Source organism: Nicotiana tabacum, chromosome 3, assembly GCF_000715075.1.
Source record: "Nicotiana tabacum cultivar K326 chromosome 3, ASM71507v2, whole genome shotgun sequence".
Classification (NCBI taxonomy): domain Eukaryota; kingdom Viridiplantae; phylum Streptophyta; class Magnoliopsida; order Solanales; family Solanaceae; genus Nicotiana; species Nicotiana tabacum.
The window spans coordinates 206,577,989-206,650,077 of NC_134082.1; the positions used below are offsets into that span (position 1 = coordinate 206,577,989).

General features: G+C 37.1%; 3 protein-coding genes and 1 pseudogene across 6 annotated transcripts; 3 read left to right on the forward strand and 1 right to left on the reverse strand.

Moving 5' to 3' along the window:
* Positions 1-10,022: 10,022 nt before the first annotated feature.
* LOC107830497 (KH domain-containing protein At4g18375-like) lies at positions 10,023-15,258 on the reverse strand (annotated as a pseudogene).
* An 88-nt stretch (positions 15,259-15,346) lies between these two features.
* Positions 15,347-38,009, forward strand: LOC107790322 (kinesin-like protein KIN-5B). Its single transcript, XM_075248580.1, is given in 8 exon segments — positions 15,347-15,387; positions 18,165-18,294; positions 18,399-18,554; positions 18,642-18,979; positions 19,054-19,192; positions 37,363-37,431; positions 37,799-37,855; positions 37,947-38,009. Coding segments are annotated over 8 exon segments (993 nt in total).
* Positions 38,010-38,999: 990 nt separating this feature from the next.
* On the forward strand, positions 39,000-44,879 carry LOC107804795 (polypyrimidine tract-binding protein homolog 1). Of its 4 annotated transcripts, none has more exons than XM_016628731.2 (10): positions 39,000-39,282; positions 39,856-40,065; positions 40,774-40,836; positions 40,931-41,004; positions 41,100-41,195; positions 42,880-42,937; positions 43,009-43,113; positions 43,239-43,320; positions 43,930-44,042; positions 44,225-44,879. In XM_016628731.2, exons 1-10 carry the CDS (start codon positions 39,100-39,102, stop codon positions 44,636-44,638), a joined length of 1,398 nt encoding a protein of 465 aa, XP_016484217.1. In that variant the 5' UTR covers positions 39,000-39,099; the 3' UTR covers positions 44,639-44,879. The 4 variants fall into 4 exon arrangements, with proteins under 4 accessions (XP_016484217.1, XP_075106571.1, XP_075106570.1 ...); XM_075250470.1 differs by having other exon boundaries at positions 43,930-43,995; positions 44,228-44,879; XM_075250469.1 differs by having other exon boundaries at positions 43,930-43,995; positions 44,225-44,371.
* A 14,618-nt stretch (positions 44,880-59,497) lies between these two features.
* On the forward strand, positions 59,498-61,791 carry LOC107804813 (expansin-A10). The gene is made up of 4 exons (XM_016628751.2): positions 59,498-59,635; positions 59,745-59,879; positions 59,983-60,271; positions 60,988-61,791. The coding sequence occupies exons 2-4, from the start codon at positions 59,753-59,755 to the stop codon at positions 61,292-61,294; spliced, it is 723 nt and encodes a 240-aa protein (XP_016484237.1). The 5' UTR covers positions 59,498-59,635; positions 59,745-59,752; the 3' UTR covers positions 61,295-61,791.
* Positions 61,792-72,089: the final 10,298 nt, after the last annotated feature.

A 72,089-nucleotide genomic window follows, 5' to 3' on the forward strand; every position in this document is an offset into this window, starting at 1 on the left:
CTGCGATTAACTAACTCTGAGGATTATTGTTACTAGGAATTGTTATATGATACACAATCTAATGACAAAGAAAAAACAAAATAAAATAAAATTTTAAAAAAGAGTTAACAAAATGATACATTGTAATAATATGCAATATTTCAGCTGAAACTTGAATAAAAACATATTCACCCAACTAGAACTCAACGGTATCACATTATACTATAAGAGTATACAGTTATACTACAACAATATACTATAATAGTGTGTGTATATGTATATACTGAAACAATATATTATAATAACATGCAATTTCAGCAAAAATTTAAATTAAAACACAATTGCCCAACAATATCGATATTGTACAATATACTGCAAGAGTATATTATAATAGAGCATATAGTTATACTGCAACGGTATACTATAATAGTATACATATATACCGAAACGTTATATGGGTAGGGTCGCGTAATTATTTTGTATGGTAAAATCAGTGTAATTATTTTAGTTTTATGGATAACTCTGTATATATCCCGTTATTCATGGGATTCCGTCACAAAATCTCTAATGGGTTTTGAAAAAGCCAAGCCCACATAATGCCATGGATTGTTCCTTGAAGAATTAACTCAAATAGATGTTCACGTAATTGCTTAAACTAAAAATAGCCGATAGAAGTATAATATATACATAATGTATGTTTTGTATAAACTATGAATATAGACAGCTATTTGTTTAAAGATCCCTTGTTCCTTACGCTTATAGGGAGAAGTTCACTAGTAACCACTTTTTACCTTTGCTATTTAAAAATATCCACAACTTACTATGTATTTAAAGTTTAGCTAATTCACCCAAATATCAGGACTAAGCATTTTCAATTTTAGTGTCCTGAATTTTGTAACTACTAATTTAAAATTTAGGACATAATATTTGAATTTCTAGATACAATTTTCAAACTTTAGGACGCAATGTCCCGAAATTTGAACTTTGAGGTTTAAACTTCAGTACGTCGTGTCCTGAAGTTTGAGCGAATGAACTACTCCTTAAATACATTGTAAATTGTGGATATATTTCAAACCACATGCTTAAAAGTGGGCTATCTAGTGTCATTTTCACTATGCTTATATCCCGGAAATTATCTTGCGCTTATATCTGTAATATTGAAAACTCTAAAAGCAATTTGTCAAATAGTCAACCAACTCTTGTGACTTGTTCTTTCTAAGCTTTTTTGCTATCAGTGTAATGGAGTCGGTTTGTGCCTAATTGTTTGTTGCATGTCTATTGATAATTTTATTCGAGCACCGTGCCAGTCTGTTGGGCTGAAATTTCATAATCGCCTACTACTTTAATCAAAAAAAAAAAAAATGTTGTGGCTGCTGTTTATTGCATACCAATGACCTCAATAAATTTAAAGATGAAGTCAAAAAGACAAATTTTGGGAACTAAAAAGGAAATGGTGTTTAAGTTTAGCAAACTAAAGGTATATGTTTTTTACAAAAACCTTTTACACTGTCAATATATTTTTAAGTTTGTATAGCAGGTAATATGACACATTTTATTAGTAATAATCTCACTATAATATGGACTAGTACCTATAGTTATGTTTTAGGTGACTAAATAATGTAATTTTCTTTTACACTTTCAATATATATAGGTTAAACTCCTTGGAGTAGCTGATTTGATAGTCTAGTAAAAAAGGTAGATTATTTATTTTAGAAATTTTCATAAAGCACTACCTTTTTGTGGTAATTAGTTATCTATAGATACCATTTGCTATATTACGGATTGTAGATACATTTTTTGTTGTTATAAGATGTATTAAATGTATTTAAGCTACTGTATTGATGAATACAGTAGCAAAAATAGGCGTGAATCAGGGAAGTCCAGCTAATCAGTTGTTGTATTCGAGTATATTCGACTGTATTCATGGTGTATTCATGGACAGATTATTGTATTCGACTGTATTCACGGCGTGAAACAGGGGATTACGCTGTTTTTAAACGGAAAGTGAATCAATTAACATAATAGACTCCTAATATAACACAACAAACTCAATTATAACACACAAATTTTGTATTTTCAGTTATAAAAAAAGATTCTCAACTGAAAAATACCCCAAAAACATAGCAATCTTTTAGAGAAATTATATAATACATCTAAATACATAAATTATATTAATTAAAAAACATATGAATACATTCATGGCATATAGCGAGATAGTGAATACAATGAAATACATAAATATAGCGGGATATATTGAAATACAATGAAAAAAATAGTGAATACAATGAAATACATGGAATACAACGAGATACATTGAATTACAATAAAAAAAAAGACAATGAATACATGAAAATACTGCGTGATATATTGAAAATACATTGAAATATATTAACAGAAAATCAAGTTGCTCAGCCCCAAACTCCGTCGTCTTTGTTCAAGAACAAACCCTAATTTCCAACGAATCCGTCGTGGAGCAAAAACCCTGAATCTCATTGTTCCCACGCATCCTGTACATAGTAGTTAGCCGCTGCAAGAACATAGTCATCATATCTGTCGAATCTAATCAAAATATGTCTTCTTGCAAGCCATCCAATAAGGAATCGTCGTTGAGTTCCAAACTGCAATGGACCTTGGCCCAAACCTAATAGCCCCTGGGGTGAAGCGGTGTTGCCGGTGGCCTTTTGTACACAACCAAAGGTATATGAAGGCACGACGTCAGTGGAGAGTGTCAAAGTGTCTTGTGAGAGACTTGCTTCTATGTTGGAGCCGCGATAGGTTAGGTTGAAGCCGCAACTGCTGCCACCACATGTGGGGTTAGGTACCTGAAAAACAATTTTAGTAAACTAATGGTAGGTGATGTGGGTGAGAGGAATTTTGAGATTGAGCATCGTGTTTTCAGGGAATGGGGGAAGAGAATAGCATGTATCAAAGTAGAGAGAGAAAGAAAATAGTGTAACTGAATAGTGCATTTAGTGGCTTAGGGGTCGGAGGTAACTAAAATTAGATATTTTGTTATAAACATTAAAAGGTAACTATAGAGTATAATTTTTTAAAATGGTATTTATTTAAAATAAATAATGTGTTAACCTTTACTACATGAGGTAAAAATTCCTATTTATTTTAACTAGTTAAATTCCGGTGCTAACATTAAAATTTCTGTATGTAAAACGTAGACCCGGAAGGAAATAAGAAAAAAATAGGAAAACTGCCAGCTATGTCCATTATAAGTAGCTCGTTACAAAAATTGATCAATTCATAAAATATTACTAGTATTAGCCAATTACATATTTATAGCAAAAAAGTCAAATTTTTTGCTTTCCTTTGAGATAGTGTTATTACAATAAATTGGGTACATCTTAAGGAGCTTGAAGCGCAGTTTTGGGATGGTTTGGTGAAGTTTTGAGGTGGTTTGTATTGAAAATTCGAAGTAAAAACTGAACATGAAAAAAAATGATATGTGTATCTCATTATGTATCATTTGTGTATCACATATGTATCATATTTGTATCAATTGTGTATCACATGTATATCCATGTATACCTGTGTGTGAGATACATGCGTAATACATGTGTCGCGGAAGAATTTTTTGAACTCGATTTTACATGTGTCGCAGAAGAATTTTTTGAACTCGATTTAATTACGAATTTTGATACAAATCCAATCCAAATCACCTCCAATCTTCCTCAAATTTTGTATATTAACTTATTTATATGTTTTCAATTAACTTTAACTATATCCATTGAAAAATTTCATTTTTTGTTTAGATTTTTGGAATATATTTTTTTTGTATTTTATTACCTTATTTGCTACCTCATTCATGAAATTTCATTTCCGTCTCGCATCTAATGTTGTTAATCACTCCTAAAAATATGGAATGTGATTTTTGCATGTGATTTTTTGAGAGAAAAAACTTTATTTATTTGATTTTTTAATTTTTATATGTGTTTGACTAGTTTTAGTAAATCTATTACTAATAGCTAGAGATATAAGTTAAGGTGGGACACAAAACAGACAGTCACATCAATAATAAACTAAAGCCGGGTGAGAAAAAAAACATTAAACAAAAGCGGACTCATCTCTCCAAGGTAGAGTTGACTTTGGCCTTTGAGAGAACTGGGTGGTTGTTTACTTATTGCTGCTATTAGCTGTCTCCTTTTATTCAACGAGAAATTGCAAAGAAATAGAGATTGGGATCAGAAATTCAACGATCGTTTCAGAAGCAGAAATTTCAAAAGAAGCAGAGAGAGTTAGATCAAGAAAAATGAATCAGAACATGAGCGCGTTCTTGATCGGAATGGTGGGCGCTGCCTTTACGTTGGGCGCTTATTCTCAACCATGGATGACTCCAACACAAAGCATCACTACGGGCCTTATAACTCTTATGTTTGGTCTCCTCGTCCGTGAAGGTTTCATCTCCCTTTAGAATTTCACCATTTCCCCTTATTATTATTATTTACAAATATCTCTTATCTTTATATTTTCATGTATGGTTACGACCATCATCTGTTACTGAGACTCTGAGGTCTTTCTTTCCAGTTCTGAGTTTGTATTTCCTTTTTTATAATACTAAAATCACTTTACACCATACTATATATGTTTGAATGATTACTATGTGTTGCTTGACGATTGGGATAGTTACTTGTACTTTGAGCCCTTTTTACAATAGATCAATAAAAGACAACATAGGAGATCGGTATATAATACTATATACTTCGGATAAGGGCTATATTTGCCCCTCTTTTGTGAGAAAAAGGATTATTTTTACCTTCCGTTATATTATTCGTATAAAAATACCTCTATTGTTACCTAAATGGTTTAAATATATCCCTTATCAGTTAAGTGTATTCAAGGTGGATTCTCGATCCTATGTGACATTAATATTTTGATAAAATGGACAACACATAACATGCTACCTCATATTTCCCAACCCATTTTACCCCTCCCCTCTTCTTCCACTTGCAATTCACGATACTAAAGAAGCACGACGTTTTCTTTGCATATAGATCTTTCTAACTTTAACTGGCATAAACCTTTAGTACTAAGTTCAGGATAGTTCACTAAGTCCAACACTTTATCAAACATTCGGTAGTAGGAAGTTATATTGCGCTTGGGAGTGTTGGGAGTCGATGTAGAGTTTAATACACCAGCAGTGAAAGAAACAGAATTAGAAGGAAACTGAGTTCCAGCAGATACCTGCCTCTGCGTCTCATCAGACAAAAGAATACTGTAGACTATACCAACAGAAGGAAGAGGCTTCATCATTAAAATGTTACTCCTGGTCTGAACATAAGTTTTATTTAGACCCATAAGAAATTGATAAGCTCTTTGTTCCTCATCCTCAGCTGATTTGGCCCCACATGTACAAACCCTTGCCTTACCAGCAGAGATGGAGGCAATATCATCCCACAGCTATTTTATTATTGAAATAAGATGCTATATCAAGAGATCTTTGAGAGATTTAGGCCAGTTCCTTTTTCAACTCAAACCTTGGCACCATCGGCCTTACCGTATCTCTCTTCTAATTCATTTCATATGTCCTTAGCAAATTCAAAATACTCTACACTTCAAGCAATATCTTTAGACAAGGAATTAGCCAAGATATTATAAGATCATTGCACCTCTGGCATTGTCTGCGGTTGCCACAAAGCATAACACAAAGCAGAAAATGAAAATTGTTATTTGTTACAACCGGGTCCCTTTCTATATATACATGGCCCAATATCAGATAAAATTAAAGAGAAACTAGTGGACCTAAGCTAATATACATATATAAACAAGAAATGGGTTGCATCTGTTTGTTTCAGCCATATATTTCAGCCCATCTCTAGACTCCCAAACATATAGGCTGAAACAGATGCGACCCATTTATTGTTTATTTATGTATATTAGCTTAGGTCCACTAGTTTCTCTTTAATCTTACCTGATATTGGGCCATGTATATATAGAAAGGAACCCGGTTGTAACAAATAGTAACAATTTTCATTTTCTGCTTTGTTATATCAGAAATATCTCGAACTTTCTCTCTGTCTTTGCCTAACCCTAAATTCTTCCCCGTCCAATCTATGAGAATGATGGTTATTAACAGGGCGAAATGGGGTTCTTTATGAAGGACTAGTGTTCAATTGATAAGATCTACAGTTGAAGAATAAATTCATAATTTCAAACCACATTAAAACTTAAGCAATTGAAGAATATATAGTTTTTAAATTAATGCTCTACGCTTTTTACATGTCAACCAAAATGTATAAACAATTCCTGTGGCTGCAAAAGTGTTGATACTACATTAACTTAATAATAGAATAAAGAACAGTGAAGTCATAGTAGATCATAGAAAAGCTAGCTAGAGTATTTAGCCCATAAAAAAGAGGCTAACTATAATATTTTTACATGCCATTCTTGGTAGAAGGTAGAACAACTATGCCACAACTAAAATAATTGGATTATTAAATTTTTTAAAGGAAGAAAAAGAATTTGATCAAGAAGTTGGAAACAGCAGGCCAGTGGGCGTCCTTAAAATCTGACCATCTTTGAACATTATATTGTTAAGCTTCTGTTGGCACCATTTTCAGATAAGAGGACGTGGAAGGGGGAAGTGCTAGTGGTGGAAGAAGGGGAGGGGAGGGGGTAAATTGGGTAAGGCAAGGTGAGATGGCATTGCCACATGGTGTTCACCTCGTCAAAATATCAGTGCAACATGGAATTTGGTGTCCACCTTGGATAGATATAATAGATGAAGGGTATATTTGAGCTATCTAAGTAACTATAGGGATATATTTGTGGTGATAGTATAAAGAAGCGTAAAAGTGATCCTTTAAGAAACCTTTGTGAAGTTATTTTCTACTACTCAAATTGTAACTAGTCATACGAGATTATTTACTCATTTATTCCGAATGACTGGTTTCGAGTCTGTGGGGAACAACATTGTGGAATTGAAAAAAAAAAGGGCCAACATTTCAAAAAGCCTATTGGTACTTTTCCAACTAAACCCCAATTTGTAACCTGTGAAACACGTGGTGCCAAAAGAAATTAATAGCGTCATGGTTGTAGTCTACTAATGGGGTTCATTGCCAGGATGGTGGTGCCCGTATTAAAGGGTTAAAAATAAAAAGGCATGTAATATGGTTTATACTCTGATTGCAATTTCCCAAATCCAACACAAGGCGCGGTCATTTTAGTTGAAGAAAGTAATTGAAACAATTATATTTTCTCACTAAGAAAAAGTCAATTAATAGCACTCCGTGAGGTCATGTAATTAATTGAGTTAAAACTAGTGACGATCAAACCAAAATATTTTCTTGCTTGTATTGTGCTAAAAGGTAGTAAAACTTCGTGAGAATATTTTTACTAAAAATCAGTAATCTTAACTACATTTCTTAATGGAAATCAACAATAATGAACTGTTTAGATAACAATATAATTGAGCACTGTTGACTAATTCTGGAAACCATCTTTTTTACAAATATACTAGTGGTTTAATTTTTTTGTTGAAACTTCGTAGGAGTACTTTTGTACAAATAATTGATCGCGCATCACATTTCTTAATCACCAAATTAACCTTTCATGGTCCATGACTACCTATTTCCAGATACCAGGCACACATGCTTTATTGTTAAAGCACAATAAGATTGCTAACGGATGCTTCAATTCATCTAAATAGTGTTCAAGACTTCCTCTTTTTTCTTCCACTAGTTACTGTAATATGTTACCATGATTGGGTTCATCCAACTGGGGAACGTGATGTCGGATGTTGATTACGGCCTCCATGATTTTACATGGTGACAAATCTGGTATCAGAGCAAGTTCATCACAACCATAGGGTCGTGATAACATCCGACATCATGTTTTCCCGTCGGATGAACCCTTAGACGTTCAACATTTGGTCTATGATAGAAAACATAAACCTTCACGAATCTACAGATAAATCCTGTTGAAATCCATGAGAGAGTCTTGCTACCCTGCATATTAAGTTAAAAGAACATGCACCATATGTCCGGTAATAATACGCTAGAAAACCTAATGCTAACTTATTTGCTTTAAATATAAACGTGCATCCATGAACGTCATAAATCAAAATGTGAGGAACGGGGTATTCAACTAGTGATTTCATAGATTCTTGGTGTTGTCCACAATCTGATTCACAATCCACGACAATAGTTCTATCATCAAAAATCTGGCATGAGAAAATGAGGCAGAAACGTAGCCAAAAATGACTTGCCAATCAAAATGATAATCTCCACTCTTCAGTTGAGAACTACAAAGTACTCGATCGAGCAGAATTGATCGATCTTGCCGGCAAGTCATCCTTGGCTGCATTTCGTAACCTTATTACCTCATGTAAGACTTAAAGATGAATGAAATAAAAAAAAATTGACTATCAAATCATTGAACTTTTGGGAAAATGAAGTTTCCCGAAGGAGAAATCTAACATTCCCTGTAGCAAAGAGAAAGAGAGCTTTCCTATTTCATCTAAGAAAAAGAAGTTAGGAGAAGCCCATTGGATGGAATAGAAAGAAAACTAACTTTGACAGTGCATGAAACGAATGAGGGTTGAAGCAAAGAGGGCAGCTTCTAGGAGTTGTTGATAAATAATGGATTCTTGTGTGGGAAAGGAAATCTACCTATAACATTAATGACTCTTTTAGATTCTTTACATAAAGATAGCTATGGATCAGTCAATTTCTATGTAATGTCCATTGGAGAAAAGGGGAAAAAGCAAGATAGTTTGGAGGGGTGGTTCTTAGGGTTTGGATGTGACTACCCACTGTCCCCATCACACCAGAACTTAAGAAAAAGACACAATCAATCCAAAAGCTCCTCCCCAAAATATGGTGTACGAACACTAAGGTTTAAGTTGTTATCAGAGGCAATAAACGAACTGCGCAAATCAGGCGCTTTAGTTTTACTTTCGTGACCTTTCTGTGTTGAGTTAGGTAGACGAATTTACTGCTCCATATTCTACCAAGCTGGCTTGTCGACATATGAATTAGCGAGTCCGGAACCAAAATGTGATTTTTTTTTACTCAAAACAAATAAGTGTTAAAAAAAAGTTACCAAACTATATATAACGCCACAAAAAATGGCGCTATACAGTAACGGTAACTGCATCGTTACTGTATAGCGCCACTTTTTGTGACGTTATATATAGTAAAACTGACACAGCCCACTATTAATGGTAACCTTTTTTTTAACACTTATTTGCGTATTTTGAGTAAAAAAAAACCACATTTTGCAGTCTTTGGTCTGTTTGACACTTTGACCTAGCATCACATCTAGTCGTTTGTAAATTTTGGGTTTGCTTATGATGCACCATAAAAATTTAATACTGCATAAAATTATTCCTAACTAAAACAGAAGGGTAAACAGTAGCGGAGGTCCTTTAGGTCCTCATGTATAGACATAGGTGGATTTGAAGGTTATGGGTTCAAAATGCTAATCATTTTAAGTTACTAGGTTCTAAATTAACAATTAGTACATATTTAATGAATTTCATAAGATAAATACAATGTTTGGACCAAAACTAATGGGTTCGGCTGAACCCGTAGCTGATGGGTCAGCTCCGCCCCTATGTGTAGATATTCAATTTTCTAGGATTTTATACTTCGAAAGTACCGTTGTGAGTCTAGTGAATATATGCGTTTCATAAAACAGAATTTAAAAAAAAAAATGCATTTCATTAATGGCACCATGAATACAACATTATCACCAGCAAGTTTTGTCATATAGAAAAGTTAGAATCCTTGGTAACAGGTTAATTTGAAATCCAATTCGGATAGACAAGCATAGGGAGCTAATTATGCCATGCCATAATCAAACTAAAGGCGACACTTTTTTCAGATTTATAACCCTTAAGATGATGCACACATTTGTCAAAAACAGACATATTTAACTCCCAATGAACAAGTTAATTTATAAAGACAAAGCTACCACACTGAATGTCCATGTTTATTTCCCAGATAACGCACCATGCAATTGTTTGGTCACCAAGGGCCACAAAAAAACCTTGTTAGTAGTTCTATGAACCACCAAATGATGGCAATCATAAATTAGAGAATATAATCAATAGCAATTGAAAATAGTTTCTCAGAAAAAGTACCATAAGAGGTGAGCTGAGCTTAACATAATTTCAGCTCTTCACCAAGCAAGCCAGCTGCCTATACAATTTTAAATTCCCACCGGCTCCAAATTCCTGAGAGAAAATTGCTTACGGTAATCATACTATACACAGTTCATAGTATACTTGGCCATAAAAAGCATTTTCTTGCTTGGGTTCCCTAGCTGAGGCCATCTCCTACTTGCCATCAACTTGGTACAAGTACTTGCAGGAGAGCAATATCTAGCCTTCAGCTTCTACTTGTACACCATGATTGTGTTTGTGAAAAATAATTCTCTCAAAGCTTATAACCATCGGTGTTCTTCACATGATTCTTTAAATGGGGCATTATTTCCCAAAAGGGTTGCAATAGCAAAGGCATCAGAAGAAAAAACCACCAACCAGATTTGAGAATAGTAGGCAAGACAAAAGGAAATAAGCGCAAGCTGAAATTTAGATCCGAAAAGGCACACTCTTGAACTAAACAAGACCAGGTAATTGGAATGGTAATATTCACCTCTGAAATAAGTCAACCCTAAGAAAAAAGGGGGAAACGAAACCACATGCTTTTTGAAATTGAAAAAGGAAACATTCTTGTGAACTAAATGCATAGAAAGCGAAATACCTGTTATGTTCATAATATGAGCAAGGTCTGTTAACCTGATGATTGAAGCAAATTATATCTTAGCTAGCACACAAACTAAATCATAACCAAAAGAACATGTTGTAAGCATACCAAAAACTTACCGCCAAATTTACTGCTTACTGTAACTTATTCCTCCACGGGACAGGTCCACAGCGACTGGCAACACAAATCAGATAAGATAAATTATTTTTACTGGTATATAATACAGTATTCAATTACATTCAAAATCTATGTCGACAGAGAACTGCAGGCACACCTTTAGCTCAACCTGCATGCTCATGTATCCACGACATCCTCTTCAAAACAATCATCTAAATTTGGAAGATGCTTTTCCAATAAATTGATCATGGAACAAAATATGATTGAATATGATCACATCTTGAGCAAACATCCAGGCTTTGCAAAGCAAACAAGAAAAGATGAAATAAAATTCAAAATAAATGATACTGCACAATGGCTTATGTTCCAACATTGGGTCATAAACTATATTATCCACTAGAAAAAACTAAACAGAGCAGTATGGGGGATAACAGATCTAGCATCTGCTCCATCAAATAAGCAAATCACACTATAACTCATCCAAAAAAAAAATTAAACTAAAAATAAGACATCAGGACATGGCTGAGATTTTAGTGTTAATGCATCTGTAATACAATCACACAAAGGGAAGAAGGATAAAAGCATGCTGGCTATGCAGTTTTTTGGGACCGAAAGATTTTAAGCTTGGAAGTATATGGTGTCAGGACATGGCAAATTTCGATAGTAGGTAAAATCTTCAGATATGGTCCTCCCAAGAAAAAGCATCAAGGTAGGCCATAGTTCAGAAATCCTCATTCATCTGGTCTTCTGGTTTAGGCAGGAGGCTTCATTAGGCTGGCTTCAGGCTTCATATATCTCAGCTGTTTTGTTGCGAGGGAAAGGAAGAAAAGAATAGCATTAGTTTCAAATTCAAGGAGAGAGACTAGGTTATATCATACCAGAATCTCATAACTTTAGTATAGCTGAGCTATCTATGATATTTTGGCGCAATCAAATGAAAGAAGCAGTGCAAATATGCAATGCAAAGAGGGGATCCAGGAGCTACCTCCAGGTCCGGCTACACACTCTAGTAACCATAACTTTTTCTCCATGAAGCAGGGTCCTGTCCCGATGACCTGGCAGCAGTAGCTTAACATGTGAATAATAAGAACAAGAAATTGTAACTCTCGTTTTCCAAATTCGAAGCAATTATAGTTAGATAAGCTATAAAAAAGTCATGTGCAGCAGATGGAGAGAGATTGGTCAGAATCACAAGTGCTAATTGATGTCTAAAGGTCAGACATAAACATGCAAGATACAAACATGTGATCAATTAGCAGCTAAATAGGAATTAACAGTAAACAAAAATTTACCCGAATAGCTCATGCTGGTTTTCCTTTCAAGAGTTTTCCTTTTTAACTTTATTTTATATAATGTTGGACTGAAGCAAGCTTAAGTGGAGCGATATGGACTTTGAGGATTCCTATAGCCAACCCCAACTTGCTTGGGATTGAGGCATAGCTGTTGTTGTAGTATATTTAGCAGACAACATAACAACCAAATTCAGGACAAGGTGGAAAGCCCAGAAATCCTTACCTAGAACCACCAGAACGCCCAAGGGAATATCCTTCATAAGCTCCATATCCTATGCTGCTACTGCTGCTACTCTGCAGCTGGAATTAGAAATTAACAACAAACGATGCACAAAAATTCGAGAAAATATACATAGCAAGGGAAGTTAAGGAATCCCGCAAAAATTTCATAAATTATGTTCCTCTAAGCAATGAAACCATATGTTACCTGGACAGCACTGTAACTTCCATAACCATCAGCACGTGGAAGATCACCCATACCACCATAGCCAGCTGAGTAAGAATGTCCACGTTCATGTCTTCTCGTGTCTCTACTTTCATGTTTCAAGGTATCTGAATCTGTTGTCAATGGGAGGTAGGGAAGAACTGGCACAAAGGCAGATAGGGCACCCTCTCTCTCAAAAAGGTTTGCCCTCAAACGTGAAGTTACTTGCATGAGTGCATCCTTCACAACATCAAGATCTCCTGAGATCTGATAAATGTTTCAAGCATATAGATGAGGACAGATGAGCAAATAACAAGCATAATCACAAGTAAACCAGAGAACATAACAAAATACTTCTGCTAAATAAGAAAAAACAAGAAGGATAAGAATGCTAAGCATAAGGAAATGCTAATAAGACCTAACGCGAGAAATAAAGACTAGCTTAAGAGAGTTTTACATCGGCAACCCCATCTTTTCATACTGTGCAACTGATCTTTCCTTTTCCTTTTCCTTTCTCCTTGCTGGGGGAGGTTGCTTTCATGAACAGAGGAGTTCAGCAGGAGAATACGAAAACAAAATAATTACTAAAGAATAATTGAATGATGCAAACAGTGGGACAAAGGTTATATTCACCGGACCCTTCCTAATTCTTTTTTAAAGACATCTTAATTCTATTAATTGACCTAAAGAAAAGATATATATGGCTCCTCAATATGTCTACATCCAAAATTAAAGACCCCTCATTCCTATGTCATACTCGTACTCCAAATGCTGAGTACAGAGAGAGACCACCAACTTCTTTTTATTTCAAAAAAAGAGTGGCAGATACTTTTGGTGTATATAAGCTTTTCAATTCTTATCAATATGCTTACCTGCACCATCTCATCATCTTCAGCTGCAACCTTGGGGAGATTTTCCTTGGAGAGTATACGAATATTAGCTTTCGTAATTTTCCGCAACTCATGATTATGGCTCCTCCCTTCCCAATAAGACAGCCTACTCGAGATGTTGGGACCAGCAATCTTGTGGCGAATGATATAAGACCAGAATCTTTTTCAACCTTCTCACTGCACCTTGGCTGCAAGCGCAATGCTGCTTCAACAGTTGGAGAAAATGTGTCCTTGAAAAACTAGAAAAATAAAGAAGGGAAGCACGAAAATAAATCTTCACAGGTGGACAAACATACTAAAATTCTGCACTCCCATCTAAAACATCAATAGAAATAGAAATTACCTCTTTCGTGGAGATTGAAATCACACAAGCATCACCTTCAGCAGCAGAACTATCAACTTTGATTGCTGCACCAGATTCTTGTCTAATTTGATTGATTATGACACCCCCTTTACCATTAACACCTCCAATATTTGCAGTAGGACACACCAAACGGAGAGAAAATTCCTTTGTAGATGACTCATCCATTGGAGCTGAGTAAAAAGACCTTGACCAGTCCCCAGTCTCCCCTTTGTAGCCCCCATAAGACCCCATCAATGGGTCCATTCCTACTATTGGAGCACCAGCAGTAGGACCTATAAGTGAACTCGAAGAGTAGACATTTTGTGCAGCTGAAGCAAGTAAGTGTTGAGAACGGGATGGATTCTTATGAAGACGAGTTGCTATATCATAAAGAGCCTTCTTCACTATAGTTGCTTCACCAGATATCTGAAACCCAATGAACCAACAAGTAATGAGGTCAGCCAGGAAAATGAATTTTCAGGTCCCCAATACTAATGCAAATAAGATTGTCATTGAAATCCTAGCATGAACACATGGCAATTACTGGTGAAGTGGTCAAATTTTTTATCAATAATGAAGCTTGCCACGAGAAAAAAGTTTCAAGAAGCAGAGTACAATTCGCCTACTCCTTCACATGACAAATCAGAAAAGGGACCGCCAAAAGAACACTAAAAGAAATAGGTTGAGATGAGAAAGCCTTCAATTTCATTCAGTTACCAATTAAAAAGAAAAAAATTGCAACTTCGTAAATGAACAATCAGCACTAGATCAAATTTAATTAGCAAGACAATTATTTGAAACATCCCAATGAAATAATGTAAAGAAGTACTTAACAGGGAGAACAACAGTGCTGTAAAGTCAAATAGGATATGATCCTCCATTACCTGCACAAGTTCATCCGAGCTCAGTGCACATGCAGGCAAATGGTTATCTTTCAATATACGAATTTGAGCACCAGTTTCACTATGAATGTTCTGTACTATCTGACCCCTTTTCCCAAGAATACATCCAATCTGATCTGAAGGTACTAGAAGCCTAACAGTAACCTGGGGAGTATCCTCAGAGTCCTTGTCAACTGTGTCGCTAACAATTTTCTCATGGACCATCAAAAGTGCATCCTGGGCAGGACAAACACGATCTTCAGAGCCATCAAAGTCGTTTGTTTCCTCACTTGAGCTGTAGATGGTGACAATACGTTCCTCACAGTCAGGCACTGTCTCACCAATCCTGATTTTAGACTTAGTGTCAACCCTTAATTGCTTAACAATCTCACCTCCCTTGCCGATAATACTGCCGATCTTCTTCCCAGGGCATAAGTACCAATACACTGTGTCGTCAGGACCAACAGAGAAAGGATCCTTATCGGAGCCAGTATTTCTCCTTTTGTTTCTCCTATTGTCAGCTTAATTAGACTGAGAATGAGAGCGCTTCACATAGCTATTACGTTGACCAGCCATCATAAAATCTTGACTAGGTTATGTTTATCAGTCACAGACTGCAACAGAGTCAAGAAATTACGATTAGAAAATCATTTTATCCCTATAAAATTAGAGTTTAAGTTCTATGCATTCATGGTGTTAAAAATGTTTATTACAGAATCAGGTCACTTAACAGGTAACTTCAGGTAATTCTATTTAATAGAATAATTGTTAAGCTAGAATAAATGGTAAGTAATTAGTAACCTGCTATAACAGATAGTACATAAAAAATAGCAAACTGTTTGTGTTTATAACTTTAATCCAAAAAATTATAGTAAACATTTAAATCTCAGAACAATTCAAAAGATCTATTGCCAATCCTTCCATCTAATTAAAAGAAACAATTAAGATTGCCTGAGACGGAATCTGAAGACATAACTCACTTACAATCACATCAGATATCACTCACATGCTCAGCATGTAGCTTTGCAACAATAACAAGTTCGAGCTATCTATTCTAGATTAGCAGGATTTCCTGTTAGAATCCTGATGGTAAATAAATCACTACAATTGCATGAAAAAACGAAACATGCATGCACGGACGACAAATCGTCCCTGAACATACACGCAACAGACCTGAAATTGAAATTTAGGTCCACGAAAATACTAGCGATTCCATATGATACATTGTCGATTGAAGGCACTACAAACTTATCGCATAAGAATGCAAATTCATAATTCGATCCACCAAAATATCTTAACAAAGCGAGTAAAATAATACTTGATCCGCGGAGAAGCAAGGATCTAAGATTCACTGTGAATGCTACAGATGTGTTTCGCAATGAATCTGAAGGCACGTAGTGGCCTACCAGTTGAATAATTCAAATACAAGTTCTAAGAATATGCTAAATTCAAATCATGGATGCTGCAGATTGAATTACCTGGAATAATGCTAAGGTATCTGCTAAAGTTGATTCCGATCCGGCAAATACAGCATAGATTACGCAGCACTGGTTGATTAATAATAGCCTAGGGTTTTGACCGACCACGTCGTGCAGGGGTGAGCGCGCTCCTCTTCCGATCCCACCAGTGTCAAGTCGCGGTTAATTTTCCCTCGGAAACTAAATTAATACGCGTATGCAGGATTTCAAAAGGATGGCTGCACCGTTAAATTTTTATAGATATTGGTATGATATAGGAACAACAAGTATAAAGAAAAAATCAAAGAAAAATTTTAAACATTCAAATAATCAATAATATTTCAACCCAACTTAAGTACTTCACAAATCAAAGAAAAAAGATAAAGAAACAAAAGAAGCAGTAAGATTGATAAAGAAATTGGAAAAATATGTGACCTTAGTTTGCAAAAAAATTGGTATTTTGCTATTGTAAAAGACTTGGGGCTAGAGAGTGTTTTCTAGAGAGTTGCTTTTGATTTAGGGATTTTGAAAAGTGACTAAAGGAAGGAGTTGTGCACTATTATTAGGTAATAAAAAGAGGAAAAGAAAAACAAAATCGTCTCTGCCAAAGGAGCAGAAAACTTTACATGGTGGGTTAGGAGCATGGGATGTACCCAATTTATTAATTATTAAAAAGTAAAAGACTTGGGGCTAGAGTAGGGGTGGGCAAAAAATCCGAAAAACCGAATTCCGAACCGAACCAAATTAATTTGGTATTTCGGTTTCGGTTTTTTCGGTTTTTCGGTCTAATTCGGTAATGAATTTTCGGTATTTCGGTTCGGTTTTCGGTTTTATAATTTTACAAATTTGGTAAACCGAAATACCGAAAATATCTGAGCGACTAAGCCCAATTACCTATTTTATAGGCCCATGCGGCCAGGTCATGCCCCATCCCCGCGTCCCACTCCCACCCAGGCCCAGCTCCCCCAACTCCCAACCCAAGCCCAATCTCAATCAATACCCAAGTACCCAACCCAAGACCCAAGTCGAGAATCAAATTAGGCATTTCATTAGGGCTTGCTTACTGCTTCAGAGTCTTCACTCTTTAGTGCTTAGCCATTTCATCGAGAAGAAGGAGACGAGAATCGACTGCGAGTCTAGGATATCACTTATCAGTCTGCGATTCTAGACGAGAATCGACTGCTTAGGATATCAGTCTACGTCTCTACGAGTTACGACTTACGAGTTACGATCAGTCGACATTCGAGCTCGAGTCTCATCTCATCTTCACCGGTTAACTTCACTACTTTTGTAAGTTTTGTAAGTCTCGTCTCATTCTCATGATCTCATCCCAGTACTCGACTACTCTCTGAGGTTTTATTTGAGTTTTTACATTTTTAAGTTTTGAACTTTTTGAGTTCAGAGTTCGCATAAATTTTTTAATTTCTGATTTTCTGCATCAAACTAATTTAGGGTTATAGGAGGCGATTTCCAGCTCGATTTGATTCCTCACTCCTCAATTTCAGAGGTTTGTTGTTTCGCTTTCTTTTGGTTGTACTGCTGATTGAATGAACTGTTGTTTCGAGCTTTTCCCTTTAGTAGGAAAATATCATCTGTATTCTGTATCACGTTCATGGCTTGATGCTGTTTAATTCATTTGCTTGTATAATAATAGTTGTGAGTACACGACTATGTGTTAGGCTTACCATATGATTACTTTGTTTATGTCTGATTTTTAGATCTTTACCATATGAGCAGAGCAACTAACAATAGCAGAATGCTCTCTTTGGTTGAACATTTTATTCTTTTAGTCGCCCCGGTTGAAATTTGCCTAACAACAGACACTTGGACTCTATTCTTTTGGTTGAAATCATATTTCAGGACATGATTTATATGCTGTAAACCTGCCTTTTTTTATTATCGTTATGTGCTTATAAAATTGAATATGGAAAAACACACCTCAATATGGACATCAATGGCTTAGGATTGGATGCATTGTTGCTGATTGATGTTCTTACACATTGGCTTCAAGAAAAACAAATGCTACAAATTTCATTTGACAAATTTTAGTGTTGTTGTTTCAGGACGTTGAATGATGATGAGCAAAGGATAAATGTTCCAAAGGCCATAACATGTAATGAAAGTAAAAGAGAAGTTTCTGTTTTACAAAATGTAGCTAACAAGCAAGTAGACAAAGTATTCACTTTTGACAAGGTATAATTCTTTGTTTTATAGTAGCATTTTGTTCATTAAATGGATGGATGGCATGTTAAGAATGTTAGCATTAGGAGCTGTCTTAAAGATATGCTATTTACCAGGTTTTTGGCCCAAAAGAACAACAGAGATCGGTATATGATCAAGCCATTTCGCCCATTGTTAAGGAAGTTCTTGACGGATTTAATTGCACTGTATTTGCATATGGGCAAACTGGTACAGGTAAAACATACACAATGGAAGGAGGAATGAGGAATAAGGTATTAACTGGTTCACACTATACACCATATCATCTTTCACATTGATCTACTCTTGTCCATAAGATTTGTTCTTTCCTTATGTTATAGGCTGGTGAATTACCAGCTGAAGCAGGTATTATTTCAAGGGCAGTTCGCTAAATTTTTGATACGCTTGAAGGTTAAAATGCAGATTATAGCATGAAAGCGACTTTTTGGGAACTATACAACGAAGAAATCACTGACTTGCTAGCTTCAGAAGAGCCTTCAAAGTCTTTAGAAGAGAGACAAAAGAAGCATGTATCTCTCATGGAGGATGGAAAAGGTTGTGTTGTAGTGAGGGGTCTTGAGGAAGAAGCTGTGTACAGTGCAAACGACATTTATAACCTCCTGGAGCGAGAAGCAGCCAGGAGGCGCACAGCAGACACTCTATTGAACAAATGCAGCAGGTAGGACCTGTTAGCTTTAATCGATTTAAAAAGTAAATGTTAAGCGACAAGTTAATGATACTCTTCTTCTGCAGCCGTTCTCACTCTGTTTTTAGCATAACTATTCATGTCAAAGAAATGACTGTTGGAGATGAGGAGCTCATTAAGTGTGGCAAGCTCAATCTTGTTGATTTAGTAGGATCAGAAAATATTTCTCGATCAGGTGCACGAGAGGTATGATATTAGCATCACAGATTTGTGCTTTAAAGCAAAATTAGAAAGCTTTTACATTTCTCTTATACTCGGTTATTCAAATAAATGTTAACTAAATGACAAATTAGCACTGGAAAAAAACAAAAAAGAACATGATAATAACTATGCTTTAATCCCAAACAAGCTGCGGTCGGTTATATGCATCTTCTGGAATGGTGGTAACAAGTCTTGTATGGATTAACCCTGATAAAGCGAATCCAACTTACAGCAACTATATCTGTTTGAATTCAGGCTCGTGCAAGAGAAGCGGGGGAAATCAATAAGAGTTTGCTTACTTTTGGTCGTGTTATAACAGCTTTGGTTGAACACTCTATTCACATAGCTTAGGTTCAAGTGCAATCATGCCCCGTGCTACTGCTCAACGCCCCGTGAGGCCGTGCTACTGCTCAAGACTGTTTATTGAGGGATGCTCTCTATGTTTTTTGTTGCACTATGTTTAACTGTTTAAGTGTTAAGACTGTGCAGACTTGCAGTTGGCCAGTTGCAGTGTTGCACTGTGTTTAAGTGTTAATACTTAAGGGTTAAGACTGTTTTTGTTGGACTGTGTTTAACTTGTTTAACTGTGTTTAAGTTGTTGGACTTGTTGGACTGTGTTAAGTGTTTAACTGTGTTTAAGACTTTAAGTTGTTTAATATAGTTGTGTAATCAGTAATGTGCATTGTGCAGTTGGCCTGCTTTTGCCAACTACAGTATATGCCAGATTCATTGCAAATTTGCCAGTTTGTATGACATACAATATTGACATTGAGTTCAGTATACTGGCGTGCAAGGTTGCCTTTGCAAGTTGCAACTGCAGATGTTATTCTTGTTTCAGGCTTTCAGCCATGTGCACATTGTGGTTGTGCAGTTGTGCACTGTTAGTGCTAATATGTTATAGTGTTATATATCGAAAAACATATTCTTTTAGAGTGAAAATTTCAATTGTCCATGTGCACTGTTAGCACTTAGCATTGATTGTTCATTGATTGTTAAACTGAAACCGTACCGAACCAAAATAAGAAATATCGAACCGTACCGAACCAAAATAAGAAATACCGAACCGTACCGAAATAATTTGGTACGGTATTTGGTATACACAATCGATAAATCGAATACTGAAATACCGAACCGAAATGCTTAAATACCGAACCGAAATACCGAACGCCCGCCCCTAGGCTAGAGAGTGTTTTCTGGAGAGTTGCTTTTGATTTACGGATTTTGAAAAGTGACTAAAGAAGGAGTTGTGCACTACTATTAGGTAATAAAAAGAGGAAAAGAAAAAAAATCGTCTCTGCTAAAGGAGCAGAAAACTTTACATGGTGGGTTAGGAGCATGGGATGTACCCAATTTATTAATTATTAAAAAGTGAAATAATGGATAATTTTAAAAGAGGAAACGTGGGGAATCAAACTACTAACCTAGTAAATGGAAGGTGCACTCCTCTACCAGTACACTACAATGCTCACTTGAGGGTGGGTTCACCCATACAAATTTAAGTATTTTATGTTGAAATTTACTGTTGCTATACACAGTTTAGGGAGAGGAGGATGGGTTCACGTGACCCACCCCCTCCCAAGTAAATCCACCCATGGTAGTAGTAACAAACGACCGTTTCAGAGGAAGCGGTTGAACTTTAGAGTAAATTTTACTTAAGCCCTTGAGCTTTTCGGTTTGCAAAGTAATACCCAATTCAATTTTTAAATTTGATGATACGCGCCTTTGATCTCAAACTACGGTAGGCTGATGACGTTGAGATGGATGAGTGGGTGTACTAGGAGAGATAAGATTGTGGCCTCGGTAAATGACAAGATGGGGGAGTCGAGGCTGAGATGGTTCGTGTATGTTAAGAGGAACAACATTAATACTTGTATGAGTCACAATCTGCCAGATAATATTCGAAATAAGATTACTCTAAAGGAAGAATCTCGAATCATCACTAGTCGAGGTGAGCCAGAAAGCAGAAATACTCGTAGCCGAAGAGTCGATGAGGGACGTGGTCGAGATGTCGATAATGGTCGGGGTCGAACATCGCTGATGAAGTTGTAACGACTAGTTTTCGAAATAGGATATTAAAGGGAATATTCTAATGAATATTCTCTGCATTACTATTAAGGTTTATCATAAATATGTCTCATATAAATAGAAAGAGGGGCCAATGTTGTGAGGCACGTGAGATTATTTGTAAGAACAAACTTTTGGCTAAATATTCTCTCTTACTAAGAAACAAGCATGACCTTTTCATCAAGATTCTTGTTCGAATTATTCTTTACTTTTCATCATATCCGAGAATAATTCGAACAATCAAGGATTTGTTTATCACTCATCATTGTCAGGAGGAACAACCACCTAGTTCCTCCTTTATTGGGTGAATTTCTCATTCTATTTACTCAAATGTCATTTATTGCTATTCATTGTTATTAAATGCTCTATTATTGCTCACGCTATTTGGAACAATTATTGCATACCAATGTTATATCTCTACCAGATTTGTCTAACGTTGGTCACACTTTCGGAACTCGCATCCAGAAATATTATTGTTAACTAGATTTAACTCCTTATCACATAAATTCAATTATTTGAACCAATGATTATACTTTTTGGTCAAACAATGCTCATGTTAGGAGGTTGGCCATGACGGGTTTGAGAAGAGGTCGAGGTAAATGATTAGGTAGGACATGGCGCTGCTTCAGATTACTGAGGGTATGACCCTTGATAGGAGGGCGTGAAGGTAGAGAACTAGGGTATAAGGAAGGTTTATCTCTTTCTTACCAGTAGTATAAGTAACACTCATGTACCTTAATATTCTTATCACGTTATTTAGTTCATTTCAATTATCGTATTTCCCTTTTAGTACTACTTATTCTTTTCTTTCTTTTTTTCTTCCCTATTCCTTTTCTTTCTTCTTCTTCTTCTCGCCTTTTCCGAGCCGAGGGTCTGTTGGAAACAACATCTCTACCTTCACTAGGTAGGTGTAAGATATACATACACGCTATCCTCTCTAGATCCCACTTGTAAATAAATTGTCATTGCATATATTTGTAAAATGTAAAAAATGACCGTCGATTAACGTGTACTTTCCATACTACATAATTTAAGCAATAGTATCTTATAGAAATTAAAATTCATACGTTTTTTCTTTAAAATTTTCAAAATATGATTTTATTGACTATTTAGATGCGGAGTTTAAATTTTAATAATATTTGATCTATTTTGTTACTATTGCTATTACTAAAAAATGACTTCAAATAGTGTGCCTAACTTCTTAATATGCAGTATGTTTAAAACAAAAATAAGCTTTAAAAAGAACGAGTAACTTATTATTTTTAATTTCGGAATCAACTTCCAAAAGATACATGTGATTGTTTGATTTATAATGCAAATTTTGTTCAAATGTTAAGTTCAACTGATATGAATATTTAACAAATAACTATAATTGTTTTTTTTTTCCATCCGCTAGGCAAGCGCCTAGGGCTAGTTTTTTTATTAATAACAGAAAAGAAAAATACAACAATTAGGAAATTGTCACTGTCTTCCTTCAATGAAAGGAAATAGACTTTGCACTCTAATGTAACGTACTATCAAAATTGAGCATAATACTCAAATTGATATCACATTATGCGTACTAAAACTTTGTAATTGTAAAAACAACCCAAATGAGTCCAAGTCGACGTTCTATCTCCAGTCCAAAGCGTCCCAGTGTGAAATTTGATTTGCGTAAATAGCCCCTTTTCAGCAACTTCACGTAGACTCCACCAATTTGGTAGCTCGGCACTGTAGCATACGGCAATGTAGCATACAGCACTGTAGCAAATGGTTACTGTAGTCATCCGGTACTGTAGCACGTGATCATGTGATGTCCCCTTGAGATTCCCACACTATTGAGGGGTCCAAGGTCCTTGGCATTTGCACCCAAAGTAATGCACATGCCTACAATGATTCTCATGCATTGTCCCTTTCTTTAATGATCCATGTTTCCAAAATATTCTATCATGTGCACTCCATGTGTGCCTTATTTTTTCTAGTTTGTCTGTTTAAGATTGTATATCCTCTTTCCATTTGTTGAAGCATGTTGTCAATTTGAAAAAGCATATGTCCAGCTTTTCATGCAAAGCTCCACATGCAATGTTTGAAAGCATTCGGTCAATAATATCCCAAAGATTCCATTTGTACCTTTTTTCTTGGCATGTAGCCAGGCGTGAATAGCCTATGCACTTGCCAGTAATAAAAAAATCCCAAAGTAACAGCTGCACTCTTCTGCCAATAAAAAATCGTTTGAATGTGGAATCCCAACGCCTCTTCTTTTTGATGTATGCAGCAAGAGTGGTCCAATTTTTTGGGCCAATTTTTGGTTTTGTCGAAGATTACGCCCAGTGGTGTTATCCCAATGCGTATGCCTTCATATTCTATCAAGCTGCTGGACGTATGCTTACAAAAAAGCTCGAATTTTGCTTCTAACGATGACTCCTCGATCCCATGCATTTGTATTAAATTAAAACTCCAGGCGTGCCTGCCTTTGTCGTTCCTTTTGTCTTGATGGAAAACAAGACATTCCCAAGTCATGGCCCATATATACGTTTTAATTCTTGGCTTTTTGAAAGCATAGGATAATATACTCGTAGTGGCACCTGCACGAGAGAAAAGATAGTTAGAAATACCAACCATTATATCCTCCTCCCTTAGGATTTGAATATATTGGTCGATTAAGTTGACATGCCTCCTGCTCTTCCTTTTCTCTTTGCTTCTTATCTCCTGTCCACCTTCACCCTTAGACTTGGACATTGCAGCTTATCTTCATTAACTAACCTCCTTCCCTGTGCATCTAGATGCCAGAATTGTTGGCATTCTATTTCTCCATGATCTAAAGCATAATTAGCCAAGTGATCTGCCAGCTTGTTGCCCTCCCTATGAATATGAGTAACTGTGTAATTGCCCCCATTCATTAGTTGCATCATTTCCTCTACCTGCTCAGATATGATCCATGGTGGTTTCCAGATCCCATCCATTATCTTTTTTAATAACATTGAGTCAGTTTGAAGCCATACATGAGAGTATTGTTGAAATCTGCAGAACCTTAGTGCTTCTACTATGGCCTTCGCTTCAGCTACTGTGTTTGTTGTCTCCTAAATCTCCTTCCCTACTGACTTGACTATGCCATTTTATTTTTTTATACAAAAACCTATTGAGCTCCTGCCTGGATTTCCCCTCGATGCACCATCTGTATTAACTTTTAGCCATCCTGCACTTGGAAATTCCCACATGACTTTGGTAACCTTAAGTTTAGGAGTGAAATTTTCCATCATAGCTAATAGATCTTGCCATTTGTGAGGTACCATGTCCATCCCAGGGTTTCTCACTTTCATCAATGCCTGCAGATTTGATGAAACTTGATAAATCACCCTGCTAGTTGTCACAGCATCACCATACTTCATACTATTTCTTCTTTTCTAGAGTTCCCAGACTACACATGAGGGGAGTGCTTGCATTACTGGGTTGAGCCTTAAGCACACATTTGCAGTCCAACATTTTGTGATTGCTCGGTGCAATGTTAATCCCTCCACAGTTATTCCCGCCCTCGATAGAAAATACTTCCAAGTTGTCTTTGTAGTTTCTGATCTAAAAAACAAGTGCTGAAGAGATTCATCATCTGGCTGTACACAACACCAACATTTTGATGGCATGCAGTAGCCTAACCTTTTCATGAAATCATCTAAAGGTAACTTTGCTTTCCATACTTTCCATATGAAAAAAGCTATTTTAAAAGGCAGACCCTTTACCCAAATCATCCTATAAGCTGTTCTTGGTTCGTCTCTTCTTCTCGTATAATCCCATGCTAACTTAACACTGAAATATCCTCTTGTTTCCAGCATCCAACAAGGCATGTCAAGAACCTGCTGAGGTGAAGATGGTTTGATTTTCTCCAGAATGTGTACTGCTAAGTCTTCAGGAAGCAGTTCAAATAGCCTGTCCACATCCCACTCACCATCTAAGGTAACATCATATACATTATGTACAGTTTCATCAATGCCAAATTCCTGAGGAACTAAAAAATATAGTGCCCCAAGACCTGTCCAGTTTTCAAACCAAAATAGTGAGGATCCCCTTTTTGTTTGCCAAAAGATTTGATGTTCAATCAGATCTCTGCATTCCAACATTTTTCTCCAAATGTTAGACCCCTTTTTCCATGGAACAATTACAAAATTCAATTTCTTACAGTATTTTTGACATACAAAAAAGCTCTATAGGCTTGGTTTTGTTATGAAATTCCACCACAACTTGCTGAATAATGCCTTTGCTACATCATGTAGTGACCTTAAACCTATTCCTCCTTCCTCAACTGGCATGCATAGTGTATTCCATGAAGCCCAATGCCTACTAGTTCCTCCTACAGAGCTGCTCCAGAAAAATTGAGCAAACAATTTGTGCAGCCTATTTATCACATAATTTGGAGGGTTTACAGCTGATAATAGATGCAAAGACATGCTTTGCAGTACATGGGATATGAGAACTGCCCTGCCCTTACTGATAATAACTTACCCTGCCATGATTGCAGTTTGTCCATTACCTTAGTAATTAGGGGCTGATAGTATTCCAGCTTTCTCCTTGCATAAAATATAGGACAACCTAGATATATGATAGGAAAATCATTCCTATGAATGCCTGTGATCCTTTCCACCTTGCTGACTACTTCCATGTCTGTTAAATAATGCAGGTACACAGCTGATTTGGTCTTGTTAACAAGCTGCCCAGATGGAACTTCATATGCATTCAGCACTTGCATAATCAGCATTAGAGATGTTTCATCTGAGGATGAGAAAATAATCATGTCATATGCATACGCCAAATGATTGATCTTTGGACTCCACTTTGGCATCCCAAATCCACAAAAATATAGGTTAGTATGTAGTGCATTGAGACCCCTAGATAATGCTTCTGCTGCCAAGATAAACAAAGTTGGAGATACAGGATCACCTTGTTTTACTCCCCTTGAGGACTTAAAGAACCCATGAGCTTGACCATTGATTAGAATAGAATACCAATTGTTTGAAACTAATCCAAAGACAATCCCTATCAACCTTTCTGTGAATCCCATCTTTCTCAGTACCTTGGTTAGGAATAGCCAAGATAATCTATCATAAGCTTTGGTCATATCTAGCTTCAGGATGACATTAGGTCCAGCCTTAGTTCTAAGCCTAATGTTAGTCACTATCTCCTGAGTTAGAAGGATGTTTTCTACTATATTCCTGCCCTTGACAAAACCTGATTGTTCCTCCGATATCAGACTTGGGAGAAATTTCACTAGCCTTTCATGTACCACCCTCGATATAACCTTATTTGAAAAATTACTGAGGCTTATTGGTCTTAAATCAGAAAAATTGGTAACTTCTTTTTTCTTTGGTAGCAGAACTAGGTTGGTGTGTGTTACACACTTGGGTAGCTCATGACCATTGAAAAAAGCCCTCACCATGTCGTACAGGTCATCCCCTATTATGTCCCAATAAGAATGATAGAATTTACCTGTCATACCATCTGGCCCCCAGCACTATCACCATTAAGTCCAAGTACTGCCACTTTAACCTCCTCTTTTGTTGGCTGCTTAATCAATTCTACATTCTGCTCAGTGTTAATCAGATTAGGAACATGCTCTATGATATCAAATGATGAAGGAGTAGCTGCTTCTGTGAACTGTTTCTCGTAGAATTTGATAGCCTCTTCTGCAATTTCTTGTTCTTCTTCAATCCAGGTTCCTCCACTATTTTGAATTCTGTTAAGTTGAAGTCTCTTCCTCCTACCTCTCACTTGTGCTTGGAAGAACTTAGTGTTCCTATCCCCTTTCTTGAACCAAGTCATGCCTGCCTTTTGTTGCCAATATTTCTCCTCTAGTGCAAGACATTTGATCAATTTTACCTGAACCTTTTGTAGCATTTCCTTGTTCATCCCTATAGGATTTGCTTCAAATTCTGCTTCATGAACCATCACTACCTCCTCCATGCTTGCTATCTTTTGGAAAATATCTCCAAATGTAGCCTTACTCCACAATGAAAGGGCCTTCTTTAATTTTTTTAACTTGTGATTAAAAAGAATATAAGGATTTGCACTGAAATCAGCTATCCAATTCTCTTTCACCACATCTTTAAAGTCGCATGTTCCACCCAAAAATTCAAGAACTTAAAAGGCTTTTTTATTGGTGGAGTCTCAATATCACACTTCAGATACATTGGACTATGATCAGAACCAGTCTTTGACAAATGTTGTACCTCTATTCCTGGAAATGTTTGTTGGAACTCAACATTGGCCAAGCATATGTCTAGCCTTTTGAATATACAGTCTTCCTCTGCTCTCCCATTCCACCATGTAAATATGTTGCCTTTAAATCCAAGGTCGAAGAGATTGCAAGTGTTGACGCAGTGTAGAAAATCATCAATTTCATTCAATGACACTAGTAACCCACCAAACTTCTCTTCTTCGTCCCATATTATATTGAAATCACTTCCTACAAGCCATGGTGCATCCATATCCCTTGCCATTGCATATAATGAATCCCATAATTCTATCCTCTCAATTGTATCACATTTAGCATATATCAATGTTAGGATAAACTCCACATGCGATTCAGTATGAAACAATCGTAGTGTTAATTGTTGCACCATATTGCACCATATTCAGTATGAAACAATCATAGTGTTAATTGATTTTTGTTACGTAGTCTTAAAGTTTTTTTTATTTTTATTTTAGGCCATAGTTTGTGTGAGCAGAAGTGAGTGTACAATATGGCTCTCCTCCCTCTCTCTCTTTTTTTAGCCAATATCATCAACCCTATTTTTCACTAGATCAAAAATACTTGGAAACATACTATGTTCACATGGTTTCAAGTATTTAATTAATAAATTGGTTGTTTGCCAAGCTTTGTTTTAGCAAGTCTCTTGTCCATCGTTGTTCATGGATCCCCCTCTGATCAAACCACCACTCCCAGCGGAACCCCCAGATAAGCATAGCCAAATGGAGGTAGAATTACCTCATCACTCCTATAAGGAAATGCTTTTGGACAAACCAGCGAGCAACCAAACTGATTACTATGAGATCGACCATCAACCAAATCCAGATCTTGACAAAGGGAAGCACATTGAGGTTTCAATTCCCCTTTCACAAGATGACAAAAAACGCCTTTACCTTCCATGGCGTTACTCTGTAATCATCAAAGTTTTCAAGAGAAAGATGACTCACCATCTCAAATGATATAAACTAAACGAGCTATGGAAACCATTCGAACAATTAATCTTTATTGACCTAGGGTGGGACTTCTACATAGTTAAATTTAGTTTAGAAGAAAGTATGGTTAAGGCTCTCCACCTTGGCCCCTGGTTCATCTCTGGAAATTTTCTATTTGTACGAAAATGGGAACCAAAATTTGTCCCTCAAAAAGCCATTCTTACTTCAACTGTCATATGGATCTGGCTCCCTCAATTACCAACAGAATTCTATGATCAGGACATCCTAGAGAAAGTTGGTAGGAAACTGGGCAAACTTCTCAAGATAGACCAATGTACATCATTTACTCTAAGGGGAAGATATGCTCGTATTTGTATTCAAGTACCACTGGAAACCCCACTAGAAACATCGGTAATAATAGGGGACCATAAGCAGGTTGTGATCTACGAAGGAGAGGGGACTCTATGCACCATTTGTGGTAGAATCAGGCACACTGCATAAATTTACAATTACAGGGCACCCACACCCACAGCAACCCATGAACCACAGAAAGCTCATCAAAGGAAAACAGTCATATCAGAGGAAAGCGAGTGGAAAATTGTTACCTTCCCAAGAAGACGCAAGCAAGTATTAGCAAAAATAACAAACAAAAATGATAATAGAATAAACAAACTACAACATGTCCCATAAACGGACGAGATACAGGTAAATCTCTCCAAACTCAAACTCTGCGTTACAATTCAAAAAAAGTCAACCCCGCCCAGAATACCCAAAAAGGCCCAATGACCCAATGTATAATGCAAGACCCACTAACCCACAAGGTCTGACCCAACAAGGTCAGAGAATAGGCACACGGGCCCAGCCCAGTACAAGCGCCAAAAGAAAAGCGGGGCCAACTACTGATGACCCTACCGACCTCAATCATGAACCCATCATTCAAGGGTCTTCTAGCCCAACTCCCAAGACCACACTTCTCAAGAGTGGCGAAATACCCAATGGGGCCGATCCCTTTTCCCCAAACGGGTACTTTAACAAGGGCACAACTATTAGCCCAATTCCCCACCCAAACATACTCACCTACACTTCCCCTACCAGCACTCCTGAAACGACCTCTAATGGAGAAATATCAACAGTCATCAACAAAAATCGAGTGCCCTATCTGGTACCCCCTATTTCCAGATGAAAAGACTACAACCGTCACCTCCATTAGATCCCTAATTAATGACCATCCCACCCCTAGTTCCGATATCCAGTAACCCTTTCACTGACCAAGATTTGACACCAAAAGGGGTTCTGATGGAACGGAAGTCCCTTAAGTTCATCCCACTTGTTACCTAAAGTAGTAAGGCAAAGAAACACAAAAATGGCAAACGAAATGCAACCAACCATCATCACTTCCCGGCAACCACCACCGGACCACCAACCGGCCTCCTGGTTGGAGGTTGCTTTACAAGGCTAGGGACTCTCCTACAATTTCACCTTGGGCAATTAGAAGGTCACCCTAGTAGTGCAAAACCTAGCCCACCTGGCCAGAGTCACGGTGGAAGCACTAAGCTAAGCACTTGCAGTCTTTGGACCTCTCCTATGGCAATCGATGGTCAACAATGACAACAACTCCCCATTAACGGACCCTCAAGCTCTCAACAACTACATTCTACAGAGCTTCCAAACCCTACCTTTCTTCCCAGATCTGATGAAAGAGGATCCATCAGCGGAGCCGGTCTTCGTTATGATCGACCAGCCAACTCAAAACAAACTGTCATCTTCTGCTCCAAAAGGGAAGACCAATTCCCTACCTCTCCAGAACATCAAAAAAGGAATCTCCAAAGCGCTGGAGATCCTCAAGAAGAAGAATGCCTCGGAGGAAGAGGAAATACCTTATGTTATACCATGAACGGACTCACTACTTCTGGACTCAGTGAGAGCGATAGAGTTCAGCACATAAACCAGCGAGATTATAGTTATACTATGCCCCAGAACAATGACCAAGTGTGGAATGAGCCTAGTCTCAACCCAAACACATGGTCCGATGAAACCCCTTCTCAACCTAACTCTAGTGCTGAGTCTCAAGAGGAAGTCCCCCCCACCTCAAATGACGGGTCTGCAAAGACCAAAGAGCCCTCAAGAGGGACCTCACCCACCACCCCCAACTCCAATGATGAACTACATCATGTGGAATGTTGGGGGTAGAAATAATGACGAGTTCAAGCGGCATTGTTTAGAAATTATGAAAATGCACAAGCCTGCCATGCTTGTCCTGCTTGAAATGAAGATGGAAGACCACCAGAATCTGGCTCAACAACTTCAGTTCGATATGATCATTTAGTCTCCGACATTAGGGCTATCTGGAGGTATAGTGTTTATGTGGAAAGAGGAGTTTGTGGCAGTTGAAAAAGTGGCAACTACCCCTCAAGGCATCCATGCAATGGTTCAGGTAAGTCCCAACCACCCTCCATGGCTCTTCTCTGCTATTTATGCTAGTAATTTCTTAGCAAATAGGAAATTCCTATGGGAGAACTTAATCACAATATAAAAAACCTAAAAACCAACTGGTTTATAGGAGGATACTTCAATGAAGTCTTAAAGGCCCGGGACAAATTTGGGGGCAATCCCATAAACCTGAGCTGCAACAACCTATTTTGGAAACTTAAGTCTAGGAATAACTGGCTAAATGAGGGTGATGCCAGCACCAGATTCTTTCACATATTCACCCTCAATAGAAGAAGGAGGAACAGAATCCTCTCTCTTAAATAGGAGAATGGAAACTAGATTCATGACCAGAATGACATTCATACAACAATTGTGGGCTTCTTCACTGATCTATACACAACATCCCGCACTAAAGCCCCTTGGGCTTTCACAAGCCACTTCATCATGTCACCTATTCTATCTGAAAGCCAAAGAGCTTTTATGGACAAACCTGTTCATGTGAGTGAGATTAAAAGGGCAGTCTTCTCTCATAAACCCTTCAAATCTCCTGGCCCTGATTGCCTCCACCCCTTCTTCTACCAAAAGTATTGGGACATAGTAGGGGACTCTGTCACAAACTTCTGTAAAAAATGCTTCTCTACAAGCTCTATGGATAGCACCATGAACCAAACTCTCTTGTGCCTAATCCCTAAATGCCCCCAAGCTTCAATGCTAAAAGTTTTAGGCCCATAGGATTTTGTAACACTATTTACAAGTCAGTCACAAAAATTATTGTGAACAGGATAAATCCTATTCTGCCCCATATCATTGGGCCAGGCCAAGCAAGCTTCCTTTCTAATAGGAGAGCTTGTGATAATTCCATCATTGTCCAAGAATATATCACACACTACATAAAAATGAGGAGGAAAAGTGACAACATGATCCTAAAAATAGACCTAGAAAAGGCCTTTGATAGGCTAGAATGGTCCTTTATTAGAGACACTCTAGCTGCTTTCAATTTTCCCCAAAGCTTATCCAAGCTCATCATGTCCTGCATCAGCACATCATCCATTTCTATTCTTGTCAATAGGGGAAAAATAGAGTCTTTCAAACCTTTAAGAGGCATTAGACAGGGAGACCCTATGTCTCCCTACCTATTCATTATGTGCATGAAAGACTATCAAGATCTATTGATAAGGTAGTCCTACATGACCAATGGCATCCCATAAGTATAAGTAGGTCTGGACCAAAAATATCCCACCTCTTCTTTGCGGATGACCTAACCTCTTTGCTAAAGCCAATGACAGGAATTGCAATACCATTCTTTTAATATTGCAGAACTTCAATGAGCAGTCAGGACAGAAAATCAACCTCACCAAATCAAGAGTCCTGTTTTCTTTAAACATTCAACAGGATGCCATACAAAACCTCTCCAATTATTTGTCCATCAAGCACACAACATCCTTTGGGAAATACCTTGGATTCCCATTCTTCACAAAAACAAATATCTGCAGACTTTCAATTCATCATTGATAACATTCAATCCAAGCTGGTTGGTTGGAAAACCAAATGCTCAACATGGCTGGGAGAACAATCTTGGCCAAAACTTCTTTGAACATCATTTAAAGCCATGTTATGCAATACATAAAACTACCCACTAGAATTATCAATCAGATTAATAAAATGCAAAGAAACTTTCTTTGGGGCACCACCCCTGAAAGGAAGAAGTTACATCTGATCAAGTGGGAGGTGGTCACTAAGACCAAGGCTGAGGGGACCCAGGCTGACGGGGCTAGGGCTCCAAAAGGCTAGTATCAAGAACAAAGCTTCCCTCACAAATCTTGCATGGAGGACCTATAAGAATACCAATAGTCTATGGGCTAGAGTTCTAATTCACAAACATTGCAACATGTCTAATAATGCTAGGTCAGTTAGGGCCTTTAGATACCCTAGACACCCAAAATCTCCAACCTGGAAAGGCATTCTAAAGGGCTGGTAGATATGCAACAAAACAAGCAGATGGGTAGTCCACAAAGGAAATAGGGTCAGTTTCTGAATGACACTTAAGATGATTGAATCAGCCAGCAATCAGACAGGTGATTGAGGGCCCATTAATCCAAAATGACCTAGATGCCAAGGTTAGATCAATCCACAACCTGGGCAATTGAGACACATCAACTTTGTCCATTACCCTTCCTCTAAGTATTATGAGCCTGTTGAACTTTGTGTCCATCCCCCCCTGTTACAATTAAGGATGACAATCTTATATGAGATTTGACTCCTAATGGCCAGTTCTCAAATAGTTATGCTTTCTCATTCCTAAGCAGGACTGACACCAACCTCCATTGTGGTGGGGAAGGCTCCTTCAAATGGATCTAGAAGCTACAAGCCCCCAACAAAAACAAGTACTTCATCTGGCTCCTAACCCATAAGAGACTCCCAACTAGGAGCTTCCTCCACTCTATTGGAATCAATTGTATCCCACAATGTCCTTATTATAACAATGGACAGGAAACCATTGCCCATATTTTCTTTGAATGCCCTAATGCTGTCCATTTCTGGTATGAAATTCTATCAAAATTTTCAAGGAATAGTTCACATAATGCTCCAGTTTTCAATGGCCATCAGTGGCAATCAACATGGAATTTTATCAAAAATTTCCCCTTCAACAACTATATCTTTTGGGACAATCTCATTCCCTTTTGTTTGTGGTACATTTGGTTAACCATAAACAACAATTTATTCAATAATAAGAACGAACACATCAATGCCACAAACACAGTCTCAAAAGCAACTAAATACCTTATGCTTACAAAGAATGACTCAACAAAGGTAACTCACCAGATCTTGTTAAAATGGGAACCACCAACTAGGGGATTTTACAAACTAAATACAGATAGAGCAGCAAGAGGGAGCCTAGGAATATGAGGATCAGGAGAAGTATTCAGGAACCACAATGACAACTGGATATTGGGTTACATGGACAATATACCTCACACAACAGACACTAGGGCAGAAGTACAAGCTCTCATACAGGGTCTGCAACTAGCGGAGCAAAACAATTTAGTTCCATTGGAAATAAACACTCATTCAGTTGAAACAATCAATATGCTTTTGAATGGAAATCTGATTTATGACTCTCTAATTTGTGAATGTAGGTCAATCATCTAAAGGATGGACAACGTGGTAGTGAGGCACATATACCGGAAGCGTAGAGTAGTTGATGCATTGGCCAAGGAAGCAGCAAATGAAATATTTTTGAACAAGTCTATGACATTATCAATTCCTCTAATGTTTGTCAATGATGTATTTTGGGCAGACATCCTAGGAACTGAATTAGTTAGATCTTTTATGGGTTGTAACTTAAACACAGTCGTGCATAACATTACAACTACGAGGTTTCTTCGATACTTTATAAATGCCCCTGATGTAGTTCCTTTTGTTAACTAGCATATAAATACTATATCCCTTTAACCAAAAAACATGACTTCTTTTTTTTGAAACAATTATGATGTATCTAAGTTTTTCCTTTTTAAAATTTAAAAATCGATTTAACAAAGGAATGCACAAGGACTAATTTGAAATTTAGAAAAAACTTTAAGTCTTTCATTATACTGTGTCATTCTGAATAGTTAAGAATAACTAAATAATACGAATGAAAAACTTTTCTGTTCATAAAAGCTTTTATCAAATTTGTCTATGTATATGAACAAATTTCTTTTGAGGAAAAAAAATATGTAAGTAAGTATTTTATAAACTAGAAGAAAAAAGTTGTAACAACGCCAAAAAACTTTAAGTAGAGGCCAAATATATATACAACCCATTTAGCTTGGTCTCATTTTTTATTTTGGCACTCTATCTCAATCTTGTTTCATTTTGGTCCTCTAACTCTATTTCTTATGTTTCACTTTAACACAAAAGCTGAAACCAGTGCAAAAAATATAGCGCATATGTATATACAAATATGAGGTGTAATAAATATCCAATTAAATGTTGCCACCTGATTTTTTTATCTATATCAAAAGGGTCAATACTAAAATACCTGAACCCGACCGTATTTAGGTAAAATTACGTCCACTTCTTATTTACACAAGAAAATGACAACACTGAAAATGAAATTCGAAAGTGATTCACTTACTTTGTCAAATTTACACCCATAAAAGCGATGACCTAGATTTCTTGGTGTCCATGATACTTTCAGTTCAACTTGAAATCCATAAGAATAAATATCCATTCATGAGACATAGATGCACTTCAAACTTCAAGTTTAGGTGAAATAACCCCCCCCCCCCCAAAAAAAAATAGAATAAATAAACGAACAATAAAATTGCAAAAGTTTGAAGTTTTCTGGATGGTCACGTATGAAATCGGCAGATGAAAACTTTGGAATTTTGATAATGAAGATGGGGATACAGTGAATGAGGAAGGAAATAATGTAGATGAAATAAAGGGGAAGGGAGTTGGGGATTAAATGTAGGGCAACATTTATTTTGTTACTGTTGGGGACGGAATTTTGCCAAAAAGAATCCGCCTCAGGCGCCTATCAGGTGAGTCAATTCACACTATGTGACTAGTCAGCTTTTGTGTTAAAATAAAACATAAGAAATAAAGTTGGAGGGTCAAATAGAACAAAGTTGAAATAGAGTGCCAAAGTGAAAAATGGGGCCAAGTTGAATGAGTTATATATGTATTTGGCCTAAAGTAGATAAAGCATCCCTAAAAATCAATATACAGTATTAATAACGTACACAGACAGAGTAGGGGTGGGAAAAAAATCCGAAAAATCGAATTCCGAACCGAACCAAATTAATTTGGTATTTCGGTTTCGGTTTTTTCGGTTTTTCGGTCTAATTCGGTAATGAATTTTCGGTATTTCGGTATTTCAGTTCGGTTTTCGGTTTTATAATTTTACAAATTTGGTAAACCGAAATACCGAAATAATCTAAACGACTAAGCCCAATTACCTATTTTATAGGCCCATGCGGCCAGGCCATGCCCATTGCCCCATCCCCAGCGTCCCACTCCCACCCAGGCCCAGCTCCCCCAACTCCCAACCCAAGCCCAATCCCAATCAATAACCTAAGTACCCAACCGGCCAACCCAAGACCCAAGTCTTGAATCAAATTAGGCATTTCATTAGGGCTTGCTTACTACTTCAGAGTTCAGAGTCTTCACTCTTGTCTTCAGTGCTTAGCCATTTCATCGAGAAGTAGACGAGAATCGACTACGAGTCTAGGATATCACTTATCAGTCTGCGATTCTAGATGAGAATCGACTGCTTAGGATATTAGTCTACGTCTCTACGAGTTACGACCAGTCGACATTCGAGCTCGAGTCTCATCTCATCTTCACCGGTTAACTCCACTACTTTTGTAAGTTTTGTAAGTCTCATCTCATTCTCATGATCTCATCCCAGTACTCGACTACTCTCTGAGGTTTTGTTTGAGTTTTTACATTTTTATGTTTTGAACTTTTTGAGTTCAGAGTTCAGACGCATAATTTTTTTAATTTCTGATTTTCCGCATCAAACTAATTTAGGGTTATAGGAGGCGATTTCCAGCTCGATTCGATTCCTCACTCCTCAATTTTAGAGGTTTGTTGTTTCGCTTTCTTTTGGTTGTACTGCTGATTGAATGAACTGCTGTTCCGAGCTTTTCCCTTTAGTAGGAAAATATCATCTGTATTCTGTAATCTGTATCACGTTCATGGCTTCATGCTGTTTAATTCATTTGCTTGTATAATAATAGTTGTGAGTACACGACTATGTGTTAGGCTTACCATATGATTACTTTGTTTATTTCTGATTTTTAGATCTTTACCATATGAGCAGAGCAACTAACAATAGCAGAATGCTCTCTTTGGTTGAACACTCTATTCTTTTAGTCGCCCCGGTTGAAATTTGCCTAACAACAGACACTTGGACTCTATTCTTTTGGTTGAAATCATATTTCAGGACATGATTTATATGCTGTAAACCTGCTTTTTTTTATTATCGTTATGTGCTTATAAAATTGAATGTGGAAAAACACACCTCAATATGGACATCAATGGCTTAGGATTGGATGCATTATTGCTGATTGATGTTCTTACACATTGGCTTCAAGAAAAACAAATGCTACAAATTTCATTTGACAAATCTTAGTGTTGTTATTGTTGTTTTAGGCCATTGAATGATGATGAGCAAAGGATTAATGTTCCAAAGGCCATAACATGTAATGAAAGTAAAAGAGAAGTTTCTGTTTTACAAAATGTAGCTAACAAGCAAGTAGACAAAGTATTCACTTTTGACAAGGTATAATTCTTTGTTTTATAGTAGCATTTTGTTCATTAAATGGATGGATGGCATGTTAAGAATGTTAGCATTAGGAGCTGTCTTAAAGATATGCTATTTACCAGGTTTTTGGCCCAAAAGCACAACAGAGATTAACCCTGGAATGGTTTATATGCATCTTCTGGAATGGTGGTAACAAGTCTTGTATGGATTAACCCTGATAAAGCGAATCCAACTTACAACAACTATATCTGTTTGAATTCAGGCTCGTGCAAGAGAAGTGGGGGAAATCAATAAGAGTTTGCTTACTCTTGGTCGTGTTATAACAGCTTTGGTTGAACACTCTATTCACATAGCTTAGGTTCAAGTGCAATCATGCCCCGTGCTACTGCTCAACGCCCCGTGAGGCCGTGCTACTGCTCAAGACTGTTTGTTGAGGGATGCCCTCTCTGTTTTTTGTTGCACTATGTTTAACTGTTTAAGTGTTAAGAACTGTGCAGACTTGCAGTTGGCCAGTTGCAGTGTTGCACTGTGTTTAAGTGTTAATACTTAAGGGTTAAGACTGTTTTTGTTGGACTGTGTTTAACTTGTTTAACTGTGTTTAAGTTGTTGGACTTGTTGGACTGTGTTAAGTGTTTAACTGTGTTTAAGACTTTAAGTTGTTTAATATAGTTGTGTAATCAGTAATGTGCATTGTGCAGTTGGCCTGCTTTTGCCAACTACAGTATATGCCAGATTCATTGCAAATTTGCCAGTTTGTATGACATACAATATTGACATTGAGTTCAGTATACTGGCGTGCAAGGTTGCCTTTGCAAGTTGCAACTGCAGATGTTATTCTTGTTTCAGGCTTTCAGCCATGTGCACATTGTGGTTGTTCAGTTGTGCACTGTTAGTGTTAATATGTTATAGTGTTATATATCGAAAAACATATTCTTTTAGAGTGAAAATTTCAATTGTCCATGTGCACTGTTAGCACTTAGCATTGATTGTTAAACCGAAACCGTACTGAAACGTACCGAACCAAAATAAGAAATACCGAACCGTACCGAAATAGTTTGGTACGGTATTTGGTATACATAATCGATAAACCGAATACCGAAATACCGAACCGAAATTCTTAAATACCGGACCGAAATACCGAACGCCCACCCCTAAGACAGAGGGAAAGATATCACTAAGGGGTCGTTTGGTAGGATGCATTAGATAAGCTAATGCATGCATTAGCTTTGTTTATTAATAATACATTATTTGGTAGACATTTTGAACCTATGCATTAGTTATGCAAGTATTAGTTATACATCCTATTTGGTATTATCCTATGCATAATTAATGCATAGAAAACAATGGTATTAGCAATGCAATTGGTTTTAATGCATGCATTAGCTTAGTTAAAGATAAAATTATCCTTCAAAATTTATGCTTGATTAAAATATGCTAGTTAGTATATTAATGCAAGTTCAAAATAATCCAAATAGTGAGAAATAAAATTATATCCCTAGTAAATAAATAAATACTTAGCATATTTCCTTTTTTATAAATAAATATTTTATTTTATTTTACAATATAGGTAGACAAATAAAATTATTTTTTAAAAACTTTTTCATATAAAAACATTTCTCAATATGTTTCTTTTAAAAAGTTAGAGTGTGGACTAGTTTTGATGGTATTTTTGTAAACAAACAATTCTTTTAGAAATTATACAATGCTTTAATACATCAAACCAGATAAAAAATATGTTAGTATAACTAATACATGCATAACTAATACCAGCATAACTAATGCAATCATAACTAATACCAGCATAACTAATACCAGCATAACTAATGCAATCATAACTAATACCAGCATAACTAATACAAACATTACTAATACACCCTATTCGCATCCTACCAAACGAACCCTAAAGGTTATTTTTCTTGGAATCGTAAAGAAAAGAACCAGTTGCTCAAAGTAGGTAAAAAGGACCCCGACGGTGGGAATCGCAACCCTAAATCGGCCGATGTCATCATCCGGGCAACAGCAGTTCCGATACACACAGACGCCGTCGAAAGTTCTTCACCTTCGGAATTTGCCATGGGATTGCAGCGATGAAGAGCTTGTAGAGCTTTGCAAGCCCTTTGGTAAAATTGTCAACACCAAGTGCAACGTCGGGGCCAACCGCAACCAAGCCTTTGTCGAATTCGTAAGTTGTTCGAGTTCATTTCGATTATCGTGATTGTCTGTTTTAGATCGTTGTAAATTCGCCCAAAGGTTTTTTAGATTTTCGTCTTTGAAATGTGAGTGATTAGAGTTCGATTATTAAATACATCCACGGTTCAAAAGGGCTCTCAGTTTCCATTGCCGTTCATGGCAGGGTACGTTTCATGTTTAACTCATTAAGAATGATTAGGAGATGGCTTAGTTGTTGAGGTTAGGCTATTTCAGTTCAAACCCTAAACATTGGGTGTGAGCCAATCTTCTATATTAGGAACTGCCGCTGGCCACTGGCTGGCCACTGGATTAGTTGAGGTGTGCTCAAACTGGCTTTGTAATGGTCTGAAAATGTCATAATGAAATTTTAAATTATAGAATCACTAAGAGCTTCCAAAATGACTTTGTAAATTGTAATAGTAGAATAAGTAACTGCTGAAATGGGTTAATTACGTTCCTGGATTCCTTTTCCTAAAGCAATTTTTTGGTGTATCCACTTTCCCTAATGACAGTGTTAGCATGACTTTTGTTATTAGCATCTAATATGCACATTTTGCAACTGCAGGCAGACCTTAATCAGGCAATTAATATGGTTTCATATTATGCCTCGTCTTCAGAGCCTGCTCAAGTTCGTGGCAAGACTGTATACATCCAGTATTCTAACAGGAATGAGATTGTCAATAATAAGAGTCCTGGAGATGTTCCAGGAAATGTTTTGCTGGTAACTATTGAGGGTGTTGAAGCTGGTGATGTCAGCATCGATGTGATTCATTTGGTAAGAGTCTTGTTGCTTTCTCTCCTCTTTATAAAGGAAGTTTTTTCAAGAAAGCTAGCTTTATAGACTGTTGGAAAGTCGTGCCTTATGAAGGGTTGATTATTCATTCAATATCATTAATAAAATTTTGAACATGCCATGATCCCCAAGAATTATGTATTAACTAGTGGAACTTCCATATCTCCAAAAAAGAAAGGAACTGCAACTAGTGGACCTCTATGAAGAGTATTGTTACGTTGCTTTGTGTTGGCTTAGGTAATGGAATTTATGGTATTTCTTTTCATGCTTTAGAACTTATTTTCTCTAGTATTGCAGATTATTCTTGGGACATTCTTTCAATTTCTTTAATCCTTATTCTTTTCTCTAGCCCAGAACTCTGGTTATGGTTCAGATTTTAGAAGAGCTCAATTATTACTTACTATTGAACTTTCATCCAATATAGTAACATTTAAATGATGGCAGTGTTAACTAAAGTTGATTGAATCACAGATGGTCATTATTTAAGATCTTTTGTTGGAGATTCTGGATATGTAATCATGTCGGTCATAAACCTTTCTATGGCTTGCATATACAGGTGTTACTCTGCACTCAGAATCTAGTTCCTTTGTGTTTCTTCTTCAGTGTGTTTTGGGAAACATATTACTGGTTGATATTTTTCTATTACTTTTCTAGACTGATTTACTTTTAATGGGCCAAAACCCGTCTCAGGTGTTTTCAGCCTTTGGTTTTGTGCAAAAGATTGCTACTTTTGAAAAGGCAGCAGGTTTTCAGGTCGGTATATCTGTGCACCAATGAGTTTGGCTTTTTCTAATTTTGGGTGGATGGATTGGTAGAGTATTAATGGGTTTCTATTACACCTTGGCAGGCATTGATTCAATTTAGTGATGTTGGGACAGCATCTGCTGCTAGAGAGGCACTGGATGGGAGAAGTATACCAAAGTATGTGTACTTAGTTGATTGAACATACTTGGATTTATTCAACCTGCCTCTCACTTTACTCTTGATCAATTTAATCCTTAACATTTTTATCATAGGTACCTGCTTCCGGAACATGTTAATCATTGTCACTTGCGCATCTCATACTCTGCACACACGGACCTTAATATCAAATTTCAATCTCATCGGAGCAGGTAGTACAGATTTACCTGGACAAATTTTGTGTTTATGACTTTGTTACTTTATATTCTTATTGTTATTGCTATTTGTGCTCGCATTATTCTTTGCCACATTTATCATTATCTGCTTTTGATTTACAGTTGAGGTATTTTCTAATTTCTTATGCTTCTTGTCATCTAGGGTTTAGTGAAGCTCGGCAGCTAAAACAAAGATGTGTTTGACATGGCTTCGTAGTAATTTTCTTTATCTCAAAATAGTGGCTAACTGCATTCCTCTCATTTCTCATTTTAGATGACCATGTGAAGATTTTTGTTTTTCTACTGAGTTCGTGGTTTGGATAATGCTTTTCAATTGTTTGGGATCACAAACTGTGTATTCATTTCAAATATTTGCTTGAAAGCTACTTCTTGTTGTAACTTGGGGTAAATTTTATTGACATTATTGCTGAGTTGTCTGTTAGTCCTTAATGTGTATATGCGGAAGTCAAGTTGATATAAGATTTTATCTTGTTTCAATTGTATTTTTGATGAAGTCTTGTTTCATTTTTATTTGTTCCGATCCTCTCATTTTCCCTTTATATTTTATTGGATGAATGGCTGAATGTTGATTTTTATTTGTATCTGAAGTCACTTATCATGGGTGGCTAGTTGGCAGACGAAAAACCTGGGACATTAGTTAGATGTATATATTTGTCTTTATAAGAACATATGGAGAGTATGTTTAAGTGTGCCCCTGGTGACTCTCGTAGTATCTAACCCAAGTTTTCTATTTGTAGATTTATTTAGCTCTCCGATCTTGGATATTTCCCTGTAGGGTTGTGAGGCTAAAATTGTTAGCTATGGTATTTTGTAGGTTATGTTGTACAAAGGGACATTGCAAGACGTTTCTTTAGACAATCTGTCCTTGTAAATTCAACTGCAATACTGCTTTAGCATTGGATTCTAATATTTTAGGCTATACTGATTGTAAGCTGAGATTTCATTCCGGGAACCATGACCTGTTAGTTTATTTGGTTCTCTGTTGCTAGTTTTCGGGCTGCACTAAATCTCTGCTTGTATTCTTTTCTTGTATTATTTTTCTTTTAAGTTTAAAAGGATCACTAGACCGGATGTACATGTAATAACAACTAAGCTTCAATACCAACTAATTGTATTGCTAATTTGAATATTAAACTTTGATGTGATATCATATCTGTCAAACTATCACTAATATAATATATGTGTCTATTTGACATTGTAAACTCCATTCCAAGTCAAACATCATCATATAAGAAGGTATGGAGGGAGTATTGTGGCGTATTGGAATGAAATTGGTCCAATGAAGCGGATAGATGATTCATGAACTAGTTTAAAATTGATGCATAGTTGATTGATTGGTCGATTTTGAGTTTTTCATCTCAATAGTCAGCAGTTAGGGTATGAAATGAGTTTTTTAGGATGGTGGGGTGGGTGAGGTTCTTCTTTATGTAGTAATTCGGGGTATAGGTGTGTTAGCTCCTTAAATATGGGCTTTGGTTAACAGCAGTGTTTTTGCACTTACCGTTGCTTTTGAGGTATCTAATGCTTCTAAACTTATAACTTCTTCTGGGAAATATCTCGGAGTTTTTGTTGTTACAGAGCTGTATAAGTTAGTTGATCTGATATTCGTAAATGCTTATATCAGCTTGATTCACATTTAGTTCTGTATTTCATCTTATAGGGACTATACAAACCCTTATCTCCCAGTAAATCCTACTGCAATGGAGGGGCTTCTTCAGGTATGTTTCATTGCTCATCATTTTTGTTGTCATCCTTGTATGGGGGAAGTCCTCACAAGGTCTGTATTCAGCCTGTTGTAGGTCCAGATGGAAAGAAAAAGGAACCCGAGAGTAATGTGCTTTTTGCCTCTCTAGAAAATATGCAGTATGCTGTTACTATTGATGTCCTTCACACGGTATTCTTTTCTCTTTTGTTATTTCATTGATGTCCATAATGGTAATTGTGTTATTCATTTACCTTCCTTAAAAAAAATGGTGTTATTCATTTATATTCTGCTGTTACTTTTCTTCCCCAAAATAGGTATTCTCTGCATTTGGCGCTGTCCAAAAGATTGCTATATTTGAGAAGAATGGTCAAACCCAGGCATTAATTCAGTATCCTGGTATGTTTGGACTGTAGTTGCTGTTCTTTACTATTTTACGACCTGTGTTTACTTTGTCTAGCCTTTGAAGTTTTGTGGTGGCTTCTTTATTTTCTTATCTCTTCTTTCCCCCACTCCCTTTGGCAATTGTGGCTATTGATTTGGTCTTGGAAATGTGTGGTTACACTTGGAACCATTTGCTAGTTTCAGAAAAGAATTCTGTTAGCATTCCCATATAGATTACATGTACGTCCATACAGGATGAAGAAAGATTGAAAGACTAACTTTGCTGACTAGTATAAGTGAGACTGAAAACACTATCTATAATTCATCACAACCATTTTTGTGAACAGAATCAGCCGATACTTACGGGTGATAGTAGGTACACGGTGAAATAGTCGAGACGCTCGCAAGTGCTCGAATACCATAGTTATTAAAAAGGAGTAATGCGATCCACTAGGGAAATTTAATGTCACCCCAAACATCAATTCTATTACACTAGGGTGTTAGCAGATGGGCGTGTAATCATGGTAGCCTGGTAGTAATCTCCAATCACACACCCTGCCATCTTTTTTCCCTTTTTGTCCCGTGTTGTCCTTTTTTGTGGTTGATGTATCATTTTTAATGCAGATGTAACAACTGCAGCTGCTGCAAAGGACGCTTTAGAGGGACACTGCATATATGATGGTGGCTATTGTAAGCTTCATCTATCATACTCTCGTCATACTGATCTGAATATACAGGTATACATATGTGCTTTTGAGTTGGTTTCAAAGGGAAAAAATGATTACTAAATAAATAAAGATTCGGCACCAAATTTAAGATTCGGTTACTGAAACTCTGAAAGTATGCTTCTTCACACTTGGTCCTTTTTGTATCTTTCTGTCATACTTCTCAGCTTGAATTAATTTTTCAATCCTGGAAGCAGGCATACAGTGACAAAAGTAGAGATTACACAGTTCCAGAATCAAGTTTGCTTGCAATGCAACAAGTATCAGCAGTCCATGCCACACCACCAGTTTGGCATAACCCTCAGTCTGGTCCACAGTCATTTGGCTATGCCGCTGCTGGTGCTGTTCCTGGCCAAGCATCTACATCCCAAATGTCCTCATGGAATCCAAATTTGCAGGGTGGCGGATCAACCTTTCCGTCTACTCCTACCAGATTTCATGGGCAATCATATGCTTCACCGGTTTCTGCTTATGCAACAGCAGTAAATCCTCCTGGATCGTCACAGCAGACCAATCACATTGTTAGTAGTGATCGATCTTATAGTGTAAGTCAGCCTCCTCATCCATCAACCATGCCACCTCCTGGTCATGCACCTTATCACGGTTAATAGCACTCGTGGGAACATCAGAGCTGCTAATGATTCAGAAGACCAAGATTCTTATTCACTGATGGAGGTGATGTCAGCTGTATACAATCCCATTTTCTTTTTCTCGAAGTTCACTGCTAAATTTAAGTTTTGGCTTTCTTGATAAATCGAACTAAATGTTTGGTCTGCGAGTGGAAGAATCATCTGTGATCACATTATGAGCTGTATTTCTTAATAGTAATGATGGTTTTTCTTATTGGCATATTATTATTGTTGTTCCTGTTATGTTGTAAGCATTTAGTCGTCTTTAGAAATTCTGCAATGGTAATGGGTCAATGAAGTGTTTAAGGTGATTCAACGGCTTATATCCCTCGTTGTTCAGGATCATACAAAGATTTTACTTTTTATTGCAGGTATTTTGTATAACTACCAAATTGGTGATGTTCGTGGAAAAATGTTCCGTACACATGTTAATTCCTTCCATCAGCCAGCTTTTTGCTACGAAGCTCGTTAGCTGGCCTTTAATCTCTTTGCTTTGTTTAGTGTTGGCATTATTACTGCGTGCTTGTTTCTTAGTAAATTTCAAGGTGAATGTGGTTACGATTCCATTTTGATACATGTTTAATCTTCTGTCTTATTTTTGAGTTTTGTTGTTAATTTGAAACCCCAACCCTAAGGTGAAGGGTGCTTAACACGTGAGCATCCCTCTCTTGTTACAAATCTAATATTAGGGTGTGGATTTGATGAATTTTTGATTTTTTTTTTGAATTAAAATCTACGCGTTTTGATAACTTCATAAAAGCACTATAAATTATAAATTTTCATACAGCAAAAGATTTTAATATATTTGAAAATGTCTAAAAAAATGTTTAACTTCCCATATCATTCTTAGAATAGAGGGGAACATTTTGTTAAGTACCTGAGGCAAAGTGTGAATTTGTGTGGGTGCTTTTGCAAGATAAGTATACGGAATGAAACTGTACGGCTCACTCCTATTCACCACCAGTGGATCATTGAAGAAGTGCATTTTAGAAGGCGTAACACTAACAATGTCACTTTTCTATTCAATACAAGAAATCACTTGTATGTAACGACTACTGGAGAAATTGAGTATTGAATTATTAAACAATAACAATGTCTCATATTGCTGAATTTCTTATATACATTTTGCTTCATTTGTTTTGGGTTATCAACGTGTTATTTGATCCTTTCATATAATCTTATATTAATCGGCTTGACTACAAAACCTGGATAGGTAACTAGGCCGATTAATATAGATTATGTTATGGAGGAATTCGTGATTTCTTAAAGTTGAAAATGTTAACCCAAAAAGAAAATGGAAAGTAAGTCGTTTATTTCTTGGAAGTTGGATGGCGATGCCATCATGTCAAGCGGGACATATTGCATCGGAAGTGGACACCTCCTAGTGGTATAATAGCTGGATGCTTGCTACCCAGAAATGAACAAATTCTAAATTTTTACGTCTTATTTTGTTTCGCCATTTTGTTGTTTTACATCCTCATTTCCGATAATTTAGCCATTGTTATACAAAAACCCCTGGAAAGAAAGTCAATAATTACAAACTTACTCCAACTCATTCCCTTTTTCAAAATAATAATAATAAACTACTGTTTCATTTCTTCCTTCCTCCTTCGATCATTAATAAAACATGTAATACAAACGTTACCTTTAGCTTCCATTTAACCTTAAGGAGAAGGGCAGAGGTGAGTGCGGCTTATATTTACTCGGTTAATCCAGTATTTTCGACATGTCATACACACACATAAGTATAATGTGTTCAGTACAAAAGTTAAAATCATAAAATTTAAATTATGAATCCGCCCCTGGCAGCCGAGTGCATGTATGCTCGCTTCAACTGACATCGAAACCACAGCCGAGTGCATGTAGCCATTTGATTTGTGCTTATATATCGTAGTTAGATAGTGTTGGCTAAGATCATATCTGTAGGTTCTTAATTAATTCTTAGTTCCCAGGGGCTGGACATGTGAATCTATATTGAGATTTTCTACCTATCAATTGTCATAAGACTCATAACTCCTCATGTGCGTATGTAATTATGTGGGAGTGTGTCGCTTTAGGTAGTTGTCAATTTTAATAGTGTAATGGACCACCCTTTTGTCAGCCACTGCCCACACCACCAGAAAGGACTTGCTCTTTCAACAAAATAAAATTTGCCTGTACAGCTTGTGATATAACTCTGCAACTAACTTATACATGTCGTTGGTTCACATAGTGTTTCTACATGCTGGTTGTTGCCTTAACCCCATTTAGTATTCTGGACCCTAACTCTCCGTATTTCTTAGGCTCATATCTGCCGGGCGGATGCAACTTTACGTTACCGAGTTCATCTGAACCCAGTCTTTTCGACGCGATACATAAGTTTATGTATTGTAAAATTCATCAAAACTGTAACAAATAGTAGATATTACCCAATAAATTTTAAAATATGATGGGTTCATGCTAAGAACCTTGAAGGCTTGAATCAACACAAATTAAATCCTGAAATTCGCCTATGCACGTCTATATATGCGCATAATACATGCCTATTCACTAGCAGCTCTATGCAGTTACATGACCATTGCTTTTACTCCACTCTATTAGCCGACATTTTCTTTCCATTTTTGTTCGGGAGAAGAGTAAAAAAGACGTCTTCCTATCGTACAAATATCTTGGTTTTACCTTGGCTCCTATTATACTTTAGGGTTATTTATACTCTTATCTTGCTAATTAGCAAATCTTCTTGTATTTGGATTTAGCGTCAATAAAGCCCCAACTTTAAAGCATAATGGAGAGTAATTTTTAACCATAGTCAAAAGAAGAGAGGTAAATTTAAAATTTTTTCCCGAAGTATTTTGAAATATTGAGTCCACCCAATCTACGCTAGATCTGCATTAAAAATAAGAGCAAACATGAGAGTGTTTGTAAACGGCAAGAGTAATAAATGACCTCAAAAACCAGATATAATTTGATTAGTATGAACAAATCCAAAATCGTTATAGATAAAGCCAATCATTAATTTCCACCCGCTGGGTGAATGACATCCGATACATAAATCGGTTAAAAAAAATAGAAAAAGTTAATATAAGCATGTAACCGAGCGTGAAATATAATTAAGATATTTTATGAGAAATAAATTTGGATCAATTCTTTTTGGTTTCTTCAGAATCTTCAACAAGGAGTACTAAACTTTTCTCATTTATATGACTTTGTTTTTTGTTTTTTTATTCTCCAATAATACCTTCTTTTCTTGGTAAAGAAAATGTCGGTCTTAGGATGTGAGAGAAAAAGGATGCTTTTTTCAAGTTGCTAATACCATGGTGAAGTTCAAGCATTGCGTTCGAAGTTTGATCATAAATGTGATATTAATGGCATCATTAATTAAAATTATAATGGATTACAACTCTGAAAGTGGAGCCTCAAAACTACGTCAAAACATGCACAGGAAATTTCTCAAGTACGATAGAGAATTAAGAGCCAGTTGTACTAATGCAGTGGGACGATATGACATTCTAACTTCCTGAAATCACGTTTTTTTTTTAAAAATAATTTTTAGTGAACAAGACAGTTGTGAGGGATAAAACAGTCCTAAATTCTTTTTTTTTTTTTTTGTTAAGCGGATGCATATTATAATTAAAACAAACTATCCGTGGGGGTTTACAAAAGAGTGTTTGTGGGTGGGTATGTGATACCCCCTCTAGCATGCTACTGATATCACTATTACAGTGTTTTCCTTTCAAACGCAGGTCCTGCGATGTTTGCCCAAAAGACATGATTGACAAACATCGGAGGAACTGTTGTTACAAATACATCTTCAATTTTTTTTTTCCTTGCCCCTTCCTTCGCCAGCATGTCAACAACTTTGTTGGTCTCTCTGTAACTGTGCTTCACCACCACGGCGCCTAGCATTTGGACGATTGACCTGCATTCATGAATAAGTAAGTCAAAATAGAGGTTCCCCTTAATTAGCATTCTAATTACCTCTGTTGAGTGAGTGTTTATTTCCAAGGGAGTGAATTGTCTTTCTTCTACGATTTGCAGACCTTTAAGGAGAGCTAGTAGTTCTGTTTGGGTGTTAGTGGTGTGTTGGATTGAGCCCATATAGCCCAATATCCAGTTTTCATTTGCATTTCTGAAGACTCCCCCTAGTCCTCCCTTTTCCGGATTCCCTGTTGCAGCTCCATCAGTGTTAAGCTTGTAGGAGTTGTTGTTTGGCGGCTCCCATTTTACCCAGATATTTTTCATATTTTTGGGTTCTTTATCCAGCATCATTATAGCATATTCAGTGGCCTTTGCTATTGCACATTTTGAGTCTGCCCTATCTTTTCTGTTATTGAAGAGGTTATTATTCCTTGTTAGCCATATTTGCCAAAAACAGAAAGGGATGAGCTCTTCCCAAGTAATGATGCTGTTGTAGGCTTTTTTCTTTAGAGATGCCCAAGTGGTTGGCCAATCTGTGTATGTGAACATAGGGATAAAAGTATTTGTTTCCGTATTGCTTTGGGAGATGATGTCTTGCCAGAAAGTATGTGAAATGGTACATTCAAAGAAGATGTGTACTGATGTTTCATTGGCCTGACTGCATTGGTGGCAACTGGGGTTTGATTGTACCCCAACATAATATAGGTAGGCTCCAGTGGGGAGCCTTTCATGGAAAAGCAACCAGAAGAAGGATTGGATTTTTTGGGTACTTTTAATTTCCAAATCCATGTGTAATTGTGGGTCATGGTTTCCTGTCCTTGGTCCAATATTGAATAGGCAGATTTTGTGGAGTAGAGACCATTTGGTGTGGCTCCCCATATCATTCTATCTTTGTTGACTGGGTTGGATGGAATGAAAGTGTTGTGGATGGAGTTTTGGATATTTTGGGGGATGGTGAGAGAGAGAGAGAGTAGAGAGGTCCCAAACTCCATTTTGATGGACATTTGCAACTGTTTTGGACATGTCTTCTCTTGTCAGAGGACCTTGAATTAGGGACCTTATAGCAGGGAGGTTATTTATCCAAGGGTCATTAAAGAAACTAACTCTGTTTCCTGTATGAACTACCCATCTTTTTGCTTGCATGCATGTTTCCCATTCTTTTAGGATGCATTTCTAGGTGTGGGACTTTGCTTTTTTTGGGAGGGTTCCTCCAATTGCAGTGTTTAGCAATAAGAGTTTTTGCCCAAAGGGTTGTGGGGTTTTTAGTATAGCCTCCAAGTAAGGCCTGAGTGCTGAGCTTTATTTTTTAATTCAGCTTTCTGAATCCCCAGTACCCCATTATCCTTAGACTTTGTAACTGTGTCCCAAGATATCAGGTGTATTTTCTTCTTAGTAGCAGTGGTGCTCCAGATGAAGTTCCTCTGAACTTTATCATTTTTTGTTTGTTTTTGCTGGCAGTTTGATGTATTGCATGACATGATTAGGGATTGAGTTTAGTGATGCTTTTGCCAGAGTGGTCCTTCCAGACATGTTAAGCATGCCTGTTTTCCAACCAGCCATTTTTGAGTGGAGATGATCAATAATGAATTGAAAATCACTGTGAGTGGGTCTTTTGTGGAAAATAGGGAACCCCGTGTACTTCCCAAAGTTTGTTGATGCTTTTATGGAGAGAGTGTTTGAGATGAGCTCCATTTGATGAGGTTGGCAGTTAGCACTGAAGCATACTTTGGACTTGTTGAGAATGATCTTTTGCCCGGATGCTAGATTAAAGGAATTAAGGGTATTCATGATTGTGTTGCAACTTGAGAGGTTTGCAGTTGCAAAGAGAGTTAAGTCATCAGCAAAGAAGAGATGGGATATTTAGGGCCACTTCTGCTAATGCTGATTGGGTGCCATTCCCTTTGGGTGACATTATTGTCAATGGCTCTTGAAAGCCTTTCCATACACATGATGCACATGTATAAGGGAGGAGGTCACCCTGCCTAATGACCCTGGTGGGCATGAAAGGGGTAGTTTGCTCTCCATTGACAATTATAGAGATGGTGGAGGAACTAATTCATGACATGATGAGATTGATGATTGTGTTCGGGAATTTGAAACCATGGAGGGTTTGCTTAATAAAAGACCATTCAAGTCTATCAAAAGCCTTCTCCAGGTCAATTTTAAAGATCATGTTACTGGATTTTCCCAAAGTGGGAGATGTACTCTTGGACTATGATGGCATTATTTGAAGCTTTCCTATTGGAGAGGAAGCTGGCCTGGCTAAGCCCAATGATGTAGGGGAGGTAAGCCTTGATCCTATTGACAATGATTTTTGTTACTGTCTTGTAGACAGTGTTGCATAAGCCTATGAGTCTGAAGTTTTTGATCATTATGGCTTGAGGGCATCTTGGAATGAGGCATATAAGGGTTTCATTCATGACTGGGTCTATAGTTGATGTGGAAAAACAGTTTTTGTAGAAAAGAGTGACATCTTTACCCACTATGTCCTAGTATTTTTGGTAGAAGAAAGGGTGAAGGCTATCTGGCCCAGGAGCTTTGAATGGTTTGAAGGAGAAGATGACATTCTTAATTTCACTATCCCTTAGAGGCATTCCAATTGTTGTTTGCTGAGTCTGGGAGAGGCAGTGCCCTTGGATTTTAGTGGAAGATAAACAATTCTGAGAATATGGGAGGGAGGAGGTATAGAGTTCTTGGAAGAACTTTGAGATTGTCTGCTTGATATCCCCTTCCTCAAACATCCACTGACCAAAGTCATTTTGGAGGGAAATGATTTTGTTCCTCCTTCTTCTATTTAGGGTGGATGTATGGAAAAATTTAATGTTGGCATCTCCATCAGAGAGCCATTGGATTCTGGACTTCATCTTCCAAAAATCTTCTTCAATTTTTAAGATTGAGTTAAGCTCCTCAATGAGGTTATTTTCCAGGATTTATAAAGGGGTGCTGGTGGGATATATGATAGATTTCTGGATTCCTACTATCCTTGCTAGCAACCTTTTTTTGTGGAAGATGTTTTCAAATATATGCCCATTCCAATTGAGAGCATTAACCTTGAATAAAGAGGTGGAAAGGATTAGAGTAGAGTCAGGCTTGAAAGAGTCCCTCACTAGGTTTTGAAATATAGGGTGGCTACACCACATTGATTCAAACCTGAAAGGTTTATTGGTGGGACTAGGATTGGTATTACTTAGATTGACAAGCATAGGACAGTGATCAGACTGGGTCCTAGGAAGATGAGTGATGTTTGCTTCAAGTTACTCTTTTAACCATTGGTTATTAGCCAAACATCTGTCAATTCTTTCAAGTATTAGATAGGTTGTGTTTTTGTACCTCTTATTGGACCAAGTATACTTGCTACCTTTAAACCCTAGGTCTATAAGATGACAGTTGTTAATGCAATTCTAGAAGGAGTTGCTTCTGTGGGTGTTTATAGGGTTGCCCCCAAATTTTTCTTCTGCTTTAAGGACTTCATTAAAGTCCCCACCCACAAACCAACTTCCTTTGTGTGTTTTTGAGATGTCAACAAGACTATCCTAGAGTCCTTTTCTATCCTCAAAGTGGTTACTGGCATAAATTGCAGAAAAACAACCAGGTGGGTTTGAGGGTAATACCTTGACCATGGCAAGGATACCCTGAGAGTTGACAGCTACCTCATCAACTTGGAGGGAATTTTCCCTCCACATAATCACTATGCCTCCAGAGTGGCCAATAGTAGGGAACTGAATGTGCATGTCGAATTGAAGCTCTTCAGTAAGCTTTTTGTGGTCTGCCATTTTGGTCTCTAAGAGAACCAACATCATAGGCTTGTGCATCTTGACCATTTCAGAGCAGTGCCGCTTAAACTCCACACTGTTTGCTCCTCTAACATTCCATATTATGAAATTCATTAGAGGGTTCAGCGTTGGAGGGCTGGTGCTCATTGATGCTTTCTCCCTGCCCTGGGGTTGCATCACATCTCGTCCCCTGTGTTGAGATTGTTGGGATTTTATCACTGGGGTTAGGGTTAGTAGAAGTTTGAGAGTACCTTGGTTCAGGTGAGATGAGAAGTCCAATCCGTAACGAACTAGATTCTTTGGGCACAGTAAGATCAGTGTCTCGCTGTGGTCCACACTGAATTCCACCGCCCTTACTGCTTCCATCCACAGTGAGTCCACTTTCACTAGATTGCCGATTGGTGTTGCTTCGTGGTCCATTGGCGCCTCGTTGTTCCTCAGTATCTCTATTTTGGAAAGAAAGGATTTTGTTCCTCCTCCTTCTATTTAGGGTGGATGTATGGAAGAATTTAATGTTGGCATCTCCATCAGAGAGCCATTGGATTCTGGACTTCATCTTCCAAAAAATCTTCTTCATTTTTTAAGATTGAGTTAAACTCCTCAATGAGGTTGTTTTCTAGGATTTGTAAAGGGGTGTTGGTGGGATAGATGATGGATTTCTGGATTCTTGCTATCTTTGCTAGCAACCTTTTTTTTGTGGAAGATGTTTTCAAAGATATGCCTATTCCAATTGAGAGCATTAACCTTGAACAATAAGGTGGAAGGGATTAGAGTAGAGTCAGGCTTGAAAGAGTCCCTCACTAGGTTTTGAAACATGGGGTGGCTGCACCACATTGATTCAAACTTGAAAGGTTTATTGGTGGGACTACGATTGGTATTACTTAGATTGACAAGCATATGGTAGTGATCAGACTGGGTCCTAGGAAGGTGAGTGATGTTTGCTTTAGGGTACTCTTTTAACCAATGGTTATTAGCCAAACATCTGTCAATTCTTTCAAGTATAAGATAGGTTTTGTTTTTGTACCTCTTATTGGACCAAGTATACTTGCTACCTTTAAACCCTAGGTCTATAAGATGACAATTGTTAATGCATTTCCAGAAGGAGTTGCTTCTGTGGGTGTTTATAGGGTTGCCTCCAAATTTTTCTTCTGCTTTAAGGACTTCATTAAAGTCCCCACCCACAAACCAACTTCCTTTGTGTGTTTTTGAGATGTCAACAAGACTATCCCAGAGTCCTCTTCTATCCTCAAAGTGGTTACTGGCATAAATTGCAGAAAAACAACCAGGGTGGGTTTGAGGATAATACCTTGACCATGGCAAGGATACCCTAAGAGTTTACAACTACCTCATCAACTTGGAGGGAATTTTCCCTCCACATAATCACTATACCTCCAGAGTGGCCAATAGTAGGGAACTGATTGTGCATGTCGAATTGAAGCTCCTCAGTAAGCTTTTTGTGGTTTGCCATTTTGGTCTCTAAGAGAACCAACATCATAGGCTTGTGCATCTTGACCATTTCAGAGCAGTGCCACTTAAACTCCACACTGTTTGCTTATCTAACATTCCATATTATGAAATTCATTAGAGGGTTCAGCGTTGGAGAGCTGGTGCTCGTTGATGCTCTCTCGCTGCCCTGGGGTTGCATCGCATCTCGTCCCCTGTGTTGAGATTGTTGGGATCTCATCACTGGGGTTAGGGTTAGTAGAAGTTTGAGAGTACCTTGGTTTAGGTGAGATGAGAAGTCCAATCCGTAACGAACTAGATTCTTTGGGCACAGTAAGATCAATGTCTCGCTGTGGTCCACACTGAATTTCACCGCCCTTACTGCTTCCATCCACAGAGAGTCTACTCTCACTAGATTGTCGATTGGTATTGCTTTGTGGTCCATTGGCGCCTCGTTGTTCCTCAGTATCTCCAGGGCTATTGAAATTCCTTTGGAGATGTTCCTCAAAGGCGATTGAGGTGGTTGTTGCTGGGGTGGTTGTGGCCGCTTCTCCTGCTTTGAAGGTGAAGTTTTCTGGGTTGATTCCGGCATGAATATTTTGAACTAAGGTATTGCATAGAGATCCTCTACTGTGAGATCTAGGAAGAATGGGATACTGTTGAAGATCTGTTGAATCTTGTCTTGGATAGACAAGTCGCTGTTGATGTTCATGTTGGCTGGGTGGGTCTGCTCTATGACTGACTGCCACATTTGAGCTCCAAGCATCTCCAAGCCCCTGCTGGGTTCTGAATGATTAGGGAGATTTGTTGCTCGCCTAATTGAGAATCGTTGCTTAGGGCTTGTCCATGGAGTGCCAACTCTAGCCATGATGTTGGTAGGTGGTCCGGTGGTGGTAGGGTGGAGGTTAGGAAGGTTGGGGGGGTGAGGATTTGGTTCTAATTTTGGGTTTCTTGTTCCTATCCGTTTTTGGGTTGGTAATACATGATGGAATATTGGGGTAATCAAGCGTTTCTGACGATTGTGAATTGGGATCAATAATCATGTTTATTATGTTGGGGTTTGTGTCTAACACGCTGGGAATGAGGTTAATTTGATATCCGGTTGAGTTGATGGGTTCTGTCAAATCACTGGAGATTTCTTGATTATATTGCTTTGGCTCTTGATCTTTCATGGAGGGATTTTCTCCAGTTGGTGTTGGTAGGGGAGATGTAGTGTTGTAGTGGTTATCATCGTGGTCTACCATGGGGTCTATTTTCCCCGAGGTGTATGGTGGCCCAGTCTACCATTTTTGGCTTTCCTCTTGGTTTTTGGGCTGTGTTGACTTTGGTTGTAGGGTAGTGTCCATTTGGTTTGGGTTAGTGGTCATGGGGGCCGTCTTTGCTTTTGTTTGAGTCATGGCCCCAGATTGTAGTTTGTGTGCATTTGGCCATTCCCTGGGTTCGCTTTCCGTTTAACACTTGTGTTGGGCCGTTTTCTTCTGGGCTGCCCAGTTGTATTTTGTTGTTTAACTTGTGGTCCTCTTGTGAAAGTGGGTTGGATCCGGTCCGTTTCGTGTAACGTATTAGATTTATTGGTGTAATGGAAAGTTTGTGTTTCAAGAAACTTACTGGATGTAGCATCGAACATTTTCACTTTGATGCCTTCTAGCTTTGTTGATGGTTTATCCTTTTTAGTCCTGTCCTTAGCTTTATTTTGCTTTGTGTTGAACTCTTTCTTACGCCTTCTGGGGTAGGAGACCACTTTCCATTCCTCTTCTTTCTCCTTGTTTGGTATATGGCCTGGAACATCATTTTGCTTAGTATTTGAGCACTCTGGGCTGTCTTGGTTTTGTGGTTGTTGTTGTCTTTGTCTGTGTAGGCATTCTTTCAAGATGTTCCCTATCCTTTTACAACCAGTGCATAGAACATTTTCTCCTTCATAGAGTACCAACTATTTGTGGTCCTCTATTGTGACTGAGGTAGCAACTGGTGTTTCCAAGGGTACCTGTATGCATATCCTTGCATATCTTCCTCTGAGAGTGACTGAGGTGCATATATCAATTTTTAGGAGTTTTTCTAGTTCCCTGCCCACTTTTTCTAGGAGTTCCTTATCATAAAACTCGGTGGGTAGTTGTGGTAGTCTTACCCAAATTGCAGTGAAGGATAGAGTTGCTTCCTGTGGGACAAATTTGGGTTCCCATCTTCTTACTGAGAGGAAATTCCCTGATATGAACCATGGTCCTTTTTGTATAGATTTCACTAGATTCTCCTCTTTACTAAATTTGACTATGAAAAAATCCCATCCTAGGTCAATCAAGATTAACTGTTCGGATGAGTTCCATAAATCAACTAGTTTAGATCGGAGAAGGTAGTGTGACATTTTTTTCCCAAACAGCTTTATGATAAACTGAGTAACGCCATGGTTCATAGAGCCTGCTTTTATCCTCTTGAGAGAGTATTATAGGACCTATTGTTTCCTTGCCTTTTTCTTGTATTAAGGTGGATTGAATTTCTATAGTGAAGTAGTTCGCTTGTGTAGTGCTTTACTTATCAAGTAGCATTTTCTTGCAGGAGTGGGATTGGGTTGCTTCTTCTTCTTCCATGACAGTGTCGTCCGGTGGTTCCGGTGGTATGTTGGATGATTTGAGTGGGTTTTCCGTTGGTTGTTTGTAGTGATGGATGAGAGTTTCTCTCACTTGTTGTAGACGGAATTATATATTTTAGTCCTAAATTCTCGACTATTGGTACTAGTATTGTCATTATTATTATTAAAGAAATTAAGGATTAGTAGTGAATGATCATGCGATGAATGACTTTATGTCACTTTCTTTTAAAACCCCAGTTTGCACATGAAAAAGGCACAATCATGTGCCATTACTTTCGCCTTGAACTAATCCACTAATACTCTTATCATTAGGAATTCAGCATTATCTTTTGTTCAGCTACTTATGTTAATTAGTCAAGATCAACATGTATTGCTGGACGTCTGTTTGCAGTAAAACTGGTAATTAATCATTAACACAATAATTAACTTTGGAATCCCTCTAGGATCTATCTTACGGGGGAGTTTAACGTTGCCCAAAGCTTTTACTCTCATTATTATGCTCTCTAATTACAGGAAAAATAATTATTATAAAAATGCCAGATGTTGGAATTTTTAAACTATCAGAAATTAAAAAAAAAAAGTGATTTCCTACTAGTAGTAAGTGAAAACAGCTTCATAGATGTGTTAACATCGGAGAGTTCCAGAACAAAACAAGAAGAAGGAAAACACCAAACAAAATAATACAACGTCTGACAATCAGGTGAAAATTGCAAGAGTTCTTCCAGTTAAAGTACTTTTTGTTCAGAGGCGGATTAAGATTTAAGCTCTATGAGTTCAATTTTCAAGATTTTTGGTATTGAACCGATTATTTTTTTAAAGTTATGAGTTCGCATCTATTATTTATACCAATTTTAGTTATTTTTACTGGTAAATTTATATTCCGCATCGAAAATACTGTGTTCAGTTGAACATGGTAACTTTAAGCTCCATCCGCCCCAGCTGTTACTTCCTTTCATCACCAGGAAAGATTTGATCAGAAAGTATGTATATATCACAGGGCATCAGATCTTGAGATGATCTCAGTGAGTTCAACTGAACCAATTACTTTTGGCTCAAACGAATGTATACAAATGAAATATATAAAATAAAAATGTATGGATTACTCGTTTTGAACCAACTAACTCTTGATTCTAAATTCGCTTCAATCCTGTGTGTACACTAGACTTAGGTCAACATTGTGAATGCAGTGTTGCCACAAATTTCTAGTAGATAATGTGCCACAAATTTCTAGTAGATAATGTGGCTCAAATTTTGAATTTATCTCATTAATAACATCTCTCTTAACTAAATTTGTATGGCCAGATGACTATATTAAATGTGAAGTAATAAATTTTCACTTACAAATATTTAGGGCAGTGATGTTCATTAGTCAACAATATGGTCTGAGCTTGTTGCCCAGTGTAGATGTGGAAAAGTGAAAACCTCAATGTCAAAGTTTCTTTTCTGGCTGTTTGAGACTTTGATAGATGTGGACTCACTTTAGGTTTCTCATTTGCCTGGATAAAAAGATTTTCATTTTCTAGCAAATCCGTAATCAGTGGAAGACTTTCTGGGAAAATGATGGATAAGACCTCAAAATCTCCTAAGTTAGATATGCTGGGTTCTCATGTCTGATTCTTATACTAGTCTACTCTGTTTTGTTTATATTTTCTTGGTCAACACTATTTACTTAACCCAACCACCTCACAGAAAAATTAGAACTCCGATTACTTTAGATTTTGAGTACAACAACTACGCAGTATAATTTTACAAGCGGAGTTTACGGAGGGTAATGTATGCAAAGACCTTACCCCTACCCTCGACACAAGAAGATGAAAAGGACAATAGAACAGTAACAACAACAAACGCTAGAAAGATAGTATTAACAACTTAAAAATCAGAAAATAAATGAAAAAAGCAATATCAATATCAGTACAATAGCAAGGTACTAGGAAATCGAAGTAAAAAAAATAGTGTGAACTCAATATGTACCACTAGCGTACTAAAACAAGACACTTACAGACTTGCATCCGGAACGAAGTACATTTTCCAATTAATATTATTTTGTTAGGTGCAATTTTCTATTTTAAGATTGGAAATTTAGAAAATTTTGCGCGAATTAACTTGTGTTGTTAGATAATTAGATTATATTCTTTATTCCCCTCAACATTCTGAAGATAGTAAAAGTATCTTGCTCCGACATTAGCGGAAGGATTGCAGTTACGTGTGTCCTGCGTATATTAATTATACCAAACTAATATATTATATGAAATCAATCAAAAGGAAATGAGGAATAATCTTGTTATCTTGAAGACATGGTTGTCTAAGCTGCACCACTCTTTTCTTGAAAATGGAATCCTACATTAAGCTTTTTTTACTTTAAAATAGACAACTCAAGCTCTTAACAATCCGGTAAGATCTTTTTTTCTTGTCGTGTTTAGGTCAGTTTTCGTACACTTCAACTATTTCATCGGACACGCTTTTAACAGTACAAATAACAAGTACCACTATCCATCAATACTTAATTAATCAGATAAAATGAAATTATCTACTTCCTCCCGTTCACTTTAATTGATTTTTTTGATTATTTTCACACATATTAATAAATCCGATCATATTAACAATATTCTTAAGCCCTTTACTCCAAGGGCAACTTTGGAAAAGAAAAATAGTTAATTCCTTCTTAATATCTAAAAAAATCAAATATTATGAAAAAATATCAAAAAATGAAATAAAATGGATTGGAGATATTTTTAGTTCAATATTGGAATTTGAACCCTCGTATCTCATGATTTTCACCAAATTTATTACTCCTGATAACTCACACAATTAAATGCAAAAATCTGGTAATTAACGAATCTGATAAGAAATGGATCGGATTTTGATGGTTCCCAGTTGTTTTCCATCTTCTTTAAAAGTTAGTAATACTACTACGTAGCCCTACTCTATAGAAAGCAATTAGCCATAACCAATCACAATTGTACTAGTCTACTGTCGACCTCATTCTTGAATGGACTGCTACTATACCACGCGGCTTTCCTTTCCAGAGAAAACAAAACTTCTATATTTTCAATTTTAATTACCATATATATAGTATTAAAATAGTACTGGTCAGTATTTACAATTTTATGGTCCCAAACTACAGTAAGAAATTTGGCAGTTGGTCAGCTTAATTTAATATTGGACCTTTGATTTTAAGTCCCAAAACCACCCGTTTAGTTCTTCTATTTATTCTCCACGAGTGCAGATATCTTCCCTTCATTACCTCACTTTTCTTTTCAGTCAAGCAAACACATACTCGTGAGTCATTTTTCCATCTTCTTGTTTTATTTCTCTCCAACTTTTCTAGCATGTAATTAAGTACATCACTAATTTTAATAGGACTAAACTTTAATTTTCTCCCCTGCAGGTTAAAAAATGGCAATTTTAGTACTTCTTTTTATGGGAATTTCTCTCATGTTTCAATCTGTTCATGGCTATTATGGAGGTTGGATCAATGCACACGCAACTTTTTACGGTGGAGGCGATGCTTCTGGAACTATGGGTACGATAATAAAAGAATTTTTACACTATCAGATTTAAGCGTAAGTTTTTTATCCTTAGTCATATAGTAGGTATATTTCTAAAATGCTCCGGAATTTTCACAGGTGGGGCTTGTGGATATGGAAATCTATATAGCACAGGCTATGGGACGAACACTGCTGCGTTGAGCACGGCGTTGTTCAACAATGGTTTGAGTTGTGGAGCATGTTTTCAGCTAAGGTGTGTGAATGCTCGACAGTACTGCTTGCCTGGCACCATTACTGTCACAGCCACAAATTTCTGCCCACCAGGTGGTTGGTGTGATCCTCCAAATCACCATTTTGATCTCTCTCAGCCTGTCTACTTGCGCATTGCTCAATATAGATCTGGCATTGTTCCTGTTGCCTACCGAAGGTAATTCAATAGTACTATGTATACTGAGTAGATGTCATTGTTGATCGGGAAAAAGTCCAAACTTACCCTTTTCACCATACGAATTATCATTTTTTAATGACAATCATATGACGTAGTCAAAGTATAACCTTCAGGTGTAATTTTTGGTCTTTTTAATTTGGTTCAAAATAGATGTCCTTTTTACATAATCAAGAATGAATTAACTATTGTTTTTCCAAGTTAACAATATGAAAAGTTTAATTAATAGTAATTTAGTCAAAAGTATTTGTTTTCTAGGAGTTTGTATTTTATTAAGGGGTGTGCTATAGACAAAATAGTCACTTATTATAGATCCGAGGGGTATCTGGTAAACTAGAAAGATGGTATTTTTACCCTTTCCCTTGCTATTATATTGGGGGTAACAATTTTATCTTCGTCCCATTTTATGTGATGCATATATGCATGAAATTTAAGGAAAAAAAAATATTTTTTTTTTAAATTTATGGTCTAAAACAAGTCATAGATATTGTGTAGTTGCAAGTCATCTCATTACAGGTAAAATGATAAGTTTAAAGCTAAATATTTTTAAATAAAAATATATTATTCTTTTTAGGTCAAATTAAAAAGGAAAGTGCATAACATAAATTAAGTTAGAGGGAGTAACTAAACTTTAATTTATTGTACATCTTTTACAGGGACGAACTAAACTGAATTTTCTTGAACGTGTAAATTTACAGGGTACCTTGCAGAAGAAGGGGAGGAATTAGATTTACAATCAATGGGCACTCTTACTTCAACTTGGTTCTTGTGACCAATGTTGGAGGTGCAGGAGATGTAAGATCATTGTACATCAAGGGTTCAAGAACTCAGTGGCAACCAATGTCAAGAAATTGGGGCCAAAATTGGCAGAATAACGCTTACCTCAATGGCCAAAGCTTATCTTTCAAAGTCACCACAAGTGATGGTCGCACTGTTGTTTCTTATAATGCAGCTCCTCATTCCTGGTCCTTTGGCCAGACTTTTACTGGAGGACAGTTCCGTTAATATCAATTTTTTAAAGTATAGTGCTTACGATATATTTAATTTAAATATTATTTTTAGAGTTGGCCTTAAATTAATGGCTTTTACTCACCATAATTTAAGAAAGAAAAAAAAAATCTGAGAAAAGCGCAATTTGGCACTTTTTGCTTGGCCCTTCAATTGTGGAAGAAAAGGAATTGATTTGGCCTACCTTTTTTTTTGGATGGTTATTGACGTTTAGGGAGAGGCAGTTGTGAGCTTTTACTGCCCAACTTTATAGTAATAGCATTACAAAATTGTGTGCATAGAATAAAAATATCTACCTTTTGTACTATAAAAGAGCTAAAGCACTAATTATGCTGAGTATATGTAATGTACCAATTGTCTAGACTATTTGTTTGTAAGGAAAAATGCTAGTACTATAATAAAAGGAAACTCTAAGTTGTTTTACGTGTAATGTCTTGTAAAGGGCAATCTCTCCACCTTACAATTTCTTAAAGGTTATGGCGTATTTTTTTTTCTTTCTTTTTTGGTTATTTTGGTATGAGAAAGTTTTATTATAACTATAACAATAATTACACATCAACCTCAAAAAAATATAATAACAACTATTCTCTAGTCTTGGCAAATTTAAGTCAGATATATGAATTCTCACTGTTCACTTTTCTTTATTTATGTCTATCACTTCTCACAATTTTTGAATAGGAAGAAGTCCAGCAAAGAGATGCTAGTTGAACTATATGTCATAGCTCATAGTGTTTGAAGAGATCACACCCGGCGCAGATAATTTTTGATATTGACAATTTGGAATGAGAAACATAAGGTTAAGGTTAGATGTCTATGCTCCTTCGCTAATGAGTTAACAAAAAAAGTTCTAAAAGAAAGTTAATTAATTAAACTGATTTTTAAAAACATATACTAATTGTATTTGCAGCGGGCAAGCGGCTGATCTAGTTACTTACAGTGGGGTTTAAACTTTTTTCTTTTTCTCCAACGAGGGTGAGGGTGAGAAATGTAGAGGAAGTTGAAATAGAAGAAAACAAATTAATAATAATGGTCCTCTAACTATTCCAAGTTGAACAAAGTGGGCACTGTTCTCAGCCTGTCATAATAACAAAATAAAACTCACCCACCAAAAACATTTACCTTATTCCTACAACAGAATATTGACGTCAATACAAGAGGAAATTGGATTAACTCAATCAAGTCTTTCAACGTTACGAAATGTAGTTGGATTCACAAACTTACTGTATAAGAAAACAGTTTTGAGAGAGGCGGCAACATACAAATATACAAACCTTTGGAACTAAAGCGTATCTAGGATTTTAAGAGTATGAGTGCGTTATACTACCGTCTAGCTTGACTCCATCAAAATTTGCTATGACAATAACTTACCGAACAAATCATGGTTAATACTATTATCACAAAGAAATATTCTTCCGTTTACACTTGTTCTTAACAAATTTTATACCTTAAAAATGATTAATAATAGAGTCGTTATTTGATGAAAATTCACTTCACAAATCAAAGAAAAATTTGAAGGAAAATATAAATGATAGAAAAATTAGTTGGATTCAAAAACTTACTGTATAAGAAAACAGTTTTGAGAGAGGCGGCAACATACAAATATACAAACCTTTGGAACTAAGGCGTATCTAGGATTTTAAGAGTATGAGCTTATACTATCGCCTAGCTTGACTCCATCAAAATTTGCTATGTCAATAACTTACCGAACAAACCATGGTTAATACTATTATCACAAAGAAATATTATTCCGTTTACACTTATTCTTAACAAATTTTATACCTTAAAATTTTAAAATTCACAAATCAAAGAAAAATTTGAAGGAAAATATAAATGATAAAGAAATTAGTTAGAGGATGACTGTTGTTCGTAAATAAGTTGAGATAGAAAGATAAGGTAAGGGGGATATGTGAATTTTAATTTTTTAGGAATTTTAAAACTCAAGAATGAAAAGAAAAAGGGAGAAAAGAATAAACATAAATAAAGAAAATATAAAACAATAAAAGAAGAACAACAAAATGAAACCAAAAAAGAAAAGAAGGAAAAGGAAGATAAGAAACAGAAAAAGAAAAGACAAAAAATATAAAGGGGAGAGGGCAATCGAACCCCTAGCCTGGAGGATATCAAAGGGGCACTTAGCTACCAACGGACCAAAGATGCATCTCGTGCGTGGGTTCATCAAGATATAAATAAGTATAATATCAGAAAAATTACAATGCTATATGCCGTTTAGGGAGGGAGCATGGGTTCACGTGAACCCAAACTTCTACATTAAAATCCGCCCCTGCCTTGGAAGACTCAATGTCAATGCTTTTTTAACACATATCATCTCTTATAAGGTTGTTAGGGCCGCAATCTAACCGAGTCTAGAATATTTATCTTGGCTTAATTTGATTTTTATAATTAAGTAAACTAAAAATGAGCGATCTCAATATCATAGAAAATTCTTAGGAATATTCCTTCCTTTCTAGACGAAGCAGCCAAAGAGGATATGATGTTTGTATAATATGTAGAACATGTAATAAGTAAGACAACAACGATTTAATCTTGGTTATAAATTATAACTTCATGTTACTATTTCAATTTACGTGTCTATGCTCTATACTCGGAATACTAGATTTCTAGTTCATCATCATATATGTTTCAAACTACGTGAAACATACTTTTAAATTCTTCTTTAAGTGATTATCTAATTTAATATTTATTTACCTTGCATTCTATATTATTTTACATAACGATTTAGTATTATATATTAATAGCAAACGTTTTAAATGATGTATCTAGTGATGATATAGCAATACATTTCTCACCTTCTAAAAATCATAAAATCGCTATAAAAATAGAGTTCCTCACTTGATCTGTTATCATTAACATAAGTATCAATCTTCTTATTTTTATAGTGAGAATATAATAAAATTTATTATTATGATATATTTGTTATTTTTATGTGATAGACAAAAGTAAGAAACGACGTTGATGGCAAACAAAGAGAAGACACTTTCGCAGAAGTCGACTGCAGAAAAATTCAATCTTACCTATACTGTGACAAAAAAAACAAAGAATATTGAAGACAGCTATGCACCTACGGCTATGGTATTTGATGGTTGCCCGACTCATCTTATTTAATTCTAACTTGTGATGCTGTTTATTTTTTCCTGAAAGTTATAATGTTCGGGACAATAATTTGCCAAGTTGTTGAGAGCTGGTGAGAAGAATCACTTGATGCATGGTACTAAAGCATTTTGTACCGTGGTGATCAATCATAAAAAAGTAGAGGATGATTATGCATATTTTTTGGTCACCTTAATGTTTTACATTTACAAGTAAAGGAATATTTTTTGGTCACCTTAAGATATTTACGTCTATTTGGCTTCGACATTTCATCTTTATTTGGTATTTAAGAACTTTTCTTCTGCATATGAAATATTAGTATTTCACTGACCTCCCTATAGCCTTGGTATGATTGAGAAGATGGTGGCATTCTTGTGTTTACTAAGTAGGAGTTTCTGATGTCTTTTTTTTTTTTCCTATTTATATGTGTTTGGCTAAATTGATTTGTTTGGTGATGGCTAGAAAGGAATGCAACATTTTCTTCAAATTTTGGTTATGTGAATTTTTTTTCTCTTTATTGTCACGTGAAATTCCATGTTGATTTTTTAAGTGGACTAAAAACTTTTTTGTCCCTTTATAACTGCAATATTAGCAAAGCCACATGTAAGTGAGTTTCTTAAAATTATTAACTATAGAAAGTGTATACGGGTAAACTGAACTTGGAGATCGAACTTACTCGACGCTCGGGTAAGGTCGATACTCGACCGAGCACGAGGATCGGCCGAGCCTGGTATCTTATCGAGCTCAGTATCTGATTCGACTTGGTCTCGAAGACTGATCGAAACAACATACGAATAAATATCGAATACAAAGGCAAGATCGATCCCGATCAAGTTGTACCAAAATTTTGGAGAACTATCGACATCGATCGAAAGCACCAAACCCACCCTTGACAGTCATAGAGGGCATGCTCGGCCCTGCCTCTGAGAACCTCGGGAAAGCGTTGCCAGCTCAGCTGACAAGGGACCATAATTTTCTCCACTAACCAATGATTACAGCGCAAATCATGGCATTAGTGGAAACAGTCCCCAACGGTCAGCAAGACCCATAATTTTCTATAGAATAATGCAAAAAGAAGAAGGTTTTCACCTATAAATAAGGGGAGGTGAGTCAGTGAAAGACACAAGGAATATAGAAAAACTATAAGTATTATTTATTCTAAGCTTTGGTTCGTTTATGCTCTATCTCGTACTTTTCCATTACTTCCATTGATAAAGAAAACCCAATCTCAGAAGCTAAGATTGGCTCCATTCGCGAAAGTTGTTTCTATATTTACATTGTTATTTCCCTTATTAACCTATTTCCTCGTATTTGTATCGACTTGTGTTACGTGTCCTTAGAACCACATACAAGTTCAATTGTTATCCAATTTTAAAGATAAACCGTTGGGTGCCCACCATAGGATTAAAGATAATAGTAATCATTTGATACGAATCTGCATAACACACTGCTTTACGCTTGTCTTGGGAGTATCTTTTGATTTCAGGTCTAGCCACCAAGGTGAAAATAACAACGTATCACCTAGTAACGAGGGGCCACCTGATGAAGCCCTCGGAATCGGGGCGGTAGCTCCAAATGATATAAAATCTCATATGGCCGTCGACGCCAACTTGAACACTGATCCCAAAAACAACATTCGTAGGGGAAATCGATCTGTGGCTCGAAGTGCGCAGAACGCCGAAGGAGACGAAATCAGCCTATGCAAGATTTTCAAAACGCTTCAAGCTCAACAGGTAACAATTGCTCAATTACAAAGTCAAAGTCAGATCCCGAGCAGGAACGAGCCCGACCCACCTAAAGAAACTACCCATGGGACAGAAACGGCCGTGATAAGATCAAATGAACAAGAGTCGGGCACCAACCCCGAAGTCATGAGGATGCTCGAAGAACTGACGAAGTAGATCGAGATGGGGAAAAGAAAATCGAAGCTAACTACAAGAAAGTAGAGATCTACAACTCCAGGGTGGATTAAATTCTGGGAGCACCCGCGGTATTGAAAGGGTTAGACGCCAAAAAGTTCGTATAGAAACCTTTTCCTCCAAGCGCGGCCCCGAAACCAATTCCCAAAAGTTTCGTATGCTCGAAATACCCAAATATAATGGAACGACCGACCCCAACGAGCATGTGACCTCTTACACTTGTGCCATTAAAGGAAAACGACTTGGAGGATGACGAGATTGAATCAGTCCTATTAAAGAAATTCGGGGAAACCTTGTGTAAGGGAGTCATGATATGGTCTCACAGTTTACTTCCTAATTCTATTGACTCTTTTGCTATGCTTGCAGACTCTCTTGCTATGCTTGCAGACTCTTTTGTAAAAGCACATGGGGGCTATGAAGGTTGAAACCAGAAAATCGAACCTGTTCAAAGTGAGGAAAAAGGATAACAAAACACTCTGGTAGTTCGTATCCCATTTTCAAATGGAATGGATGGACCTACCGCCGGTCACCTACGATTGGGCTGTTCAAACCTTCACTCGGGGATTGAATAATTGGAGTTCTACTGCTTCACGTCAGTTGAAACAAAATTTGATGGAATACCCTGCCACTACATGCGCCGATGTACACAATTAGTACCAATCAAAGATTAGGGTGGATGACGGCCAGTTCGGGGCCCATTCAGAGTCTTACCCTAGCAGGAGCCTCGAGAGAACCAAGAGAGACACCAACCGAGAGCCGGGGTCTAGTAGATATCGATACCGACCATACAATGATGATAGGAGGAATGGTGGATTTGCATGTAACCACACACAAAGTGAAAGAAAAAATGATCGGGGGCTCATGAACAAAAACGGTTTCGACAGGTTGGTCAGGCCAATAGAGGCACCGAGATTATCAGAATATAACTTCAGCATCGATGCAGCCACCATTGTATTGGCCATTGGGCAAATCGGAGATACTAAATGTCCTCGACCCCTACAATCCGACCCATCTCAAAGGAACCCCTGCTTAGTATGCAGATACCATGGAACCCATGGTCAAGTAACCAAAGATTGTTAACAGTTTAGAGAAGAGGTGGCCCTATTATTCAATGAAGGGCATCTTCTTGAATTCTTGAGCGATTGAGCCAAGACACACTTCGGTAACAAGGACTCCAATAAGCGAATAGAACAAGAAGAAGTCGAACCTCAACAAGTCATTAGCATGATCATTGGTGGGGTCGATACATCACAAGAACCAACATCAAAGCGCACCGGGATGCCCATCCCTAGGGAAAAACGAGTTCGAGAGCGTAGACCAGAAGAAGTCATATCTTTCAGCAATAAAGATGCTAAAGGTATCATTCAATCTCACAATGACGCCCTGGTAATATCTGTACTAGTAAATAAAACTAGAATTAAACGTGTGTTAATTGATCCAGGTAGTTCTATCAACATTATCCAATCGAGGGTTTTAGAGCAGCTCGGGCTGTCAGATAAGATCATTCCCAAAGCCCGAATCCTAAATGAGTTCAACATAGCATGCGAAACCACTAAAGAGGAGATCACATTGCTAGTAAAATCTGCAGGGGTCATGTGCAAAACCAGGTTTTACGTGATCGAAGGGGACATGAGGTATAACGCTCTTCTCGGGAGGCTGTGGATCCATCATATGAGGGCGGTACCCTCGACCCTCCACCAGACATTAAAATTCTGAGTCTCGGAAGGGATCAAAACAATCTATGGAGAACAACCTGCAACAAAAGAAATGTTTGCCGTCGAGGAAGTGATCCCAATTTCGACCCCCACGACTCCAACGAAATCCAGTTCGACCTTCGACCTCAAGGCCAAATAGCAATCACCAATTCCAGCCTCGACACAATCGAATGAGCGAGAAATGATCGAGGATGATGATCAGGAAATACCCCGATCATTCGTGGCGCCATATGACTCCGATGCTACTAAATTAACAATCGAAGAGCTAGAACATGTTATATTGATCAAGCATATGCCTGATCGCAAGGTATATTTGGGCATAGGATTAACCCCCGATCTCAGGAAAATTTTTTATTCATTTTCTTTTGGTTAACATCGATTGTTTTGCTTGGTCCCACCTTGACATGACAGGGATCCCACCGGAGGTGACCACTCACAAATTAAGCCTGAATCCGAAGTTTATTCTGGTCAGGCAAAAAAAGAGGCCCCAGTCCGAGATATAACATGTTTTCATTAAGGACGATGTGACGACCAAAAATCCAACTAGTCATGATGGAAATTAACCAATTCTGCTAGGTAAGCCAACTCATCAAGTCTATTATAATATAACTTACTAAGGTTACATAAATGATCTCTTATACACCTCCCTAGGACTGATAGTACAAATCACGAGCTTCTAAGAATAGAGTTTACAATTCTAGCATGAAATAAATACATCATCTATTTAAAATATATCATCTATTTGAAATATACGTAAAAAGAGTTTTATATATCTAAGGCTACCATGAACAAGAGGAAGCTATAACAGAAATGTAGGTACATCTTCAAATCCAGCTTCCGCCATGCAAAACAACTTCGTCATCCGAAATCTGCACGCAATGTGTTGGAAGTGTAGTATGAGTACAACCGACCCCATGTACTCAAAAAGTAACAAACCTAACCTCAGTTTGAAAGTAGTGACAAGCTTATACCAAGGTCAGAGTCCACACCAATATCCAGTAACATCTCATAACAATATAATTAAAGCATCACAAGGAATAACTCAATAATAAATTGTTCGGCTCGTTCATAATTTCAAATATATATATATATATATATATATATATATATATATATATATATATATTTGCTTTTCAAGTATAATAGTAAAACTCAATTCTTTTTACTGAAATCACTAAAATATGAGTAAGTCTGAAAACTATGATTTTTTCCATAAACTTTCTTCCATAATAGAAGATTTTCTTTTTCAAATAGCATGAGGAAAGTATATCTCTATGCCTATATGTCAATGTGCATGCCAATGCAATGGAAAATAGTGATAAAACCATATGCATACTCTCAGAGTATCAATTCACTCAGTCCTTCATGTCACTCAATCCTCCCAGTCACTCAGTCCTCCCAGTCACTCATGCCTCACAGTCACCCAATCCTTCCAAGTCACATGACACTCCGCTTGGCAATCACACTCAGTAGGTACCTGCGCTCATTGGGGGTGTGTACAGACTCCTAAGGGGCTTCTTCAGTCCAAGTGCTATAACAAGCCATTCATGGCATTAATTAATAAAACGTGCTGCAGCGTGCAGCCCGATCCCATAATCATCCTCACAATTAGACCCTCGGCCTCATTCAGTCATCAATCTCTCTAGTCTCTTAGCTCAACATGTCATGAAAATTAACCCAAAAATGATGATATATTGTATCAATAAATAACAATAGAGACTAAGATATGATATGAATGTATGAATATGTCTGAGTATGAAATATCAATGAAATCAGTGAGACGACAGCAAGAGCGACCACTATGGGTCCCAACAATATCGACATAAAGCCTAAATATGATATCTAGAATGATTGATAGCTCAATTACTTTATCACATGGTGAAAACACATGTATCAACAAAATAGGGCCATTAAACAGTACTATCGAAATAACAGAGTCACAATTCACTGGGTGCACGCCCACATGCCCATCACCTAGCATGTGCGTCACCTCAAGACCAATCACACAACACGTAATTTAGGGCTTCATACCCTCAGCACTAAGTTTAGAAGAGTTCTTTATCTTAAGTCGTGCAAATCCCTATTCCAATATACCATTGCCTCGCGAGTTGGCCTCCAAATGCCTCGAATCTAGCCACAAATAGTTCGATACAATCAACATAAGCTATAGGGATAAATTCCAAATAATAAAAAGCGAGTCTTTTATTATAACCCCGAAACAAACCAACTTGAAACTTAAGGAAACATCATGGAATTCAATGGAACCAATATTAGTAACAATTTCCATAATTTAGACCATTTAGACAATTTAGCAAACACTTAGGAGGCATACATTTCTACTTCTCTTAACCATTTAATTAGTTCTTCCAACTAACACCATCTACCAACAATTCATCCCACCATCATTCTTTAACAACCTATTCTCCCAACATCACATGGGTGGCCAACCATTTACGCCCAACCAACAAAATCTCATCAAATAATCACTTTTCAATCTCTACAATGGGTATTTATTTAGATTGAGAATTTATAGGTTCCAATACTTGATTCATACACATATTTCCATAATACATCCATACATGTTTACATAATACTCATACACCAAAGAATCTTTTATGACCCACTTTTAATCAAAATCCCGAAATTGAAAATATATGGTATGGACACTTACCCCTTTGATGAAGATCTTGTGATATTTCTTGGTTAATCTTCAAAGATTTGAGTAAGAATTGAAGAATGATTTGATGAAAATCACTTTCTCACTCTAGGGCTCCCTCTCTCACTCTAAAGCATCAGATTTTTGCTCAAAAAGGATCCATTGCGTGTATTTAATGAAGTTGGGTCGGGTTATAAAATAGAAGAATGGATAGTCCAAAATTTTAGATCGAGCTACAGACCTAGCGTCGCCAGGCTAAAGCCTGGTCTATCCTGGCTTTACCCTGGCCTCGCCAGCCTAAAGCCTTGTCCAGCCTGGTCTAGCATGGATGAAAAAAATTTTCAACTCCCCAGCATTGCTTAACCGCGCTCAAAACTCCGAAAATACAATGTATTAGCCTACCTTGACACCACAAGACCTTAAATTACATAGTGATGTTTTCTGGGGCCTTACAGATGAGGTATCCAAACTTCTTAATATAGGGTCTATTCGGGAAGTGAAATACCCGAAATAGCCAGCAAACGTAGTGGTAGTCCCTAAGAAAGGAAACAAAATGAGAATGTGCATAGATTATAAAGATTTGAACAAGGCATGTCCCATAGATTATGCCTACTCTGGGTATAACCAAATATTGATGGACTCGGGTGATCAGGAAAAATATTTCTTTATCACTAAATTCGGTACATACTGCTATAATGTAATGCCATTTAGATTAAAAACCCCAGTGCTACTTACCAACGTTATGTAAATATAATGTTTGAGGAAAAAATTGGGAAAACAATGGAAGTTTATATTGGTGATATGTTATTAAAGCCTCTGCGAATAGAGGACCATTTAAAACATTTGCAGGAAGCCTTCAACATATTGAGAAAGTACAACATGAAACTGAATCCAGAAAAATGTGCTTTTGGGATCGGATCCAGTAAGTTCCTCAGGTTCATGATCTCCAATCAAGGAATGGAGATCAATCCTGACAAAATCAAGGCTATCGAGGACATCGCTATAGTCTATAGCTTGAAGGTCGTGCAAAGCCTATATGTGTTGTGACAACTTTCCCATTACGGAATATAATGCATAAGCCCGAACTCTCGGGATGATTGGCCAAATGGGCCATAGAGATTAGTGAGAACGATAACGAATATCAACTCTGAATTGCCATTAAATCTCAGATATTGGAAGATTTCATAGCCGATTTTACACCATCTCTGATTCTAGAAGTCAATAAAGAAATATTGGCCTGCTCGAAGGCCTCCTCAGGAATCTAGATCTTATTTACAAATGGTGCGTCAAATGTAAAAGGTTTCGGTCTTGGCATAGTGCTGAAACCACCCTCGAGCAATGTAGTTAGACAAATGATCAGAACTTTGAAATTGACTAACAATGGGGCCGAATAT

Coding starts and splice junctions, on each gene's coding strand:
- LOC107804795 (XM_016628731.2), top strand. CDS start 39,100: ATGTCATCATCCGGGCAACAGCAGTTCCGATACACACAGACGCCGTCG. Junction 40,837..40,930: donor AAAAGGCAGCAGGTTTTCAG/GTCGGTATATCT, acceptor ACACCTTGGCAG/GCATTGATTCAATTTAGTGA. Junction 44,043..44,224: donor ATACTGATCTGAATATACAG/GTATACATATGT, acceptor CAATCCTGGAAG/CAGGCATACAGTGACAAAAG.
- LOC107804813 (XM_016628751.2), top strand. CDS start 59,753: ATGGCAATTTTAGTACTTCTTTTTATGGGAATTTCTCTCATGTTTCAA. Junction 59,880..59,982: donor CGATGCTTCTGGAACTATGG/GTACGATAATAA, acceptor GAATTTTCACAG/GTGGGGCTTGTGGATATGGA. Junction 60,272..60,987: donor GTTCCTGTTGCCTACCGAAG/GTAATTCAATAG, acceptor GTAAATTTACAG/GGTACCTTGCAGAAGAAGGG.